At 50.4% G+C, this 71,090-nt stretch overlaps 1 protein-coding gene across 2 annotated transcripts; it reads left to right on the top strand.

The window, feature by feature from the left end:
- The first annotated feature begins 34,981 nt into the window (after window positions 1-34,981).
- Window positions 34,982-70,637, top strand: ITGA3 (integrin subunit alpha 3). Of its 2 annotated transcripts, XM_055387676.2 has the most exons (26): window positions 34,982-35,652; window positions 43,078-43,205; window positions 43,529-43,608; window positions 47,059-47,308; window positions 49,815-49,901; window positions 50,293-50,500; window positions 50,968-51,164; window positions 52,868-52,956; window positions 53,096-53,232; window positions 53,400-53,486; window positions 54,411-54,478; window positions 54,551-54,687; window positions 55,271-55,420; window positions 55,526-55,623; window positions 55,916-56,063; window positions 56,321-56,389; window positions 56,985-57,064; window positions 57,146-57,223; window positions 57,769-57,871; window positions 58,021-58,203; window positions 58,380-58,502; window positions 59,206-59,319; window positions 60,258-60,356; window positions 67,929-68,054; window positions 68,410-68,551; window positions 69,292-69,427. In XM_055387676.2, exons 1-25 carry the CDS (start codon window positions 35,447-35,449, stop codon window positions 68,518-68,520), a joined length of 3,156 nt encoding a protein of 1,051 aa, XP_055243651.1. In that variant the 5' UTR covers window positions 34,982-35,446; the 3' UTR covers window positions 68,521-68,551; window positions 69,292-69,427. The 2 variants fall into 2 exon arrangements, with proteins under 2 accessions (XP_055243651.1, XP_004041497.2); XM_004041449.5 differs by lacking the exon at window positions 68,410-68,551 and having other exon boundaries at window positions 69,292-70,637.
- The last annotated feature ends 453 nt before the right edge of the window (window positions 70,638-71,090 follow it).

Genomic DNA, 71,090 nt, shown 5'->3' with positions numbered 1-71,090 from the left:
ACACATATAGGTATGTATACATATACACATATATGTATACATATACATGTATATATGTATACACATACACATATGTGTGTATGCACACATGCATACATGCGTGTATGCACACATGCATACATGCGTGTATGCACACATGCATACATGCGTGTATGCACACATGCATACATGCGTGTATGCACACATGCATGCATACATGCATACATGCATACATACCTGTATATGTATATGTGCATATATGCACACATACATGTATATACACATATGTATGCACTCATGTATGTATATGTACATGCACATATGTGTACATGCATGTATGCATGTGTGTACATGTACGCACGCATGACTGCATGTGTATATACACACGTGTATGTGTGCATGTATGCATACACACGTATGTATGCATGTATGTATAAACACATATGTGTACATGTATACACATATACGTGCGTACATCTATACACATACGTGTGTACATCTATACACATATACGTGCGCATATGTATACATATACGTGTATATAAGTGTATATATATACTTGTCAGTTGCTGTGATGAACTCTATACATACGTATGTATATATATGTATATATGTATACATATATAATTGTGTATATACATATATAACATATACATATATACACATGTGTATACACACATGCAAACATACATGTATGTACACACATGCATATGTACATGTATGTATACACACATGCATACATATATGTATGTAAGGCACACGTACATGTTTGCATACACACATATGAGTATGCGCATATACACACATGTATGCATACATACACATGTGTGCATATACATGTATGTATGCATGCACATATAAATATGCATGTGTGTATACATGCATGCATTTACATGTGTGTGCATGCATACGTGTATGCATGTATGTACGCACATGCGTATGCATACATGTACGCATATGTATGCATACATACATGTATGTATATGTGTACACACATCTATGTATACATACATGTATGCATAGGTGTATACACGCATGCATGTATACATACATGTATGCATACACACATACATGTATGCACGCATGCTTGTAAATGCATGCACATATGTATGCATACATACATGCGTACATGCATACATACATGTATGTATATGTGGATGCATGCGTGCATGCATGTATACACACATGTATACATACACATATGTGTGCATATACATATATGTATGCATGAATGCACGCATGTATATGAATGCATGTATGCATGTGTGCGTATATGTATACATGCATACATGCATTTGTGCACACATATGTACAATGTATGGATGCGTGTATGCATGTATGTATGCATTATCCATGTACACATATATGTATGCATGCATGTATGCATGCTTGGATGCATGCATGTATGCATGCTGCATGTCTTCATGTATGCATGCACACATGTATGCATGTATGCGTGTACGCATTTATGCATGTATACATACATGCATCCATCCATACATGCATACATGCATACATACATGTGTCCATGCATACATGCATCCACACATGTATACATGCATACATGCATCCATATATGTATACAGACATGTACACACGCATGCATACATACATACATACGTGTGTGCACATACATGCATGCATCCATACATGCATACATGCATACATACATGTGTACATTCAACATGCATGTATACATACGTACATGTATACATGCCACATGCATACATGCACGCACACATGCATATATGTATGTATACCTGTACACAGGTATGTATACATGTATGTATGTATACCTGTACACAGGTATGTATACATGTATGTATGTATACCTGTACACAGGTATGTATATATACACACACACACACACATATAGAGAGAGTTCATCACAGCAGCTAACTCTAACAAGTGCCCACTGTCTTCCTGGTAACCAAGGCTGTAGCTAGATGCCCCGCGTGTGTATATATGTATATATATGTGTGTGTGTGTGTATATATATATATATGTAGAGAGAGAGTATATATATATATAGAAAGAAATATATATATAGAGAGAAAATTTAGAGATATATATATGTATTTTTTTTCCAGACAGGATCTTGCTATGTTGCCAAAGCTGGTCATGAACTCCTGGGCTCAAGCAATCCTCCTGCCTCGACCTCCCAAAGTGCTGGGATTACAGGCGCGCGCCACCACTCCCAGCTAATTTTTTGTAATTTTAGTAGAAACGGGATTTCACTGTGTTGGCCAGGCTGGTCTCAAACTCGTGACCTCAAGTGATCCACCTGCCTCAGCCACCCAAAGTGCTTGGGATTACAGGTATGAGCCACCACACCCAGCTGTGATGCTTAAATTTTATGTGTCAACCAGACTGGGCCACAGGGTCCTCAAATAGAGCAGGGGAGAAAGAGTCACATGGAGATGGGTCTGTGATCAATCATGGGTTTCCCCTTTGAGGACCCGGAGGCTCCCGCTGCCCCACATGAAAGTGGGGTTCTATAACAAGGAAGGGGGAATGGATGTCAGGGATGGGCAACCAGTGATCTCACCACACCTGGGATCCCCCCTTACAGGGACAGAAAGTAAAGGGATGCCTGAAAGCCACCATGTGTTTTACAGCTGGCCCTGGGGCTAGAGAGCAGGACAAGGGGGAGTGAGGGCAGCTATGAAGCCCGGACCTGTGAAAAGGAGGGAAGAAACACTGTGGACATCAGCCAGGCATGGAGAGGCAGAGCCACGGAATGCCAGAACCAGAGTTACCCCCGGTTACACAGATGGGGGACTGAGGCCTAGAGGGGGCCTGTGACCTGTCCAAAGCCACATAATACTGTCTCCCGTCTCCAGGCCAGGGTATTTCCCTGTATTAGAGCTGTTGTGTTCACTGCTGGCCGTGGTGGGTCCTCACTGCTGTCCTGCTCTAAATGGCAGAGTGTGGCTCTGGGCCCTGGGTGTCCATGGGGACTGCCTGGAGCCAGCAGGCCAAGTGTCTTCACATGAATTCAGAAGCAGGAGTGAAGGACCCACCCTGAGACAAACCAACCGACTTAACATATTTAGAAGTCGGGGAAGAGACAGGGAAGGACAGACAGAATTCCTGCCTGTCCAGTCCAGGGCCTGACTCTTGCCAGGCTGACCTTCCTGTCCGGGTGAGGGGAAGGAGGCACTCATGCTCTTTCTGCCTGGAGGACAAAAGAGAACCAGACGAAAACAAAGGTCAGGGCATAGGTAGGAGTTTCCAAAGGGCACAGGCGAGGAAGGAATCTCTTACCTAAGAGGGTTTTCAAACATAACAGAAAATTGCTTAAGTGTGCTGGAAAATAAGGCAGCATGGCTGAGAGGCAGGAGGAGGAACAGGGTGACCCCGGGATCCGCCTTGGTGGTGGCAGCCCAGGCTTCCGCTGTGTGGTGACCGGTGATGCTGGCCCTGACCATGGCTGCAGTTAGCGCAGTCGCCACCAGGTGGCAAGCATGCCCATTTCTGAAGGATTGGCTGCTGGAACTCCGATAACTGGTTGGTTGATGGATTTGTTTATCCATCCATCATTTATTTATTCAATCGTCATTCATTCATAGTTTTGATTCCCCCCAAGCATTTTTGACTCATTTGTGCCAGCAGGCATTGTGCTAAGTGTGAGGAGGAACCAAAACTGGCCCAGAAGAGGTGGCTGTTGTGGGCACCTCACAGGGCCCTCCCTGCTCAGCAGCCCCGCGGGGGTGCCCGGACCAGAGTGGGCCATGGCGGCCAGGTACCTGTGGGTCAGGCCTGCAGCTGGCGGGGCCTGCTGCCTGGATCGGATCCCACGGCAGCCACTCGGGCTAGCGCCCCCTGCCCTCCGTTCTGCCGCGGAGCCAGCGGGCAGTGGGCCCTGAGAGAGGTTTGGCTGGCCTCCCATGCTGGGCTCAGGCCGCCCGCAGTGGGGCTCAGGTGTAGCCGCACAGTGGTCCCTGGGGCTGAGGTTTTCTCCGTCTCTGTTCTTCCTCCAACCAGGCTCAACCTCAAACCGCGAGTCCACCCCTCTGCCCCCCTTCTCCCTTCCCTCTGCTCTGTTCTGCAGCGTTTCTCAGACGTGTACCTCTCCAGGGCAGAAAGTGGATCCCTGGAACAGGACTGGGTCCCGGGGCCTCAGGGTCACCGGACCTCTTCTGCTTTCCTCAAGCCTTGCTCCTGCCCCTCCCCTGCTTCCGGCTGTGAGGCCAGCGTTCAGCCAGAAGCATCCATGTCTTGGCTGTTGGCTCTGTCCCCACATGACGCATAACCCCAGGAGGGCACGGACCTCAGCTGATTCACTGTTGAAGCCCCAGGACCTTGCACAGTGCCTGCCACAGAGCAAGCCTCAACAAAGGTGGGCTGCATCACTCAAGGAAGGGGAGTGAATGCAGCTGTGCAAAGAGGAGGGCCACGAGCATCTATGGGAGGGCGGGGCAGGCGTGGATGCTGCAGGGCACAGAGCGTGCCCACGCGCCCCGAGACTGCCCTGCGTGGAATTGGTGGAGCCCCTGGACCCGCCGCAGTGAGGACCATAGGAGCCCCAGTTTGCTCCATGGGACTCTAAATTCAGCAGGGGTGGAGTCATTTTTTGGGGCCCCCAGACGACTTCCTTGGCCAGCAGCTGCAGTGCCCAGTCCTCCAGGAGAGTGTCAGCTGCCACTCTGTATTGCTTCCCTCCTCCCCTCTCCTGCTGCCCCAGCTTCCCTGGCAACTGGGAACACTGCCCCCCACCCCAACTACCAACCCAGGCCCCGTGCCTTCTGACTCACAGCAGCTCAACAGGAAAGCATCTGGTCATGCCCACAGCCCTGGCATCTGGCCCACAGGAGTGGCACCCCTCCCCAAGACCTTCCACACAGTTTCTATATTAGGGTAATGTCCATTGAAATCTCTCCCACCCCCCCCCGAAGAAACCCCCCTGTGATACGTGGGGATGGCTTAGCGCCCCGCCGCGCACAGTGCCAGGTGGAGTGGGAGTCCTGATCCTACCGGCTCATCACATTCCGCACATTCCCAGTGGGCAGGGTGGAGGAGGGGCTGGCCAGGGAGGAAGAATGCCGCTTGCCTCTGACATCCTGTGTCTGGGTTTGCTTCATCCCTACCCTCCCCGCCTGGGCTCAGCTCCCCTCCATGTGCCTCCTGGCCCCTCACACCTTGGACCCCCTGTCTAGCTCCCACCTCTCAGGGCTGTCTTCCCTTTTCTGACCCGTCCTTCCTCTCCATTTTCTCCTCTCTCGCTCAGCCCTCTCCTCTCTGTCATCCTGGAGTCTGTGGTGAGAATTGGGGAGACCAGGATGGGTTCTACACAGGGCCACTGTTCCTATCCTAGACAGCCAAGCACGCTGGGTTTGGTATGGCCACAGCTCTGCACCATCTCCTTGTGCATCCAGGACTTGCCCTCTCTGGCCATGGGCTCCTCCTGGGAGCAATGGGCTCCCAGGGTCCCAGTCCTGATCTCTAAGCTCCTCCCAAGGGCCTTAGTGGGGATGGAGCAAACCCCGATGGTCTAGGTCTCCATGCTGCCCTGGGGAGATTTCTCCCCATATCCTCCTTCCAAATGGCGCAGGACTAGATTTGAGGGTCAGCTGCTCACCTGCCTCCCACCCCACCTGGACCCTGCTCCTCTCTTGCTGGAGGAGGGGCTGCCCACCTATCTTCTTTACGCACATCTGTGGGCATAGGGTCCAGTACCTGCACAAAGTTGTCCCGTTCCTGAAATACCTACATGCCCCTCCCTCTGCCCTCTGGTCACCTCCCAGCTCCTGACCACAGTGCGGTGGCCGAAGTGGAGCTGGGCTCCAGGAACCTCGAGTTCCAGTCCTGGCTCTGCCACTCACTTGCTGTGGGACCTAAGCTAGTCACCACCCTGCTCTGAGCCTCAGCGCCCGGGGGAATGACAGGAATGGACCGGTAGCCTCATGCTCCAGAGCCAAAGGGGATACCCAGCAGCCCCAGACCAGACAGATGTTCTGACCGGGTTCTGATGGAGGACACAGAGGGAGTCGCCAGAGAGGTGTTCCCCTTTGGAGACAACTCTGTTTAGTTTATTTCTTTTCTTTTTCTTTTCTATTTTTAATTTTTGTTTGTTTGTTTGTTTGTTTGTTTATTTATTTATTTATTTATTTGAGACAGAGTCTTACTCTGTCGCCCAGGCTGGAGTGTAGTGGCACAATCTCGGCTCACTGCAACCTCTGCCCCCCAGGTTCAAACGATTCTCCTGCCTCAGCCTCCCGAGTAGCTGGGATTACAGGCACCTGCCACCACGCCCAGCTAATTTTTTGCATTTTTAGTAGAGACGGGGTTTCACTATGTTGGCCAGGCTGGTCTAGAACTCCTGACTTTGTGATCCGCCCGCCTTGGCCTCCCAAAGTGCTGGGATTACAGGCATGAGCCACCGCCCCTGGCCTGTTTATTTCTATTTTTATTTTTAAGAGATGGAGTCTTGCTCTGTTGCCCAGGCTGGAATGCAGTGGTGCCATCATAGCTGACTGCATCCCTGAGCTACTGGGCTCAAGTGATCCTCCCACCTTGGCCTCCCAAAGTGCTGGGATTATAGACAGGGTCCAGCTTCTGCTTTGCTTTTTTTTTTTTTTTTTTTTTTTGAGATGGAGTCTCACTCTGTTGCCCAGTTGGAGTGCAGTGATGCGATCTCAGCTCACTGCAACCTCCGCCTCCTGGGCTCAAGCGATTCTTGTGCCTCTCAGCCTCCGGAGTAGCTGGGACTGCAAGTACACGATGCCCAGCTAATTTTTGTATTTTTAGTAGAGACGGGGATTCGCCATGTTGGCCAGGCTGGTCTCGAACTCTTGGCCTCAAGTGATTTGCCGTTCTCAGCCTCACAAAGTGCTGGGATTACAGGCGTGAGCCACCATGCCCAGCCCTGTTTTGCTTTTTAATTGAGCAAGGGGCAGGCCACTCCCAGGGGTTCCTCAACCTCAAACCAGTGCTTCCTACCTCAGCCCCTCAGACCCTTCCCTTATCAGCAAGGTATGTCTGAAAAAGTAGTACTATGAAGATTATCTGAAATACACACACACACTCCATTAGGTTGAGTGGTGAAATATTCAAAGCTTTCTACTACGATCAGGAGGCAGCTGAGGAGCCCACTGTTACCACTCCATCCAGCACTACTCTACAAGGGAGGCCTCAGGCAAGGGAATAAGGCACAAGAAACACTGTGAGAATTGTAAAGGGAGAAGGAAAACTGCCAGTATTTAGATGACATAATGGTCCATAGACAAAATCCCCCAAAATATACAGACAAGCTATTAGAATAAATAAGTAAATTGAGTAAGCTCACTGGATACAAAATCAGTATAAAAAATCAAATGTTGCTGGGGTAGGCAAAGATTTCTTTTTTTTTTTTTTTTCCTTTAAGTAGAGATGAGGTCTCACTATGTTGCCCAGGCTGGCCTTGGACTCCTGGGCTCAAGCAATCCTCCTGCCTCAGCCTCCTGAATAACAAGATTTCCTAAATAGGACACAGAAAGTACTAACCATAAAGGAAAAAACTTGATAAATTTTTCTCCATTGAAATTAGAATTACTAAGCCGGATGTGGTAACCCATGTCTGTGGTCCCAGCTAGTAGAGAGGCTGAGGCAGGAGGATTCCTTGAGCCTAAGAGTTTGAGTCCAGCCTGGGCAACATAGTGAGACCGTGTCTCTAAAAGTGAAAAAAAAAAAAAAAAGGAACCAATCAAATGTTTTTCTACCAATGTACAATTAGGGAAAGGAATTAAAAGGACAACATCATTTATACACCATAAAAATATCAAATACCTAAAAATAAATCTAACCCAAACAGTGAAAGCTCCCTCACTACACAGAAAACTTCAAAATATCTTTGATAAATACTTAAAAATATCTAGGCCAGGCATGGTGGCTCATGCCTATAATCCTAACCCTTTGGGAGGTGGAGGCGGGCAGATCACTTGAGCCCAGGAGTTTGTGACCAGGCTGTGCAACATAGTGAAACCCCATCTCCACAAAAAATAGAAAAATTAGTCTGATGTGGTGGCGTGTGCCTGTAAGAAGCTGAGGTGGGATAATCACTTCAGCACAGGAGGTCGAGGCTGCAGTGAGCCATGACTGTGCCACTACAGTCCAGCCTGGGTGACAGAGTAAGATCTTGCCTCAAAAAATAAAAAAATTTAAAGATAATCTAAATTAGTGTTCATGGATTGGAAAGCTCCACCTTGTAAATCCTCCCCAAATCAATCTATAGATTCAATGCAATTCCAATCAAAATCCTGGCAGGAATGTGTGTGTGTGTGTGTGTGTGTGCAGAAATCGATAAGTTGATTCTAAAATTTGTATGGAAATGGAAAGGATCAAGAATAGCCAAGACTTTCTTCAAGTAGAGCACAGCTGTAAGACTTCCAGTACTAGATATTAAGACAACATGGTATTAGTGCAAGGACAGAATAGAGAGCCTGTGGGACAGAATAGAGAGCCTTGAAGTGAATCCACCCAGATGTGATTATTTGATTTCTAACAAAGATGATACTGCTCAGCTATACTGGGGAAAGGATAGTCTTTCCAATAAATGGTGCTGGGCAATTGGATATTCATGTGGAAAAAAGGTATCTTGATCCCTATGTCACATCATACACAAACATAAAATTCTAGATGGAATATATATCTAAATATAAAAGGTAAAACCACTAGAAAAAAATAGAATATATTCATGACCTTGGGTAGGCAAAATTTTGTTGTTGTTTGTTTGTTTGTTTGTTTTTTGAGATAGGGTCTTGCTCTGTCACCCAGGCTGGAGTGCATTAGTGCAATCCTAGCTCGCTGCAGCATCAACCTCCCAGGCTCAAGCAATCTTTCCACCTCCACCTCAGCCTCCTGAGTAGCTGGGACTATAGGCAGATGCCACCATGCCAGGCTAATTTTTGTATTTTTTTTGTAGAGACTGGATTTCACCACATTGCTCAGGCTGGTCTTGAACTCCTGGGCTCAAGCGATCCTCCTGCCTCAGCCTTCTGGGTAGCTAAATTTCCTAAACAGGACACAAAAAGTTCTAGCTGAAAAGAAAAAAAACTTGATAAATTATTCTCCATGAAATTTAGAACTTCTAAGCCAGGCACTGTGGTGTGTGCCTATAGTACCAGCTACTTGGGAGATTGAGTCAGGAGGATTACCCGAGGCCAGGAGTTCAAGGCTGCAGTGAGCTATGATTGTGCCGCAGCACTCCAGCCTGGGTGAGAGAGCAAGACCCTATCTTTATAACCAAAATAAAATAAAATTAGAACTTCTGTTGATCAAAAGTCACCATTAAGAAAGTGAAAAGGGGCCGGGCATGGTGGCTCACGCCTGTAATCCCAGCACTTTGGGAGCAAGACAGGTGGATCACCTGAGGTCAGGAGTTCGAGACCAGCCTGACCAACATGGTGAAACCCCATCTCTACTAAAAATACAAAATTAGCTGGGCGTGGTGGTGCATGCCTGTAATCCCAGCTACTTGGGAGGCTGAGGCAGGACCTCCTTGAACCTGGGAGGCAGAGGTTGCAGTTAGCCGAGATCGCGCCATTGCACTTCAGCCTGGGCAACAAAAGTGAAACTCTGTCTCAAAATAAATAAATAAATAAATAAATAAATAAATAAATAAATAAATAAAAAGAAAGTGAAAAGGAAAGCTGCAGAGTTGCAGGAGAAATTTGCACCACAAAAGGCTTGTATCCAGAGCATATAAAGAACACTAATAGATCAATAGGAAAGAGACAGATAGCTCAATAGAAATGGGCAGGCAACGTGAACAACCCTGCCACAATAAGGCTTTCCAAATGCCCTGTAGTCATATGGAAAGATGCTCTATATCATAAGTCACTAGGGAAATGCAAAAGCTACAATGAACTAAAATGAAAAAGACTGACTTCTGAAGATTGGCAGGGGTGTGCAGCAAATAGGGCTCTTGTACCAGCTGGCAGGAGCATAGGTTGGCACAACCACTTTGGAAAACTTTATGACAGCACCAACTAAAGCTGAGCATACGCAGCCCCTATGACTAGCAAGTCCATATCTGGGCATGTATCCAACAGAAAAGTATTCATTGTGCCCCAAAAAACATGCAAAAGAATGTTCACCACAGCACTATTGTCAACAGTCCTAAACTGAAAAAATCCAGATGTCCATCAGCAGTAGAATGAATAAATAAATGGTGGCGTATTCATACGAGGGTGTCCAGCAATGCAAAGAAACAAACTGTAAGTACAAGAAACAAGATGGGCGAATGGCATAGGCTTAATGTTGAGCAAAAACTGCCAGACACAAAAGAACACATATTCTATGATTCTGCTGATCAAAAGTTCAAAAACCAGCAAAACGAACCTATGGTGGTAGAAGTCAAGATGATTGCTACCTTCTAAGAAGGAAGAAATTGGGAGGAGATATAAAGGGGCTTGGGGGATGCTGGAAATATATTTCCCAACCTGGGTTCTGGTTACACAGGTGTGTCCATTTGGTGAAAATCCATCCACTTTTCTGTCTATGCGTTACACTTCAATTAAATATTTCCATTAAAATAAAATAAAATGGTGGCCCAGAGAGACTCATTAACTTGCCCAGAGTCACGCAGTTCTTACGCAGGAAGTTAAAAGTCTTAGGTTCTTATTCCTTCTTCGTTCCTCACTCTGTAAGGTTCTGGGCAAGCGATCTCTTTCTGGGGTTTACTTTCCCCAACTGTGTGGAATAGAAAACACACACATGCGCACACACACGCACACACACACGTTATTGCAAAAGCTGGCAGCAGAACTAGGAAATACCTTGCTGGGCTCTCTTGGGATGTGAAACAGACAGAGAGAGAGAGAGGGAGAGAGAGAGAAAGGATCTATCTAGCTAATAGCTTGGGAGAACTCTCAGTTTCAGGAGACCACTCAGGAGAGAATTCCTGAGGACAGATGTGGAGAGAGAGAGACAGACAGATAGAGACAGAGACGAAGAGAGATTGAAAACCAAGACAATAAGTGGTAGGCAACCAGAGGGAGGTGGAAACATGGGCTTGGGCGCTGGGTGGAAAAGTAGCCCCTTCTTCTCCATCACCCCCATCCCTCAGGAATGATCCCCCACCCTCACTGCCTTGGGTGAAGAGTATTTAGGGAGGAATTAAAGGGAAGGGGGGCTGCATTCCACACCTGGGCTGACACAGTTCAGAGCAAACAGCCCACAGGTGAGAGGCAGAGGGCAGTGGGAATGCAGCAAGGACAGGACAGGGAGGCCGGGGTGAGGGCAACACTCAACGCCACTCGAGTATGTGTTGTTTTTTTTGAGCCAGACTCTCACTCTGTCACCAAGGTTGGAGTGCAGTGGTGCAGTCTCAGCTCACTGCAACCTCCACCTCCCTTGTTCAAGTGATTCTTCTGCCTCAGCCTCCCGAGTAGCTGGGACTACAGCCACCCGCCACCATGCCTGGCTAATTTTTGTATTGTTGTTAGTAGAGACGAGGTTTTCCCATGTTGGCCAGGCTGATCTCAAACTCCTGACTTCGAACTCCAGACCTCAAGTGATCCGCCCGCCTTGGCCTCCCAAAATGCTGGGATTCCCACTGCGCCTGGCCCGGGTGTGTCTTCTAAATATGAGGGTGGAAGGAGAGCCTGCAGGTTTGGAGGACTCAGGTGCCCAGGTGACGGAGCCTTGGTTTTCCCATAAAAGCAGCAGGGGAAATTCGATGTGGTTTAGGGCCAACCCAGCCCAGCGAACTTTCTCCAAGCCCCTGCCCACACCAGCTCAGGGCTGCAGAAGGTCAGCCCCGCTGGCCAGACATGAACACAAACTCATGGAGAATGTTGGAGGCCAAAGGCCGAAGTGGCTAGAAAAAGCCATGGTGATTTTCCTTACTGACATCTGGAGGCTTGAAGGAGAGCTCTCCCCACCCCACCCATTCCCCACCCAGACTTGTCCTTGGATGGAAGGATTCTGACCCCCAAAAGAGGCAAGGGATTCCACGCAGGTCCCAGTCCCCAAGGATAGAATCATCTGGCCCTGAGCAGCCAGGAACTAGTGGTCTGCTGATTGCAACACATCAAGGAGCAGCTGATACTGAAGGCCAGGGAGGTGAGGGGGGAGAAGGAGGTTTACCCGTAATATCATCTGCCTCTCACCATTTGGAGGCGGCAAAGATTCTGAAGGCTTTGATCAGGCTGGGCCTCACCTCTGACTGAGCTGTCGCCAGCATGACCGCAGTCCACCAGCAGGAAAACTGCAGGAGGTGGCACTTTAGTGACTGTAGTGCACAGCTGAGGCCTGGAGAGGCTCCACCACATACCCAAAGCTGCACAGCTGGGAGGTCATGGGCTGGGGGGAGAAGAGGCCAGCACTCTGGGGGAGCTGGCAGGAGTGCTAGGAGCTGCTTTGCTCCTGGTGGTGAAGGAGGCTCCAGGCTGGGGGAGGAGCAGTGGTGAACATAGCCCCTAAGAGAAATGGGAGACTGCTTTGATGGAACCCTCCTCATCAAGGCTTATCTCCAAATGCCACCTCCTCCAGCCAGCCTTCCCAGATGTCCTTATCAAAGAGGCTGTCTCCTTCCTCATCTCCATCCCCAACCCCTCAGCACACAGACCATACCGAGTCCTGTCTCCCAGCCTGAGTGGGGCCCTGCCCTGCCTGTCTCCCCCGAGCACTGACTGGTATCTGAGTAGCAGGGTGGATGGGCTCTGCAGGCTGTCCTCCTCAGGGAGCCTCACATGGACTTTGAGCAGGGTAGCTGCTCACCAGCACTTAGGCCAACCAGAGAACAGCTCCATGCACCTCTGCCCAGCCCCAAGCTCTCCTTGGGAAAGCTCCATGACAGGTGAGGTCCAGCCCAATCCAAGACTTCAGAATCTCTGCAGTCTCCAAATGGTGAGAGGCAAATGAGATCATGTGGGTAAACTTTTCTCCCTGCTCATCTCTCTGGCCCGCAGTATCGGCTCCCCGCAGCCTGCTGCCTCCTAGAAGACTTCCTGAGGGAGGGAAAGACGGTGGCAGAGAGTAGGAGCCAGGGACAGACAGAGGATCTTCCAGAAGCTGGGAGAGGAAAAGGAGAGCTTGGGGCTGGGCAGGGGTGTTTAGCTCTCCCATGATGGCCGCACTGCCCTCCAAAGCCCTGATGCCAGGGTGGACCTGCCCTCCCTGCCCTGGCTCAGGACTTGCAAAAGGTGTGGAAGGACCAGCCGGTTGCCCCATCCTGGATGGGCAAGAATTTGGGACCCCTCTCTGCCTCTCAGCTCCCACTCTCCCCTGTGATCCAGTCCCAGCCTGGAAAGCCCTGTTCAGGGGAGGAGAGGTGGTGAGTGAGTAGGGGTCCCGTCCTTTACAAGAGCCCTTTGTCCCAAGGGGCCTAGAGTCTCTCAGGCTGACAGCCCCTCCCGGGCTGGCCTGGAGGCAGAATGAGGACTCCCCAGGAGGCAGATGAGACAGTGTCCCTCATTGTCCTCAGGTGCCTTATGGGGCAAGGGAGCAGGTGTTTACCGACTCAGGAGAGGCTTGGTTGAAGTCCAGGTTTATCTGCTTAAACCACGTCGAGGGGGAGAGGGAGGCTGTTTGTTCCTATGTTTCCACCCCAAACCTCCCAGGGCAGGGGTGGGGGCCTGCAAAGGGCAGGGAAGGCTGAGGGCCTGGGCTCTTGACACTCCAAGGACATCAGCCACTGCTTCACCTGGCCTGGTTCTCTTCCTCCCACCAAACCTCTTTTCAGTGAGTGGCACCCGGATTCCTGTCCCAGCCTGTCTGTGCAGACATGAGAGATGAAGAAAGAGGGGGACAGAGAGACAGAGGGAGACAGGAATAGGAGAAGGAGGTGGGTCATGGAGGCAGAGTCGGTGGAGCAGGGGAGAAGACTCCAAGAGGGACTTGGGCAGGGTCCTGGGAGTGGGGCCCGGCTGCCCAGCTTGGGAGGGGCAGCACAGGGCTGATTGTCCAGGGGCCGCCGCAGCCTCCCCAAACCCTCCAGTAGTTTGGGTGTGGGATGTGGCTGTGTGCCCTGGGAGGTGGCTGGCGGGCCCAGGGCAGTGTCCCCACTCCTGTCAAGCTCCTTGAGTATTTTTTCCTGTCGGCTCTGCCTCTAGGGACCGCTTCCCGCCCAGGATGTAAGGCAGGCAGCAGCTTGTCTGACCCAGCCTGGCCCTGGGGGAGACCCCATTCTTGGTGGCTGGATAATCTGAGCCAGGGAGACAAGAGAGACTGCTCCCACCCTCATCTCAGGAGCCTGGAAGAGCAAGGCAAGAGAGACTGCTCCCCGCCCTTTGCTTCTCTACCTCTTGTTGGAGAGCAGGCCATAAGCATCTGGGGTGCAGCCAGATTCCTGCCAGGCGGGTGGGCTGGGGGAGGGATCGGGGCAGGCAGCGGGCTACTGTTCTCCTGCACCGCCTCCCAGGCTCCTGCCTCCTCTGGCCACCCCTCCCTGTGTCCAAGGCCTGCTCGCCTGAGTGAGACATGAGTAATGGACACAGCACAGGGCCTGACCCAAGGGCCTTGGCTGCAGGCCCAGCACTAGGAACACTGTAAATATTTGGGGGAATTAATGATGCTCCTTCTCCCCAGCCAACTCTCTCCTGCAACCCAGAAGGCTTATGGGAGGAGGCCACAGTGTCCATCCCTCTGCCTCTGAGCTGAGACAACATTAAGGATATAGGGGTCCAGACTGCTGGGTCCTTGACTGGGTTTGGCCACAGACAGGAGAACCATACTTGTAATGCGGCTGCACCATCTCAGCCATCCCCCCGGCCTCCAGGCCAGCCAGCATCTCCTCCAGCCTGGAGACCCCAAGCCTCCTCTCTCAGGCACAGAATCCTTTGTTAATGGATGTTCTTTCTGAAATCTAGCTTCTGCCCTTCCAGGACCCCCTTCCATGGTTCTGGGATGGCAATGAATGGGTCTGCCCTTTAGGTAGTTAATGGTGCTCCTCACCCTGCTCTGCTGCATCCCCTCCTGGAGAGCTTCTGCCTGCTGTCACCCTGTCCAAGGGCCCAACCCTGGTGGATATCCCTAAACTTCTTGGGGTCCCCTTCCCTGCCTTAGCAGAAGCCTGGAGCAGGCATGGCCTCTCTACCTTTCCTGACATTTCCCCCTCTCCTGTGGCCTTAGATTGAGACAAGGATGTCATTTGAAAGAAGTCTCTGAACACTTACCATACCAGGCAGCTGGGAATTTTGAGGTCATCTCAGGGTGCTCCCTGTCCCCACTCCTAGGGCCCTGAGAGAGGCTGTGGATGCGGGGCTGCGCTGGGTTGGGCTCTGGAGCAGGAAAGCTGGAAGAAGGCAGTTGTATGTGCTTCTCCAATCTTACTCCCTTGTCCAGAACTTGATTTCAAATCTAGTTTCATGAGACTCCTTTGACCCACTTCCTTGGATAATATTGAGCAAGTTATTGAAATCCTCTAAGGCTCAGTTTCCTCCTCTGTCAAATGGGGAAATGAGGATTTTTTTGAGCATCAGATGATATATGCATGCAAAGTACTTAGCATAAGGTAGAATATGTAGTAAGTACTCAACAAATGGTAACCAGTATGACTAAGACTTTTAAGACTTAAAGGCCAGTTTTCCTTCTCCAAGTTCCCTCAGCTCCAAGCTCCAGGTGTGTTTCTCATGGCCTGGGAGAAACAGAGCTGTTCTGGAAGAAGGCACCTTGAGACGGGACAAGACACTCTGCTCCAGCCTGACTGGCCCTGATCAGACCAACCTGCTTCACCCACTCTTGCCCCCACTGCCAGGGTTATCATAGGCCCCCAGATCCGGTGCCTTCCTCCCACACCCACCAGCCTGGCCAGGCTGGTGCCTATCCCACTTCCAGGAAGAGGGACATAAACACAGTTGGGGTGGACGAGGGCCCCCAGCATCCTCTCCGGAAGCAGTGAAGCAGTCAGGGGCTCCAGGATGGATCAGGGAGAATCTGGGAATTCCTAGGACTCAGGTCAGGGAGTCCAGGGAGAGGAGAAGCTCCCGTTCCTAGAGCTGAGGAAAGAAGTGGCAGGGTAGTCCCCTCTGAACATTGTGTTTGGATCCCTACCACCTCTGCCTCCATATCCGGTGGGTGTGAAGAGGTATCTCATTATGGTTTGAATTGCATTTCCTTGATGACTAACGATATTGAACATCTTTTTGTATGTCTGTTGGCCATTTGTATATCTTCTTTAGAGAAATGTCTATTCAGAATCCTTTTTAACCATTTCACTGGCACGAAGCCACTAGGCTGTCCTCCCACTTTCATGTCCCCACCACAGCCTGGCTTCCCTCTAGGTGCAGCTCTACCAGGCCCTTTCCCTGCTTGAATCTTCAATGGCTCCCCGCTGCTTGCAGCCAAACTTGCTAAAAAGTGTGAAAAGTGTTTTGTGAGAGGTTGGAAGAGGTTCTTCTGAAGATGATTCCATGGTTGAACCATGGTCAAAGGTTTGGAAAATGATACATACACTAACCCACTCCAGGACTTTGCCAATGCATATTAGCATATAAAAGGCTCAGAGAAGTCCCAAAGCAAACAATCCCCTCTTTTTTTCTTGTTTAGAGACAGGATCTTGCTATGTTGCTAAGATGACGCTGGATTCAAACTCCTAGGCTCAAGGGATCCTCCTGCCTCAGCCTCCTGAGCAGCTGGGACTACAGGCCCGGGCCACCATGCCTAGCAACAATCCTCTGCTTAACCCAGCATTTCCCAAGCTGTTTTGATGATAGATTCACACCCCCTACTTGTATTTATTTTTTACAGCTTTATGGAAATATAATTCACATGTCATAGAACTCATTCATTTAAAGTGTACAGTTTCGCCAGGCACGGTGGCTCACACCTGTAAGCCTAGAATTTTGAGAAGCCAAGGCAGGAGGATCACTTGAGACCAGGAGTTGGAGACCAGCCTCGGCAAAATAATGAGATGCTGTCTCTACCAAAAAAAAAGTATTTAATTTTATTTTAAGTCCTGAGGTACATGTGCAGGTTTGTTACACACGTAAACATGAGACATGGTGGTTTACTGCACCTTTCACCTAAGTATTAAGCCCTGCATTAGCTATTTTTCCTGATGCTCTCCCTCCCCTCGCCCTCTCCCCTGCCAAGCCCCAGTATGTGTTGTCTCCCTCCCTGTGTCCATGTGTTCTCATTGTTCGTCTCCCACTTATGAGTGAGAACACATTAGGTTTCCTGTTCCTGTGTTAGTTTGCTGAGGATAATGACTTCCAGCTCCATTCATGTCCCTGCAAAGGACGTGATCTCATTCCTTTTCATGGCTAAATAGTATTCCATGGTGTATATGTACCACATTTTCTTTATCCAGTCTATCACCGATGGGTATTTGGATTGATTCCATGTTTTTGCTATTGTGAATAGTGCTGCAGTGAGCATATGTTTGCATGTATCTTTATAATATAATGGTTTATATTCCTTTGGATATGTACCCAGTAATGGGATTACTGGGTCAAATGGTATTTGCGGTTCTAGGTCTTTGAGGAATCGCCACACTGTCTTCCACAATGGTTGAACTAATTTACATTCCCACTAACAGTGTAAAAGCATTCCTATCTCTCTGGGACCTCACCAGCATCTGTTGTTTCTTAACTTTTTAATAATTGCCATTCTGACTGACATGAGATAGTATCTTGTGGTTTTGTTTTGCATTTCTCTAATGTCAGTGGTGTTAAGTTTTTTGTTTTTTTTTTTTTTGAGATGGAGTTTCGCTCCTGTTGCCCAGGCTGGAGTGCAATGGCGTGATCTTGGCTAACCTCAACCTCCGCCTCCCTGCAACCTCCACCTCCTGGGTTCAAGCGATTCTCCTGCCTCAGCCTCTGGAGTAGCTGGGATTACAGGCATGCACCACCATGCCCAGCTAATTTTGTATTTTTAGTAGAGACTGGGTTTCTCCATGTTGGTCAGGCTGGTCTCAAACTCCCGACCTCAGGTGATCCGCCCGCCTCGGCCTCCCAAAGTGCTGGGATTACAGGTGTGAGCCACCGTGCCCGGCTGAGCTTTATTTCATGTTTGTTGGCCGCATAAATGACTTCTTTTGAGAAGTGTCTGTTCATGTCCTTTGCCTACTTTTTAATGGGGTTGTTTTTTCCCTGTAAATTTGTTTAAGTTCCTTGTAGACTCTGGTATTAGACCTCTCTCCAATGGATAGGTTGCAAAAAAATTCTGTAGGTTCACTCTGATGATAGTTTCTTTTGCTGTGCGGAGCTCTTGAGTTTAATTAGATCCCATTTGTCCATTTTTGCTTTTGTTGCAATTGCTTCTGATGTTTTTGTCATGAAATCTTCACCCGTGACTGTGTCCTGAATGGCATTGTCTAGATTTTCTTCTAGGGTTTTTATAGTTTTGGGTTTTACATTTAAGTCTTTAACCCATCTGGTTGGGTGCAGTGGCTCATGTCTACAATCTCAGCACTTTGGGAGGCTGAGGTGGGTGGATCACCTGAGGTCAGGAGTTCGAGGCCAGCCTGGCCAAAATGGTGAAACCCCGTCTCTAGTAAAAATACAAAAATTAACTGGGTGTGGTGGCAGGCACCTGTAGTCCCAGCTACATGGGAGGCTGAAGCAGGAGAACCATTTGAACCCCAGAGGCAAAGATTGCAGTGAGCTGAGATCTTGCCACTGCACTCCAGCCTGGGTGACAGAGTGAGACTCCATCTCAAAAAGAAAAAGGAAAAAAGTCTTTAAAGCATCTTGAGTTAATTTTTTGTATAAGATGTAAGGAAGGGGTCCAGTTTCAATTTTCTGCATATGGCTAGCCAGTTCTCCCAGCACCATTTATTCAATAGGGAATCCTTCCTCATTGCTTGTTTTTGTCAGGTTTGTTGAAGATCAGATGGTTGTAAATGTATGGTCTTATTTCTGAGTTCTCTATTCTGTTCCATTGGTCTATGTGTCTGTTTTTGTACCAGTACCATGCTGTTTTGGTTATTGTAGCCTTGTAGTACAGTTTGAAGTCGAGTAGCACGTTACCTCCAGCTTTGTTGTTTTTGCTTAGGATTGTCTTGGCTATATGGACTCTTTTTTGGTTGCCTGTGAATTTTAAAATCATTTTTTCTAATTCTGTGAAGAACGTCAATGGTAGTTTGATGGGAATAGCATTGAATCTATAAATTACTTTGGTCAGTACGGCCATTTTCATGATATTCATTCTTCCTATCCATGAGCATGGAGTGTTTTTCCATTTGTTTGTGCCCTCTTTGATTTCCTTGAGTGAGCTTGGTGGCACAGACCTGTAGTCCCAGCTACTCAGGAGGCAGGAGAATCGCTTGAGCCTGGGAGTTGGAGGCTGCAGTGAGCTATGATCACACCATTGTGCTCCAGCTTGGGCAACAGAGCGAGACCCTGTCTCAAAAAAATAAAGTATACAATTTAATATTTGTTTGTTTTTGTTTTGTTTTTGTTTTTGTTTTGTTTTTTGAGATGGAGTCTCACACTGTCACTCGGCTGGAATGCAGTGGCACGATATTGGCTCACTGCAACCTCCGCCTCCCAGATTCAAGCGGTTCTGATTCTCCTGCTTCAACCTCCCAAGTAGCTGGGATTACAGGCATCTGCCACCACACTCAGCTAATTTTTTGTATTTTTAGTAGAGACGGGGTTTCACTATGTTGGCCGGGCTGGTCTCAAACTCCTGACCTCGTGATCTGCCCGCCTCAGCCTCCCAAAGTGCTAGGATTACAGGTGTGAGCTGCCGCGTCCAGCCAATTTAGTGGTTTTTTAGAATATTCACAGATATGTGCAACTATCATTACAATCAATTTTAGAACATTTTCATCACCCTGAAAAGAAACCCTACATACTTTAGCTATCACCCCCAAATCACCACCCTCCTTTCCCTGCTCTCAACCCTAGGCAACTACTAACCTGGTTTCTGTCTCTGTATTTGCCTGTTCTGAATAGTTTATATAAATGAGGCCATACTATATATGGCCTTTTGGACCTGGCTTCTCAAACTCAGGATCATGTTTTCAAGATTCATTCATATTGTAGCATGTGTCAATACACTACAATATGTGTCAGCACTTCATTCCTTATAGCCAAATAATAGTCCGTTGTGTGACTGTGCCACATGCTGCTTATCCGTTCACCAGCTGATTGGTGCTTAGGTTGTGTCCACTTGGGTGCTATTATAAATAATGTTGCTGTGGACATTCATGTACAGGATTTTTGTTTGTTTGTTTTTTGAGATGTAATCTCACTCTATCACCCAGGCTGGAGTGCAGTGGTGCAATCTCAGCTCACAGTAACTTTCGCCTCCCGGGTTCCGGGTTCAAGTAATTCTCCTGCCTCAGCCTCCTGAATAGCTGGAATTACAGGTGTGTGCCACCACACCCAGCTAATTTTTGTATTTTTAGTAGAGATGGGATGGGGCCAGGCTGGTCTTGAACTCCTGATCTCAGGTGATCCGCCTGCCTTGGCCTCCCAAAGTGCTGGGATTATAGGCATGAGCCACCACACCTGGCCCTCATGTACAGGTTTTTGTGTGAATACATGTTTTCATTTTTCATGTGTACATATGTATGAATGAAATTGCTGGGTCACATGGCAACTCTATGTTTAACCATTTCAGGAAATGCCAGACTATGTTTTGAATCGATTGCACCATTCTACCTTTCCCCCAGCACCGTTGAGGGCTCCAATTTCCCCACATCTTTGCTAACACTTTTTTTTCTTTTTCTGTTTCTTTTTTTTTTTCTGAGATGGAGTCTTGCTCTGTCACCCAGGCTGGTGTGCAGTGGCACGATATTGGCTCACTGCAACCTCCGCCTCCTGGTTCAAGCAATTCTCCTGCCTCAGCCTTCCGAGTAGCTGGGAGTACAGGCATGAGCCACCATATCTGGCTAATTTTTGTATTTTTAGTGGAGACGAGGTTTTGCCATGTTGGCCAGGCTGGTCTCGAACTCCTGGCCCTAGGTGATCTGCCCACCTCAGCCTCCCTAATTGCTGGGATTACAGGCATGAGCCACTGCACCTGGCCATTGCTAACAACTTTTATCTAACTTTTTGGTTCTACCCATCCTTGTGAGTATGAGGTTGTATTTTATCATAGTTTTGTCTTGCATTTCCCTGATGGCTAATGGTATTGAGCATTTTTTAATGTGCTTATTGGCCATTTCTATATCTTCTCTAAAGAAAGGTCAGTCTATTCAGATCCTTTGCCCATTTTTAAATTGGGTCATCTTTTTACTACTGAGTTATAGGAGTTCTTTATATATGCTAGATACAAATCCCTGATCAGATATTTATCTTACAAATATTTTACTCCATTCTGTGGGTTGTCTATTTTGATAGAGTTCAGTTTATCTATTTTTTCCTTTGTTGCTTGTACTTTTGGTTTTATATCTAAGAAGCCATTGCCAAATCCAAGATCACAAAGATTTACTCCAATGTTTTCTTCTAAGAATTTTATAGGTTTAGGGCCCAGCGCGGTGGCTCACACCTGTAATCTCAGCACTTTGGGAGGTTTAGGTGGGCAGATCACCTGAGGTCAGTAGTTCAAGACCAGCCTGGCCAACTTGGGGAAACCCTGTCTCCACTACAAATACAAAAATTAGCTGAGTATGTTGGTGCATGCCTGTAATCCCAGCTACTCATGAGGCTGAGGCAGGAGAATCACATGAACCTGGGAGACGGAGGTTGTGGTGAGCCGAGATGGTGCCACTGCACTCCAGACTGGGCAACAGAGTGAGATTGCATCTCAAAAAGAAAAAAATAATTTAATAGATTTAGCACTTATATTTAGGGCTTTGATCCATTTTGAGTTAACTTTTGTATATGGCCTGAGGTAAGGGTCCACTTCATTCTTTTGCTTGTTGATATCCTCCTTGTATCTTTACAAAATATCCAATAGCATCTTATGGGACTCTGGTGCTCCAGGAAACACTAACTGGAAAATGTTGATGAGGTCCAAGTTTCTTAGTCGACACAAGGCATCTCACCATCTGCCCCCGACTTGTCTTTTCCCAATTTCTCTGGACTGGCCTCTTGCTATTCTCTAGACTTGCACTGGGGTTTTCCTGTCTCTGTGCCTTAGTGTGTGCTGTTCTGTAGGTCACTCCCACGCACACATCTTTGCCTGCTGAAATTCATTCATCCTCCAAGGAAAAATAATAGCTAACATTTATTGAGTGTTCAAGACGTACCTGACATTTTTTTCTAAGAACATTATTTGTGTTATCTCATTTAATTCTTGCAGTGACTCTATGAGGCATATACTCCTATTATACCCATTTTACAGATGAGGAAATCAGTGTTCAAGGTGATCAGGTAACTTGCCCATGGTTATGCAGGTAGCAAGTGATGGGGGAAGAATTTGAACCCAGGCAATCTGACTTGAGAGTCCCTGCTTTTAACAAATCACTACTCTCCTACCAGTCTTTGCTTATCTCTGCAACTCTGTCCACCACTTTATTTGTACTAAAGTATATTTACTGAGCTTCACCCTGTATTTCACTGAAAGAACAAGTTAGTGAGTGAGTAAAAGAATGAATAGAACTGGATTGTCAGAGTTGGAAGGGATCCAAGTAGTGGTATGCATTCCAGCATAATGACCCGACTTGATGGATGGGGAGGTCTCTGCAACTCCTCCAGGGTCACAAGGTAGGGACAGAGGTCACATCAGGGCCCAGGTCTCTGCCCCTTCTGCCGGGCAGTGTTGACGCCATGCTGGCTGCACCTCCATGCAGCATATTACTTGAGTATCTCCTTTGTTTCAGACTCCAATCTGAACTCAGTCCGAGGCAAACAGGACAAGACCCCTGGGACCCTGCCCTGTCTCCCTCCTCCAGGGAAGGAGGGTTAGGCCTGGCAGAGCTGCTCTTGGGCTTCAAGACCCTCCTGGTTCCTCCCCCGTGCAGGGCCATCCCTGGGGTCTCAACCTAGCTTTCTCTGTTTCCTTGGAGGGAGCATCGGGAATGAAAGGCGGCAGGCAGCCAGGGGCACAGGGTGGGGCGGGAGGAAGGGCCCCAGGTCCGGTTCATTTCCTGGCACCGTTGTTTGCTGCATGCCCCTGGCTTCTGGTGGCTGTTTCCACCACGCCCACAGTGTCCCTCCCTGGCTGAGTGGGCAGCTGGCCTGGACTGGAATTCTCCCATATCCTCGGCCTCCGTCGTCTCTCCGCTGGGCCCACTCTCGGAGCCCAGCAGATCTGGGGGAGAATTCTGCTCCTCGCACTGCGCATGACCTTGGGCATGTCACTTTGCCAGTCTGGGCCTTTGTTTCCTCTTCTGGAAAAGGGGAAAACGTGACTGATCTCACAGGCTTGTCATGAAGAATCAAGGATAATATACATGAAGGCCTGGCACAGTAAAATTCCCAATAAAAACGACTATCCCTTTTTCTCTGCCTGCCTCTCCCAATTTCCCCCACTCTTCCAGGATGCCCACTTCCCCCTGCCTCCCCATCCCTGTGTTGGAGTCTCAGTCTGAGCCCTAGGTAGAGCCTTTTCTGGGGTCCTCTGTGATGGGAACACCTTCCCCAGGTGCTGATCCCTCTGCCAACTCTTGGGTACCCATAGAAACACACATGCCTCACAGTGATGGGACCTGAGAGGACCCACGGGGACATCGTAAGTGTTTTAATGGACCAGAGGAGGTTCAATTTGACCACATCATTAATCTCCATCCAAGCAGAACACTGTAGTAGCAGCCATTGGCAGGGTGGAGAAAGAGGGTCTGAGCTGGCTTTCCTAGAGGTCAGAGCTCCTGGTGGAGAGACAGCTGCTGCCACGCCCTGCCACCATGGCTGCCATCATCCCAGTAGAAGATAGGCAAACAAGACAAGACCCCCGGGACCCTGCCCTGTCTCCCTCCTCCAGGGAAGGGGGTTTATTTTCTATTTATTTTACTATGTGCTGGGCACTGTCTGAGTCTTCATTTACTCTCCACAAGGGTTCTATGATTGGGGTGCAATTATCAACTCCATTTTACAGATAGAGAAACTGAGGCATGGAGAGCTGAAGCAACTTCACCCAAGCTAATAGGTGACCTAATGTGGCGCATGCTCCATCAGAGGGAGAAACAGAGCTAGGCTGAACTGGAAAGCATCTGCCAACACTTGGGAAGCCTGGAAGATGGTGGATTTCAGTTGGCCTTGAAGGAAGGGGAGCTTTCAACAAGCAAGAGGAAGCTACAGTGTTGCAGGGAGAGGGCCCACCAAGCAAAGGCCTGGAGAAAGTGGCAGGCAGGTGTTTGGGGCATGAAGACCTGCCTCACAGGCTGGGGTTGTGCAGAGAGTGGAGGACAGGGGCTGAAGGTGAGCCCTGAGAAGGCCTCATGGCACTGCACACCCACCATCCCTGCCAGTGTGCAATCATGGCCTGCATCCTGGCCCCACTCCCAGGCCATGGGGTCCCCCCCACCCCAATGCACATTAGCCTCTAACTGGACTCTGGTCATCTCTGAGCCATAGTTTCTTTATTTGCCAAGAGGTAATAATAGCCATGCCCAACTCTCAGGGCCGTGGGGAGGGTTAACTGAGCCATCCATGGGAAGCACCTGGCGTTGGGCCCAGCAAACGGTGCCCTTCCCTTCCCTTCAAGTCAATCGTCTCCTGGCTCCGGGAGGCCATCTTATTCCCTGATCTGACCCCACTCAAAACCCAACCCTGGATATCTTACAGAACCAAGCCCAAAGCGCAGCTCCCCAGCCCAGAGTTTGAGGTCCTTTGCAAACCACCTTGCTCACCTTCAGGTGCAGAAAGGAGGGAGGACTCTTAGAGAATGAATGAAGTAGGGACCACTGGAGCTGCAGACAGGGTCACCAAGAAGCTAGAATGAGAAGAGGGCTGGAAGGAAGAGTAGAGCTGAGGAGCTAGAGCCCAGGGTGCAGGTGGTGAAAGGCCTATAGAAATTGGGGATTAGGGCCAAACAGGCTCACGTCTGTTATCCCAGCACTTTGGGAGGCTAGGGTGGGTGGATCAATTGAGGTGAGCAGTTTGAGACTAGCCTGGCCAACATGGTGAAACCTCATCTCTACTAAAAAAAATACAAAAATTAGCTGGGTGTGGTGGTGGGCACCTATAATCCCAGCTACTCTGGAGGCTGAGGCAGGAGAATCACTTCAACCCAGGAAGTGGAGGTTGCAGTGAGCCGAGATCACGCCACTGCACCCCAGCCCGCGTGACAGTGTCTGTCTCAAAAAACGAAGAAAATGAAAGGGAAGGGAAGGGGAGGGGAAGGGGAAGAGAAAGGGGAAGGGGAAGGGGAAGGGAAGAAATTGGGGATTAGGAGGGTTATCTTGGATGAGCTTCCTGTGGGCCCAGCCTGACCGCACAAAGCCAGGCTGGCACAGCCTGGTCAACATCAAAGCCAAGGCCCCAGGGAAAGGCCTCTAAGAATTTTCCTCTGTTCATGGGTTTAGCATGGACCACCTTGTGGTCCCTCTGGGCTTCAGTCCCCTTGTCTAGCTCCAACCCTAGCCCAGGGTCTTTGGCAAATTGCCAGCTCCAGCTTCTAGGGCTTCTCCAGGCCCTAGAAGTGGTAGAAACTTCCTGGCTGTCCTTGCTGCTGCCCTCTTCCCATGTGCCCTGTATCCCATCTGCCACCAGCTCCTGCTTAGCCCCTCCCCTAAATGTCCCTCGAGCCTATCTACATTTCCACAGACCCTTGCCCTTTCCCATTTTCACCCCCATATTAACTCCCAGGTGGATCTCCTTAACTCCCGATCAGAGGGAGCTTTGGACCCACAAAGGCTGTCGGCTCATTCTCATGCATGAATCCATCAGCTCCCCTCAGTTCCAAGGCCAGCAAGCCAAGGCCTAAACTCGGGCAGGCACCAGTGTTTCCCTGAGCATGTCCCTATGTCCCTCATGTTGCTGTGCCGTGGTTTCTGCCCCATTGCCCTGCTCCTGTTGCATCTGGCTCCCCTCCCTTCTCTCTGCTGTGTGGTGGGCTGGGCTCTCACTCTGCCTCTGGGTCACACCTGCCAGAGATGCTGCCCAGGGTGGTTCTGCCATTGAGGGCGTGGCCCTGACACCCCCCAAGCCCTATCTGACTCCTCCACTCAGAGGGGTCCCTGACGTCCATGACAAGGTGGGTAAGGGGTCCTCCACAGGGAGAAGGCCAAGGTCTTGGGGGATTGTTTTCTGGGGACACAAAAGCCCCTTCATCATTGCCCTCATCCTGTTAACAGCTTGAGAAGCAGGTGCCACGGGCCTGGCTGGAACCCCTGCCCACCCCACCTGCCCCCACTAAATCATTCTTTATCCCAGCTCTTCCCCATGTTCTGGCCCTCCTGACCCCTGACCACCTTAATAGTTGCCTGACTCATTTGTACCTCGGGGCCAGAGTCTCTGTAGGCAATGCCGTCACTCTTGCCCGTTCCTGCCTGGGAGCACCCAGCGGTACTCTGCCAGGTAGGGCTCCTGCATTTAAACAGGAGCCTTCAGGGGGCAAGGGCCAAACCCATAGGAGGGCTGCCTAATAGCGAGCATGTCTGTGATCCTGGCAGGAAAGGAGAGAGCCATTGTGGGGATGGGGAACTTTTGTTGCCTCCCAGATCGAGCTCCCTAAGGGCGCCTTGCCCCAGGCATCAGACCTGGGGTCCCAAGAACAGGGCGTGTGCCTTCCCTCAGTCTGCTCTAGGAGAGCTAACTCCTTAGTTTGGCTGGTGCTTGCAAGCAGGTTTCAAACCAGCAGTAATTAGTCCCACAGGGGTGAGGTCAGCAGTGAGGGGGCTTGTGGGAGCTGTGATGAGGGGTGAGGGCTGGGAGGAGGCTTCAGCCTGAGTTACTGAGGGCCTCAGTCCATTCAGAGCAGGCGGGGAGGAGGAAGTGAGTCAGTGGGCACAGCGATTCATGCCTTAGAATTCTGACTTTCTTTTTCAACCCACTGAGCCAAGACGTTTGTCCCAACAGGATCCTAGGGTGGGGGAGGGGACAGGAGGCAAGGGATATTAAAGAGACAGGGCTGGCCTCTTATTCACGTGCACTGGGCTCCTGTTTTAGTGCCATAGAGTACGTGGTGATCGAACTTAGCTGGACACACCGTGGTTGAAGACCTGCCATGTGACGGAGAAGCTGCCATGGGGGCTGGGAAACACAGGGGTCAACATTGAGCATAACCACCACCACTCAGTGGGAGAGCAGCTGACTTCTGGGCCCCAGTTCCATTTCAACAAACCCATGAATTTGGCATCTTTATGTGGAATTTATAGATGAGGAAGCAGGTGAAGGGACTTGTCCAAGGTCACAGTCCCACTGGTCTAATCATACTGCCAGCCTGAGCGAGAAGTCAGTGCGAGTCCTGGACAACTCAAGAGTGACTAGGGATGGGGGTTGGCGTGGGGGTGGGAAAAGGCTTTACTGAGGAAGTAGAAGCTCACGAAAGATTTTGAAGAACAAGTGGAGACTTTCCAACTGAACAAGTGGGGAAAGGGCATCCCAACCAGAGGCACCGGCGCATGCAGAGGTTGGGTGGCATGGGCTGGCCTGGTGCTGTCGTGCCGGGCCTCTACTGATGGCACCAGGTTCAAGAGACCGAAGAAGAGACCCAGAGTCCGTGAACGAGATATAGTGTTTGTGGGGAGCTTACATGCAGGGACAGTCCAGTGGCAGTGGGCCAGACAGAACCACAACCGCTTGAAAAATGCATGGCGTTTATATAGCATTTTCACTTAGTACACTGCCCCAGCAACCTCTACCTGGCAACCCGCATTTAACCCAAAATAAAAGACCTCAATCCCCGATCCCCTCCATGGCTCGAATTCCACGAGAGATGGGCCAGGGGCTTAGATGTTCCTCATAGATAAGGAATGAGTCTCTGGGTTGCCCACTCTCGGATTCCTTAGCTCCAAATTCCGAATGCAGATTCTTCTTAAGTTATTGCTGTCAGGTGTATCTGCCATGCAGGTGTGTTCGTGGAATCCTGCTGGGAGTGGGGACCAGGCACCGAGACAGAGGCTATTACGGGAGGAGCCCCTTGTTGAGGAAGAAGGGAAGATGCTAAGTACTTCTGGATACATGGAGTCCAAGGAGCCTGCAGCCAGCCAGAGGTGGCTGGCAAGAGTTAAACATCAAGGCTGGAGCCTGGCGGGTTTCATCAGCATGGAGGAGAATGTTAACGAACAAGGGGTCAACTGGGGAGACATAAGAGATGAGAATCACAAACAGAGGCCCAAAGTGGACTGAGGAATCTTGCAAGAGGGAAAGAGTTCTAGGAAGGAGAGGGTAGAGAGGAGTTTAAATAAAATACAGATGGAGAGGTCAACAGGTCGCTGCTGCCACCCTAGAAAGGTCAGAGGGCAAGGGGCCAAAGTTGACCATAGCGTTTGCCCATCAGAAGAGCCTTGTGCCCGAGGAGAGAAGGAGGATCCAGTGAGATGGAGGGGGCTGAAGGCAGACTGGGGAGGTGGAAAGGGTCACGATAAACCTAAGGTCAGGATCCCTACTCCAGGGAAGGGCGGACAGGTGACTCCACTCAGAGGATGTGACTTCTAGGCTGTGACCTCCTGGAAGAATAGAGGGTAGCCCAGATGACTGGTGGTGGAGAAACAGCAAAAGGCTGGAGTCAAGAGGAAGACTGGCTCCATCGAGGAACTGCAAGGTGCTCTGTGGCCTGGGTGAAGAATTAGAAGGGGTGAGGGGCAGCGGGGGGCGGGGGGGGGGCGTGGAAAGATGAGCAGGGCCATCTCAGGGATGGCGTTGTATGCTGAGGGCAGCAGGGAACCATCAGACGTACCAAGTAGGAAACAGACTCGGGGAGATTTGTAGGAACCCCACTCTGGCTGCCATGCAGGTGGTAGGGAGAGTTGGAGGCAGGGAGGGCAACAGGAAGCACTGGCAGTCATCCAGGGAGAAGCGACAGAAAGGAGCAGACACACTGGCAAGACAGCAAGAAGGCAGAATCAGGGACACAGTGATTGGCTGAGCTGGGTAAAGAGAAGGAGGAGCAGGCATTCAAGCTTCCAGCGGGGATGAGCCCCTGGAGCAGAGCACTCGGGTGCCCCAAGTGATGGTGCTTGAGGAACTTCCAATCAGGAACTTGGATTCAGCAACTGAATCCATGGGGCCAGAACTTGGGAGGGTGCTGATTTGGGAGTTATCACCATATGGTCTGAGTTATTAAGAGCCAATAAGATGGGCTGGGCATGGTGACTCACACCTGTAATCCCAGCATTTTGGGAGGCTGAGGAGGGAGTTCGAGACTAGCCTGGCCAACATGGTGAAACCCTGTCTCTACTAAAAATACAAAAATTAGCCTGGCGTGGTTGTGTGTGCCTGTAACCCCAGCTACTCGGGAGGCTGAAGCAGGAGAATTGCTTGAAACCGGGCGGCAGAGTTCGCAGTAAGCCAAGACTGTGCCATTGCACTTCAGCCTGGGCAGAGTGAGACTCCCTCTCAAAAAAAAAAAAAAAAAAAAAGCCAATAAGATAATTTTTACCTACATATCAGTAAGGCACAATGGAGAGGATTTTCCACTTTGGTATTTTAGTCTTTATTTCTACCTGAGCAAATAACCACGTTTCATCTAGTGTACGGCAGATACATGCCTGTATCCATTAGTATTGCATTACGAAGAAGGCAAGGAAACTCAGCACTGATGAGCCATGAGGGTGATGGCCCCTAATAGGGCAGGTCCGGGTTGGCCAGCCACGTGGATACCCGACCAGAAGTATGTGCCATGTCCAAGGTGGACGCCGCCATCGTCCATTCACCCAGCTACTCCCAAGGGCCTTACTTGACCCTGTTTCCAACCACAGGACCAATCACAGCCACTGGTGGAAGGATAAATACAGACACACACACTTCTCACTCCTGCCCCTGAGGAACCAGCTCCGGAGGAAAGCCCATCACTGTGGAGTTGGAGAAACCTGGGGTGTTACCAGCCACACTGGGGAGGTATTCATACCTCCTGCACCTTGGGCATGTCAGTATTTTCAACCATAGCCTGGGAGGCATCTACACCTCGTAGGGTTATTAGAAAGTAACACACATAAAAGGCTGCACACATAATATGTGCTCAATAAATATCTGTTCCCTATCTATATTCAAATATACATAAAACATTCAGACATGCAGTCGCATAGGCAAACACCTGTGAATGCATAAGGGCCCATGTGCACAGACACATGTTTTGATCATCATACATGTAGGAACCCTCTACCCCCAGTGGAGTGTCTAGGGAGTTAGTGGGTAAAAGTAGATGAAGCCCTGCCCCCGTCCTCTCCAGATTTCCCACCTGAGCACAGAACCCTGCCAGTAAAGAGGCTTCTCCACAGGAAATGGCAAGGCCCTTGGGGGGGTGGTGACTCAGCCCTGACTCAGCCATGTGGCCTCCTGGGCTCCAAAGGGCCACCTTGACTTGAGGTTGAGAATGCTGTAGGCACAGCAGAGTCCTAATCTCCCAGCCAGGAAAGAAGGGGACTCTGGGGGCCAGGGCAGGGCATGTGCAGCAGGGCCAGGCCCTGGGCAGTAGGAAAGGAAGAGAGAGACAGAGGGATGGCAGGCAGGGAAGTCCCCGGATGTTTGGGGCCTACTCACCACGCCCTCATAGAGATCATTGCCTATTAATCCCCAGAAAGCCTCTGAACTTTCCCTCCTTCACTTCCAGCATCCCTCTCGCCCCACACCTGTCCCTGAAGTCCCAGTCAAATCAGTACCCTGGGCCTTTCTTACTCATTCCCTCTCTCCCTCCCTCAGCCTCTGCTCCTGCTCAGCCCACTCCTTGGCCAAATTATTACAGTAGCTGCCTTCCCCCACAACCCCGTCTCTCCTGGCAAAGTCAACTTCATGCGGCAGCCAGAATGTTCTGACAGCCCCCTTTGTCCCACAAGCACCACCCCTAACATACAATGCAAAGTGGTTTAGCCTGTTTAAATTTCAGAGCATCCAGAACATGAGGCCACATCCTGGCCTCCTCTAAGACATCCCTGGGTTGGGACACAGCCCAGGATTGGTACATAGTAGGCTGTCAATGAATGCTTGAGCCTGGCAGATTCTGAGCCAGGGGAATCACCTGGCAGATTCTGAGCCAGGGGAATCGCCTGGACTAGGCCTGCATCTGGGCCATAGGAGAAGGAAATCTAATAAACCCATTCAATCTTCAGCACTCCTCCCTCCCTCCCTCTTCAGAAATTTGCATTTTTAATTCAAGCCAGATAGACCCCTGAGTCTCAGTCCAATAGCTGAGATTTGGTACACCTCGTTGAACAGATATTAGAAGGCTTGGGATACAATGAATGTAGATTGGGGAATAGCGAGAAATTTCTCTCCAGCCCTTTCATTTCACACATGGGGAAACCGAGGCCTGGAACGGAAGGTAACTTGCCCAAGGTGAGAAGGCAGAAGAGAGCTTGCACTCAACGGAGGGTCACACCATTGCAATTCCTTGTTATTTTTCCAGCAGCTGCCTGTGCGCTTTACGTGCCTGTGCTGATCTGCCCGAGAGGTGATGGTGTCCATTGGTGTGCTCTGGGGCTCTGGGAGAGTGAGATGAGGGCTGGGGAGAGGGCAGGTAGAGGAAGACTTGTGGGAACACAGCAAGCGCTAAATAAACAGAAGCCGCCTTTGTGGAATATTGACATTGTCATTGTTCCAGCTGGGAAAACTTCACCTGAACCAGGACCCAATTCTTCTGTCTTTCTTTCCAGCTCCTTTCTTTCCCTGTTGTCCAGATACACCTCCTCCAGGGAGCTTCCTTGACCCCCCAGCAGAACTCACCATTTGCATGTTGTTACGGTCATCTGCAGAGGCAGATGGATCCCATCCAAGGTTTGGTTTGAATGAAGACTGACGACGCCACCCAAACACCAAGAGAGTATGAAAAGGTTTATTATTTACATAATTGAGGTCTCCAGGGGGAGCAGGGCCAGTCTTTCAAGCAGGTCCCAGATGTGCTGGGAGAGCCAGGAAGGAGACTCGCCTGGGTTTTTATTGTGGTTGAGGGGTGAGGGTTCCCTTAGGAAGGGGCTTGTGAATATTCCCCCTCAAACACCAAAGGAGGGTGCACCCAGACTTTCTTATCAGCTTGTCCAGGTGTAGGGCACAGAGAAGAGGGAAGGGTGAGGCTTAAAAGCTGTCAGCAAACATCAACAAATGGACTTAGACTCCTCATTACACATATTATTCCTGTGCCCTTGTTTCTCTGTCTGTGTGTTTCTAGGTGGGTCTCTTCCCCATGGGGAAGGGTTGACAGATAAAGAGTTGACATGATAAAGTCAACTGAGGGATGAGATGATCCTACAGACGACGGTGCCACTGAAACCAAAGAACCTTGAGATTTCTCTTTCTCCATCTCTCCAGCTGAGATCCTTCTAGTCTCCATGTCTCCCTCCACTCCCACTCCATCTCCCCAGACTGGTCTGACACTCCCCCACATTCTTTAGCTCAGGCCCTCCCCCTACCAGTCACCCCTGCTCTGCGCCACATTCCCTCTGGACACTCCCCTGGAGTGGAAAAACCATCCCTCATCCCTTTCCGGCTCCCAGTCCCAGGATCGGACATGATGGTCATTCCTGTTTGGGATGTCCAAAGAGATAAGGCCTGGCATGGGGCCAATCTGTCATCGCAGGACTCTCAAAGCTGTTTCAGGCAGGATCCTCACCCACATGGCGTTTCCACCCTAAGCCCCTGCCCTTCTTACCCTGGCTGGCTCCCCTTCTCCAGGAACATGGCAGAGGACTCAGGAGCCAGGCAGAGAGCAAAGATCACTGTTCAACTTCCATCCAGGTCAGCTTCCTGTTCCTTGACCCCACATGTCTTCTAATCCCTGCAGGCCCTGGGCCACAAAGCAGACCATGAGAGAGGCTGGGTGGCTCTGGAAGTCAGAGGTCAGGAACAAATCCTGTTCCAAGGGCCATTAGAGACAAGTGTCTTCTCCCCAAACACCACAGAGAAAGCTGTTATCACAGCTGCTTTTGTTTAGGCATGTCTAGCTGTCTGACAACCATCTGCCTGGAGTTTGTCTTCTTAAAGACACGGCTGTGGTCAGCGGCTTCCAGTCCTAGCTCTGCCTCCCATAAAATTCAGATCTTGGACAGGCAGGTAACCTCCTGAGGCTCTGTTTTCTCCTAAGTCAAATGAATATCATAATCCCCACCTCACAGGGAGGCCGGGAGCATAAAATGAGCCTGCTTGTGAAATGATTTGTAAACTGTAAAGCTAGGCCAGGACCCTTTCCCAGGCTCTGAATCTAATTTTGTACTCATAATTCTTATGAGTACAAAATAATTTTATTCTTAAAGAGCGCCCCAGATTGCACAAGCTTCAGGACCCACCAAACTTGGACATGCCCAAAGTAGTGTATAAATGTTAATTATTAGCATAAGTAGTTAAGGGCTCCAGGGTCAGATAACACAGGATGAAAATCCTAGTTGTGTGACCTCTGCCAAATTGCCTAACCTCCCTGAGCCTCATTTTTCTCATTTTAAAACAGAGATAACACTTCAAAGATTGTTGTGAGGATTTAACATTTGTGAAGCATTTAGCATAGTTCCTGCTGCGTATGTGCTTAATACATGGTGTTTTGTTCTTATTATTTTAAGAATAGATGGAGAAAAGAATGCTCGGGGAGGCCAGGCAGGGTGGCTCACGCCTGTAATCCCAGCACTTTGGGAGGCAGGGGTTGGGGGGGGGGGTGGATCACGAGGTCAGGAGTTCGAGACCAGCCTGACCAACACGGTGAAACCCCGTCTCTACTAAAAATACAAAAATTAGCTGGGCATGGTGGTGGGCGCCTGTAATCCCAGCTACTTAGGAGGCTGAGGCAGGAGAATCGTTTGAACTCCGGAGGCAGAGGTTGCAGTGAGCAGAGATCGCGCCACTGCACTCCAGCCTGGGAGACAGAGCGAGACTCTGTCGTCTCAAAAACAAAACAAAAAAATAAAAACAAAAAAACAATGTTCCGGGGAAAATGGGTCTCTGAGCTGCAATAAGAGAAATGTGAGTTAGATCCAAGAAAGTACATAGTAACCTCTTTTTTTTTTTTTGAGACGACGTCTCACTCTGTCACCCAGGCTGGAGTGCAGTGGCGCGACCTCGGCTCACTGCAACCTGCACCTCCCGGGTTCAAGCGATTCTCCTGCCCCAGCCTTCCAAATAGCTGGAACTACAGGCGCCCGCCACCACGACCGGCTAATTTTTGTATTTTTTTTAGTAGAGACAGGGTTTCCCCACATTGGCCAGGCTGGTCTCGAACTCCTGACTTCGTGATCCGCCCTCCCCGGGTTCCCAAAGTGCTGGGATTACAGGCGTGAACCACTGCGCCTGGCCAGAGTAACCTCTTGAAGTTCCCTTTCGATTTGATTCCTTGGTGGAGGAGACCTTTAGTCTCCGCCCACCTACTGCCACCTGGCCCTACCCACCAAACACCTGATGGGGGCTGACGTCCGTCCGAGCCCAGTCTCCAAACACTCTGTTGGAGCTTGGGTGGGAAGAGGGAACCTCTGGGATTCTGCTGGGCTGGGCCCTGAAGGCAGGAGTGGACGAGAAATGGATACGGTCTAGGCTCAGCTTCCCGGCTACGCAGTGCGTTCTATGAAGGACGGACTCATTTCTACATTGACAGTCTTATCCTTTGATACCAGAAGTCGCAGCACTTAGGGGGAAAATGCTTTTTGGTAATTATAATTAGCGACATTTTGTTGTTACCACTGCTAAATATGTCTGTCTTTGCTGAGGAGCCAATCTCAGCTCGGATCAGGGTGAGTGGATAGGAGAAATAAATCTCGGCAAAGACAGCGAGGGGCCTGGGTGCGAGGAAGAACTCCCAGAGACCGCCAGCCACCTCTTGGGGACTCACAGCGCTGCGGAGGCGAGTCCAGCATTCCAGCCAGCCGCGCGCGGACGTCGGTCCCCAGATGCGCCAATGCCAGGTCTCTCCAGCCGGGCTGGCCTTTTCAGCAGCAGCAGCAGCCGCAGGAAAGCGGCCAGACAAATCCCACCCCCGGCCCCGCCCGTCACATCCATCTTGCTCCCGAGGCGACGCTTTCTCGGAGAAGCGAGGGGCGGGGAGGGGAAATCTAAGCCTTTGGGGGTTGCCGACAGGTGTTTGGGGGAGAAGGCGGAGCTGGGGTAGGGAGGATGAGGAGGGAGGGGCGGTGCTGCCCCTTTAAGAGGCGGCAGCGGAGCCGGGACCTTTTTCTCTTTCCCCGGAAGGAAAGCGCAGCCCGGGCTGGGCGCGCAAGGTGGGGAGGTGCGGGACTGGGCGTGGGGAGGCGGGGCGCGCGCCGGGGGACCCCTCCCTCCTGTCCTCCTTGCGGTCGACCGGTGCGCTTGCCAGATCCGCCGCGAAGCCGGGATCGAAGGCGACAGCGCGGCGAAGGGGGCGCGGCCGGGACAAGCTGGGGGCCGGTTGCCCGGGGCAGGGACGGCGGCGACCCGGCCGCTGGGGAGGCAGGAAGATAGACCCACGGATCTGAGGAGGGGATCCGAGAGCGCAGCTGTGAAACTGGCTGGGGCTGGGGGCACGAAACCGATAAGCGCTACGGAGCGCAGCGGCCGGCGGGTTCCAGTGTCCTCCGGCGGCGCGGGGAGCAGGTGAACAGGTCCTCACGCCCAGCTCCGCGCCCTCACGCGCTCTCGCCGGGACCCCGCTTCCGCTCGCAGCCATGGGCCCCGGCCCCAGCCGCGCGCCCCGCGCCCCACGCCTGATGCTCTGTGCGCTCGCCTTGATGGTGGCGGCCGGCGGCTGCGTCGTCTCCGCCTTCAACCTGGATACCCGATTCCTGGTAGTGAAGGAGGCCGGGAACCCGGGCAGCCTCTTCGGCTACTCGGTCGCCCTCCATCGGCAAACAGAGCGGCAGCAGCGCTACCTGTAAGTGAAGCTGGAGGGTGTGGGGTGGGAGCGAGAGTGTGCGAGCGCGGGATGCGGGTCCGGAGCGAAGTCGGAGCCCAGGGCAGCTGGCCCTTGGGAGCCAGGATTAAGGGGCGGCCCTCTGGCTGCTGGGGGTTGGCGGGAAGTGGAGGATTGGGTGTGGGGTCGGGCAGTAATCATTGGCAAGTGCTGACGGGGCCAGAACCTGTCTGGACGCCACCCCTCCGCCCTTTAGATCTCTCATGAGAGCGGAAGTGGGGTCCCGGTGGCTGAGTCCTCTCCCATTCTGTGAACCGAGTACCCAGCACTAGCCTGTTCTCTCCAGGGCTGGGAGCTGGGGTAAACTGCAAGATAAACACCCAGCGGACTCCCCCCTTCCCCTATGCTTGGGGGAAAAATGAGCATATACATTTAAGCACCTCGCTGGTAGTCTGCGGCCACGCCAGCCACACCCTCTGCAGAGCCAGACTGGATGGCCTTCTCAACTGCTGGCTTGGCGGATGGAGGGTGAGGTGATGGGTGAGTCTGGGCGTTTGGAGCTGTCCATACGCTCCCTCTGACGCCTTGAGGATAGGGGCGGTGAGAGAGAGAGGAGGACTTGTCCCAACTCTGGCTGGGTCTCCTCCTGCCCATCCCCAGGCAGTGGCACTCTTCCCGCAGACATCTTCCCTGCATTCCACAGATTCGTGTTGGATCTTCAACCCTGAGTGTGTTTGTTTTGGTTTGAAGAGGGAAACAGTGTTTTTCTCTTTCTTCTGTTCTCCTTCCCCAACAGCTGCAAGGAGGAGGGGAAGAGATGTGCACAGGGGAGGAAGGAGGAGGAGGTTGCACCCAGCCGCCTGGGTCCCCCTCACTCCACCAGACGCCCTCATGCCCAGGAGCATGTCCAGGCTTCAGAGGTCTCTCTGCCGTGGCCTCAGAGCGCGCAGAGGTTGGCGGTTGGGGGAGGTGAAGCTGTCCAAAGAGGGACGGTGTTTAGGACAGGTTAAGCAGGTACCATCCACCACTTTGGGCTGGGCGATCTGCCAGGCATCTGCCCCCACCTAGCCTCTGCCCCCACCTGGCCTCTGACCCCACTGAACAAGAAGACGTGGTCACATCCAGGGTACACTGGAATCTCTCCCTGCTCTGGCTGGGGCCTGCAGAGCTTGAGGAAGTTTAGAATGTCCAAAGTCCAAACTCTGCCCCCGCCTTGGTTCTGCCCTCCTGACCCAGCCTACCTACCTGGACTTAACCTCAACTCCATCTTGCTCTTGCAGAGGCTAGGGCTACCACACCCTTCCCAGCCTGGCCCCAGCAGCTGCCACCTGGCCTTAGCCAACCCTCTATCTTTTGGAGATCCTGAGCCACCATGAGCACAAGTTTCTACATCAGCTCTTTCTGCCCTAACTGAGAAAAAGATTTTCAGACTTTCAATGCCAAATCTGCATGATATAAGATAACATAGGTAAAGAGATCAGACTGGAAAGAAAGAGTCAATAATGATTCCGCAATCCCTCTCCCTTTTGCCTGGTGACCTTGAGCAAGATATTTCCCCTCCCTGGGCCAGGTTTCCCCCAAAAGGGGTTGGACCTGGATCTAGTGCTCTTTCCCACTGCTGTTGGCCTGTGAGAAGCAACTTGATATGGTAGAGGGAGAAGAGGCTTGGAGGTCCCATGGCCAGTGTCCTGTCTCAAATCTGTTACCAATACCTGAACCTGAACTTCCGCACATGTTGGAGGGAGGGGAACAGCATGCCTTCTGCTGGGATGTTAGTGGGGCTGTAAGGAGATAAAGTGCGTAAAATCCTCTGCACATGTGCCTTTCTCCAAGGAGCACCTGAAGGCTCTTGCGCTGAGGCCAGAACCTGGATGCATCCTCATTACCCATGGGCCCCGCCCAGGGTGGCTGAGCAAAGGGGTTCTACTTTTCTCTCTGGGAAGCTGGAGCTGGCATTCAGCCTGCCAAGAGCCCAGAAGGTTCTAAAGCTAATGAACCTCTGAGGGGCAGTTCTCTCCCTTGAGTATCCTCAGTCTTTCCTAAGGGTGGTTCTGTGTCTTGGCCCTTCTCTTCATCTCACTAAATTCGACCCCTCGGCCATTTGGGAGAGCCAGCTGGGCTTAGCTGCAGCCAGCTGTGTAGCCAGATGCAAACAGCTGCCTGAGTGCACAACTCAGAGGAACTAACTAGTAAGACGAGCTGCAGCCTCATATTCTGTTAGCCTGAAAGTCTCTTTGGAAAAGTGGGATGGTTCGTGGTCTTGGACAGGCTCTTAAACTGGGGTTCGTAGAAGGTTTTCAAGAGATGCAGGGACTCCCTGAAAGTGTACCCAAAATCGTAGTATTTGTCCACTGCCCTGGGGGTGGGAGGAGGGGAGAGCACAGCTTTCTTGTTCTCCACTCATAAGGCCTCAGAAATGGTTAGAAACCCAGGGGTGGGACCCTCTTTGCTGCCCCATCACCTTCATCTCTGGACTGGGGTTCCTGACCCACAACATAGGGGGCTAGCCCTAACCCAGGGCCCAGTCTCCTAGTCTGTGGAAATGAGGGGTAAGGAGCAGGCAGAGGACCAAAGTGCTCTGGGCTTCTCGGCAAGATGCATGAGGGGTTCCTTGGAGGGACAGGGACTGTTTTCTGGGAGGTGGTTACTGACACCCTCTCTGCTCCAGCACCTGCACTGACATTCCCTCCTGGGAATCCAGGCATTCTGGTCTGGCCTGACCCTGTGGGCCTATGGGGATACTGCCGGTCCTTCTCTCTCTTTCACTTTTGCTTGGAAATGAGGGTATCTGGGAAGCCCAGGGCAGGGTGGCTCCTAGAAATGAGGTCATGCCTGAGGTACGCAGGAGCCAGGCTCACCTGCCATGCTCTCCTAACATCATGTTTCCCTGGGCAAAGTGGGTGCCTGGCAGCCTTCAAGGCTCGTGCCAGCAGAAATGGGCACAGCAGCTGTGGCTGGAGGCAGAAGGCCTGCTCGTGTAGTATCTTTTTCCTCTGGCTCTACGCAGTGACCAGTCTAGGCCAAGAGGCTTTCAGTTGGGCAGGAGTAGGGGAAGCCTGATCGTGTAGAAAAAGCAGCAGCGAAGGGGGCTTGGTCAGAAGTAAACAAAGAATGAAGAGGATCCCCTTTGCAGTAAGAGGAATTGAGGTTAGATGACACTTAGAATGCCCTCGGGGGTCAAATATAGGAAAAATACTGAAGAGCCAAGGAAAGGGAGCAGAACTGAGAAAAATGGCCTTGTTCTTTTTTTATCTGAGGCTTAGCCAGGGCTCTTTTTCCTGTCCTTTCTCATTCTCTCTCTCCCTCCAGCTTGTTGCTCTGGTTCTAGGGCTGAGTCACCAGTGGGGAGAGGGGGCTGGGTGGGCAGCAAGGGAAGAGTCAGGAAGGATGGGGAGGGCTGCAGTTTCAGCTACGACAGGACCAGCCTCTGGGGAGATGGCTAATTCGGGCAGCAAGGCTGGCATAGAGCTGGGATCCAGGCATCCCAGAGCTGCCCCCACCCCTTCTCTGGGGCTCAGAGGTGGAACAGGCACCCTCCCCACCTGCCTCCTGGCCGGGGGTAGGAGGGGAACACAGGAGGCTAGGTACCCAAGGAGTGAGGCCCTGCCATGTTGGCCTGAGTACTAGATCCTTTGGCCCCCTCCGGAATCCTCCCATGGAGCCACCAAGTGCCTCCCTGAGGTGACAGAATCTGGGAAGGTAAATCTTACAGGCTGCTTCTTTGAGCATTACCCCACCCCAGTGCCCCCAGGGGCCTTCTCCTCTTTGAGGTGAGCCAACCTGGTACCCTGAATTCTCCTGAGTACTTTGCCACGCCCTTCTTTGATTCTTCTGCTTTCTCCTTGGCTGTTCCATTAGCTTTGAACTGCCCCAAGGGGAGTGATAGGGCAGGGGTAAGGAAGCGCTTTTTCAGAACTTGGAGCTCAAGGGGCTCTGCAGAGGCCAAGAGGGGCTGTTTGGCTGGAGCCAATGGGAGGGTGAGGAGGCAGCTGTTGGAAAGCCCTTGAGTAGTCACTTCACCCATCCCACTCCATCTGGGGGGCTGGGGGTCTCTGCTCCCCCCAGTCCAGCCTGACTCCAGGAGTGGGGCAGTCCCATCTCCTATCTTCCTTGCTCTAAGAGCTCCATCTAGGCATCCCTCCACCTACTCTCCCTCCTTCTGGCTGCAGCTGAGGGGATGGGTTCAGTACTGCTCTGGAAGGGGTCAGCTTTTGGATTTTGTGATCTGGACCAGACCCAAAAGCAGGTGGCTGGCAGAATTGCTCATTTGTATACTAATTTGCATTTCATTTGCATACAGTAAGGTCCCTCTCACCTTCAGGATTCTCCAACCCCCTCCCCACACACCTGGGTGTGTGTGGCTGGAGGAAGCTGGAACCACCCTCTGCACACCCGCCTTCCCCCATCCATGTGCAGGCCTCTGGCTGTAGACCCATTGGATCCTGGGCTGGGAGCCAGAGGGCCTTAAAGGGCCTCTGAGTGGGCCAAGTGGAAGCTAAAAATACTCTGGGGGGGTAAAGGGGGGGCTCACTCTGGAATCTCTGAGGAGGGAGGGGCCTGGGATGTAGGGCTGGGATTAGGGCACTGGCCCTGCCCTGCCCTCTATCAGTAGGCATAAGGCTGGTTCCAGGCAACAGGCAGGAGGGTATTGGTGGTAAGGGGAAGTATTTCAATCTGATTGACATGCATGCCCAGCTCTGCCTGCTCAGTACCTCAGGAAGTTCAGAGGAGGGGGTCCCTTAGCCCCTTCCTGGCTGAGTTGAGGGGGCTGGGAGGGCATGGAGACCCTTCTGCTCAGCTGCCTCCTGTATGACAACATGGGCAGGGCAGCAGCAGCAACAAGGGGGCAACACTTCCATTACAGGCGTGCCCAAAGCCCCGCCTCCCACTGAGGCCCGGACCCCTTAGTGTCACTGTAGAAAATTCCCAACCTCCACCTCCAGCCAGATCTGAGCCCCCGCTGTAGAGTGACTCTAGCTGCCAGCGCTCCCACGCCGACCCCAGTGATCACCTGGTATCCTCAAGCCATGGAAGTCTTCCTATGTCTCCCCCCTGATCTCTCTAAACCACCAAAGGAGTCTCTTCTTTTCCCTCTGCTCCAGGTTCCCTAACATGCCAGGGCAGAAATTCCTGGGTCCAGCCAGGCACGGTGGCTCACGCTTGTAATCCCAGTACCTTGGGAGGCCGAGGTGGGTGGATCACCTGAGGTCAGGAGTTCGACATCAGCCTGACCAATATGGTGAAACCCCATCTCTAGTACAAATACAAAAATTAGCTGGGCGTGGTGGTACATGCCTGTGATCCCAGCTACTTGGGAGGCTGAGTCAGGAGAATCACTTGCACCCAGGAGGCGGAGGTTGCAGTGAGCCGAGGTTGTGCCACTGCACTCCAGCCTGGGTGACAGAGCAAGACCCTGTCTCAAAAAAAAAAAAAAAAGAAAGAAAAAAAGAAATTCCTGGGTCCCTGGAGGGAGGGCTGGGGTCATGCTAGGCCAGTCCTGATGCCACAACAAATCAGAACAACAATGCTCACATTAGCTATGGCTTCATATCAGAACACCTTTTTGTAGAATAGACCTATTTGTTCCTCTAGCAACCCTGGAGGTCAGCAGGAGAGGGGCTGCCCCCATTTTACAGATGGGGCACTCAGGGCTCAGAGAAGGAAAGGAAATTGCCCCTTCAGGCAGAACAAACCCTAGACCCAGGTCCGTGGGTTCTCAGGCTGAGATGCTCCTTTCCCGCAGGCTGTGGGTCCCTTCTCTCATCTGTCAGGCACGCCAGAGAGCGGATGTCCATGGGTGGTCAGGCAGTGGACTCATCGAGGCCTTCCCAGCCCAGACAGAAGTGACTCTCCAGGCCTGGCTGCCACCCTGGCCCCTTGCCAGCATCCCTGGCCAGGAAGCTTCACCCCTTCTCCCAGGAACACTTCCCCAGGGTGAGGTCTGAGCTGTAGTCTTGAAGTATAGGCAAGGTCCCACCCCCTTCCCAGCACCCGCAGGCAGTACATTCCTGACTCCCAGTGGGTGGAGATACCCCAGGCCCTGGCATGCCCAGGCCCTGCCCTGCCCTGCCCACTCCCTGCAGCCCACACTCACAGGTCCCAGGCAGAAGCTACAGGCGTGGCTGTTGCTTGGCACTTCCAGGCTGGCAGGAGGCCCAGAGCCCAAGTTCTGAGCTGGGAACTGTAGAGTGATAGAGTTGCTGGGGCCAAATGGTGGGGCACCTGGGAGGTGCCTGCCACCCGAGAAGGCCAGGGCCATCAGGATTGAGCAGGGGCTCCTGGCAGAACATTTAGAGGCTGCAGGGAGGTGATGTGGGGAGAAAGTCTGCTAAAACTGAGTTCTCAAACTGGGGTGCACCAGATTCCACCAGATGGTGTGTTGTGGGCAGAGGAATCTATCTTTTTAACAAAGATCCCTGGGGTTTCTGATGGCCCAAGGCTTGTCCTCTAAGATGGCATTTCAGGGCCAACCCCTGCCTCTCTCTGCTACAGCCACCCCTCTGGTATGGGACGGGTTGCCAGGGTCCTAAGCATCCTTGCAGGAACTTGCTGTCGGCATCCCCAAAGATGGATTCTGGGCAGGCTGGGGGCAAGGCAAGAGCCCTTTCCCTCCCCACCTGCTGCCCACCCACTGGAAACTCTGCTCTGGGGCCACATTGTCCAAAGTGTCAGGTACTTATCCCAACCCCTACCTGTGTGCCTGTCTTAAGGTAACTGCGGAAGGATGTTGGACATCACCCAGGTCGCTTAGGGGCCCAGGTCTCCAAGATCTGAGTCCCCACATGGCTTCAGGAGGAAAAACCCAGCGTTCTGACAACCCAGTCCCCTAAGTTCTCCCCTCTGACCCCCCAGAATTTGAACTCTCTGCCAGGATTCCTCATCTTGCTCTCTTCTGGTCTACCTTCATCTCAAAGGCCAAAGCATTCCTTCCAAAACTGAGATCTGGCCATGTCATGCCCCTGCCTAAAATCCCTCTGTGGTTCCCCTAAGGACCTTCCCAGCCTGCCTTTGTGTGCCTCTCCGGAGGCTCCTGGACTCCAGCTATGCTGAGGGCCTTGCAGGTCTCTGAATCACCCTTCTGGCTCTTGCTTCCTGGCCCTGCACATGCGTGCCTTTGCCCAAGTGCTCTTCCTCCCCTTCTTCACCTGGAGAACCCTGGTGATTGTCCTCAGACTCAGATTAGGTCACCTCTTCTGCTGGCCTCCATCACTGCCCCCTCAGCCCTGAGCCTGGGCTACTGTGCTCCCTGCTTCCCACTCCTGGGGCACTTCCTTCTAGTGTCTTTTTTCCTTGCCTGCCTTACCCTACACTGGGCACTTCTGGAGGGCAGGAGCTGGGGGTCTCCTGGCACCAAGAATCTGTAAATGTATGTTGAATAAATAACAAGTTGTTCGAAGTGGGGCTTGGGGAGTCTGAACCCGGACCCACCTCCGTCCCTATCCCCAGGCTCCTGGCTGGTGCCCCCCGGGAGGTCGCTGTGCCCGACGGCTACACCAACCGGACTGGTGCTGTGTACCTGTGCCCACTCACTGCCCACAAGGATGACTGTGAGCGGATGAACATCACAGTGAAAAGTGAGGGGAAGGGGCTGGGGAGGGGTGCTGGGTCAGAGGTCTGGCAGGGGGGTACCGCAGAGAGAATGGCGTGGAGGAGATAGAAGGCTTGTTCACACAGCTTCTAGTTGCTTCTTGTCCAGCTGGGAAGAGGGTGCCCTAGAGGAGAGTGGGGCTGGATGGGATTGGTAGAGCTCAGAATAATGACGAGCTGGAGTAGGGGAGTTGGGAGGGCTGCCCTGTGGGTGGAGGGCCCAAGCGGGACCCACCCCTGCCCTCTGGAGGCTTTGGGCACTGAAGTATGGGGGAGGTGCTCTGATTCATGATCCTTCCGGTGCCCACAGGTGACCCTGGCCATCACATTATTGAGGACATGTGGCTTGGAGTGACTGTGGCCAGCCAGGGCCCTGCAGGCAGAGTTCTGGTAAGTGGGTGCTCAGTGTTAGCTCCTCCACCTCTACCCGGCTCTCCCCTCATCTCCAGAGCTGGGAGGAAAGAAGAGGGCAGCAGGGGGGTCCACGGCGCATGTGTGCTGGGGCCTGCACACGTGTCCCTTCCTGTGGCTGTGTGTCCCTCGCTCTCTGCACTCCTGGGGAGGGGGTGAGTATCCTGTGCTCTCCCAAACCCCCGCATGGCCTGAGTTCTCTGAGTCATCCACTTCCTCCCCATGCCTACACTGGGTGCTCAGCCTTCGTGGGAACAAGCCGAGGGAGCCGAGGGAACTGCAAGGAGGAGAAAGGGCAGAGAGGGCCCCAGGCAGCTCAGCGCTGGCTGGTGCTCCTTCCTGGGAGGCTGACTGCCGGAAGAGGCCCAGCCCTGCTGACCCCGGCTCACCCAGCTCTGGTCTGGGGGCTAATCAAATGTGTCACCTCCTGCCCACATTCTATAGTGGCAGCCCCTGAGTTCTCCATTTCTGGGTCCCAGATAGACATTTCCCCCCACATTTTTTTCTCTCTCTGTCTCTTTTTGTTGTTGTTGTTATATTCCAAAAAGGATTTTGATTTTATTGCTTCACACACAGAAGAGTTCTGGTTAAGGCTTGCCTTGCTCCTGGTGCTCATATGATGCCACCAGGATGTGATTTATCTCAAGCACTTAACTCTGTGTTCTTCATGTTGCCTCCATTCTTTGATAGGCATTCTTTTCATGGTGCCAAGATGAATGCGACAGCTTCAGCTTTATCTTCTTTGACCTTCAAGTTCTATAGTCCCAGTAGATATCTGACTACAACTCATTAGCTCTGACTATCTCAGGTACTCCTCTCTGAAACAGTTACTGTGACCAAGAGAATGCAATACTTACACTTTCTTCAGACATGAATTATCAGTATCCAGATAGGCACATAAACTCAGTCTTAGAATGTGTTGCTTTGATGTCAGGTTTTTCTCTTGCCTTGATAGTTCCACATGGCTGGGGAAGCCTCACAATCATGGTGGAAGGCAAGGAGGAGCAAGTCCCATCTCACGCTGATGGCAGCAGGCAAAGAGAGAATGAGGCTGTCTCTCTCTCTCTCTCTCTCTCTTTTCTTTTCTTTCTCTTCTTTCTTCTTTCTTTCAAGATAGAAGACTCCCAGCTGGGTGTGGTGGTTCACGCCTGTAATCCCAGCACTTTGGGAGGCCAAGGCCGGTGGATCATGAGGTCAGGAGTTCGAGACCAGCCTGGCCAATATGGAGAAACCCTGTCTCTACTAAAAATATAAAAAATAAGCCGGGTGCAGTGGTGCCCGTCTGTTGTCCCAGTTACTTGGGAGGCTGAGGCAGGAGAATCGCTTGAACCTGGGAGGTGGAGGTTGCAGTGAGCCAAGATCACACCACTGCATTCCAGCCTGGGTGACAGAGCGAGACTCCATCTCAAAAAAAAAAAAAAAGACTCCATCTCTCAACCAGGCTGGAGTGTAGTGGTGCCATCTCAGCTCACTGCAGCCTTGACTTCCCAGACTCAAGCGACCCTCCAGCCTTAGCCTCCCAAGCTAATTTTTTAAGTTTTTATAGAGACAGGGTCTGACTGTGTTGCCCAGGCTGGTCTCAAACTCCTGGGCTCAAGTGATCCTCCTGCCTTGGCCTCCCAAACTGCTAGTGCTAGGATTTCAGGCGTGAGCCACTCTATGTGGCCCCATTTTTCTTTTTCTTTCTTTCTTTCTTTTTTTTCTCTTAGAGATGAGGTCTGGCTCTGTCACCCAGGCTGGAGTACAGTGGCACGATCATAGCTCACTGTAGCCTTGAACTCCTGGGCTCAAGTGATCCTCCTGCCTCGGCCTCCCAAGTAGCTGGGATTATAGGCAAGAGCAACAATGCCTGGCTTTTTTCTCATTTTAAAATTTGATGTGGCCAGGCTCGGTGGCTCATTCCTTTGGGATGAGGCAGGAGGATCGTTTGAGCCTAGGAGTTTGTGATCAACCTGGGCAACATGGCAAAATTCCATCTCTACAAAAAATATATAAATTAGCCCAGCATGGTGGTATGCGCCTGTAATCCCAGCTGCCTGGGAGGCTGAGGTGGGAGGATCACTTGAACCCCGGAGAGAAAGGTTGGAGTGAGCTGAGATCATGCCACTGCACTCCAGCCTGGGTGACAGAGTCAGATCCTGTCTCAAAAAGGAAAAAATTGATGTAATGTTTACATACAGTGAAATGTACAGATTTTAAACTTCAATGAATTTTTACAAATGTATGTACCTGTATAACCAAAGATATATCTTAAAATCACTCCAGAAGGTGCCCTTGTAATCCCTTCTAATCATTTGCCACCCCATAAGCCACCACTGCTGTGATTTCTGTCACCTTTGAACACTGTTTTAAGCTCCAGGTTGGCATCAGTTCACTGAAATGCCTTTTTGAGACCCCTGTTATGGATGGCTGTGGTCTAGGAGCCCATTTAAAGTGATTCTGCACCCTGGATCCTTTAGCAATTATTTACTCACTGTTCATTCAACAGATATTTGGTGAGCCCCTACTGTGTACCAAACACTGTGCTATTCCTAGAAGCTTAGCAGTGACTAAGACAGGCTCAGGTAACATGCTGGTGGAGCTCACAGCTAGAAGGGACCACAGAAAGCAAGTAAACAAGAACCAGGGCCTACTTCTGGACTTTGCCTGCCTCCAGGCCGTTTTAAGTCACCCTATTCTGGCCCATCAGTTTGCCCAATAAATATATACTGAGCAGCTAAAGTGCACCCAGAGAGGCTGTGCATAGATTCTCCCCTCCATGAAGCAGCACAGCATGTGCTTAAGAGCTCAGATTTTGGAAGGAGACAGCCTTGGTTTGAATATTCTCTGCCTCTCTCTAGATGTGAGATCTTATGCAGGTTACTGAGCTCTCCATGCCTCAGTTTATCTAAAATGGGGGAAATAATCATTCCTACACCATAGGGTCACTAGCAGGCTTAACACTTAATATGTGAGGAGCTCAGAATTGTGCCTGGCATATAGGAAGCACTCATGAAGTGTTAGCTGCTGCTATTATTATTACCGTCATTGTAATTATTATTTTAATAATGGTCCTTTCATTAAGAGGACAGGGTCATCTGGAGATGGCAGAGCAGCAAGTTCCTTAATCTCTCTGTTACTAACCCCTTCTAGACCAAGAGCCTGAACCCCACAGTCTCTGATCCTTCCCTGCTTTCCCTTTGCTGAGATCTCTAAGCCACTCTCAGATCCACACTTTATAGCTTTCCAAAAAGTGTTCCTGACCCTCAGAGCAGATTTCTGAATTCTGGAAAGGAGATGCAGGTTTAAGTATCACTGGGAGAAGAAGGAGAAGCCAGGAGATCTCCTTTGACTCCTGTTGGGCAAAGCCAGAGGCTTACAGGGTAAAAGAGACAGCTGACCCAGGTCCCTGTGCCTGACTAAGGCTGCCTGTGTTTGGGGGGTCCCCAGGTCTGTGCCCACCGCTACACCCAGGTGCTGTGGTCGGGGTCAGAAGACCAGCGGCGCATGGTGGGCAAGTGCTACGTGCGAGGCAATGACCTAGAGCTGGACTCCAGTGATGACTGGCAGACCTACCACAACGAGATGTGCAACAGCAACACAGACTACCTGGAGACGGGCATGTGCCAGCTGGGCACCAGCGGTGGCTTCACCCAGAACACTGTGTACTTCGGCGCCCCCGGTGCCTACAACTGGAAAGGTGGGGACCATGGGGCCATGGGGGAAGAAAGGAAAAGCAGAGACCACCCACCCCTAGTTAGCCACGGGGACAGCTGGCCTAGACCATCCACACTAGAAACAGGACCTCATGCCAATATCAGCAACCACCATGACTTCTACTGTTTTAAAGCACTTACTATGTGCCAGGGGCCTTAAGCATATTATGTCAATCAATCTTTTTTGTTGTTTTTTTGACATAGGGTCTCACTATGTCACCCAGGCTGGAGTGCAGTGGCACATTCATGGCTCACTGCAGCCTCGACCTCCCCAGGCTCAGGTGATCCTCCAACCTCAGCTTCTTGAGTAGCTATGACCACAGGCATGTGCCACTACACCTGGCTAATTTCTGTATTTTTTGTAGAGATGGAGTTTCACCATGTTGCTCAGGCTGGTCTTGAACTCCTGGGCTTAAGCAATCCACCCTCCTCAGCCTCCCAAAGTGCTGGGATTATGGGCATGAGCCACCATGCCCAACCTCAATCAGTCTTTATTATTTATTTATTTATTTATTTATTTTTTTTTTTTTTTGAGACAGAGTCTCACTCTGTCACCCAGGCTGGAGTGCAGTGGTGCAATCTCAGCTCACTGCAAGCTCCACGTCCAGGGTTCACACCATTCTCCTGCCTCAGCCTCTTGAGTAGCTGGGACTACAGGTGCCCGCCACCACGCCCAGCTAATTTTTTTGTATTTTTAGTAGAGACGGGGTTTCACCGTGTTAGCCAGGATGGTCTCGATCTCCTGACCTCGTGATCCGCCCACCTTGGTCTCCCAAAGTACTGGGATTACAGGCGTGAGCCACCACGCCCGGCCTAATCATTCTTAAAATACTCTTATGAGGCAAGTATTATTATATCCATTTTACAAAAACAAAAACTAAGACTTAGAGAAGTAAATTGCCCAAGGCCAACAAAGTTATGAAACCTGGATTGGAATACAGGTCCATCTGACTTCAGTTTAACCATTTACAAACTAATTCTAAAAATAAAACATGCTCCTGGTACAACCACTACATAGTACGGTAGGCAATGTCCTATAATAATAGTTATCGCCAGGTGCAGTGGCTCATGCCTGTAATCCCAACACTTTGGAAAACTGAGGTGGGAGGATCACTTGAGCCCAGGAGTTCAAGACTAACCTGGGCAATGTAGGGAGACCTTGTCTCTACAAAAAATTTAAAAATTAGCCAGGTGTGGTGGCACACACCTATGGTCCCAGCTACTCAGGAGGCTGAGGTGGGAGGATCGCTTGGGCCCAGGAGGTTGAGGCTGCAGTGAGCTGCGATTGTGCCACTGTCCTCCAGCCTGAGCAGCAGAGCAAGACCTTATCTCAAAAACTTAAATAAATATCGCTACTTTCTCTCTTTCTCTTATCAAAAGTCATGGGCACCTTTTCATGTTGATATATATAGGACCATCATTTTAGAGGATGAAGGGTATTTTCTTGTAAAAGACCACACTACACATGGTCTCACAGGGGGTGTCTGACAGCTTATACTCCCTCCATCTCTTTGCCTCCCTCCATCACACAGGTTGTAGCAATAGTGACCCCTTTTCCCTTACTGAACCTTTATTGTTGTAGAATCAGCAGGCAGAGGAGCCTTGAATCTCCTCTTGACCAACAGGTAGCCCCAGGCATAGTCACAGCTCTGGGCTCACCGAAGGCTGAGGCCTCTGCCCCCTCTTCTGGTCCTGCCTCCCACCCCCTGGTCATGTAGCACCTTGGCAATGTCACAGATACTCTCCAGCAGTAGCCCTGGGTGCAGGGTCCAGCTAGGCAGCCCGAGTTTGGGGTCAGGACCAGAAAGAGATAATGGTGTGGAGTCTGACCTCAGTGTCTAGAGAGTGGGGAAAGCCATCTAGCATCTAATATCCAGGAGCCTGAGTGATTAAGTTCTAGCTATGGCTCTACAACCAGCTCCCCATGGGACTATGAGCAAGTCAGCTTCCCTCCTGAGCCTCACTTACCTGCAAAATGGGGGTCATAATTTCACCTCGAATAATTGTTATAATAGGCCAGGCACAGTGGCTGACACCTGTAATCCCAGCACTTTGGGAGGCCAAGGCAGATGGATCACTTGAGGCCAGGAGTTTGAGACAAGCCTGGCCAACATGGTGAAACCTTGTCTCTACTGAAAATACAAAAATTAGCCGGGAATGGTGGCGCATGCCTGTAATCCCAGCTACTCGGGAGGCTGAGGCAGGAGAATCGCTTGAACCCAGGAAGCGGAGGTTGCAGTGAGTCAAGATCACGCCATTGCACTCCAGCCTGGGCAACAAGAGCGAGACTGTCTCAAAAAAAAAAAAAAAAAAAAGGAAAAAAGAATTGTTAAAGAGGATGTGTTTTATAAATGGCAAAATGCTCACCAATAAAAGGGGTTATTACTATCCTTGTTGGGTGGGGGTGGGGGTGGGCTGGACATGGTAGAGGAAACCAGAAACCGGTGGTGACTTATACTCCCTACTCTCCCTCCCTCAATCCCTGTGAAGGAAACAGCTACATGATTCAGCGCAAGGAGTGGGACTTATCTGAGTATAGTTACAAGGACCCAGAGGACCAAGGAAACCTCTATATTGGTGAGTACAGTAGTGGTAGCCCATCAAGTGGTAGAGGGGAAGGGGGCTTAGTCCCTGGTGGAAAGGTGAGGCCAGAGTGCAGTTGTGACTAATGGCATTTAGTTAAACTAGCACACACGGATTGGCCAGCACCTGTATGCCAGGCCCTGTTCCAAGCTCCCAAGATGCAAAGTTCTTGACTTCAGGATGCTCACAGTCCAGTGTCCAGGCAGAACTGGAGCTGGGATGGGCCATGGCTGCTGGCCATCTGGAGTCTACTTTCTTGCCCTACTTGGAATAGTGGGATAGAACATCATGGTGGGGGGCAAGGGAGGGAATAGGGAGATGGGTCCAGAGTAGAAAGAAACAAAGTTGACTGGGACCTTGGTTGAACATCTTCCCTCTATCCCAGGGTACACGATGCAGGTAGGCAGCTTCATCCTGCACCCCAAAAACATCACCATTGTGACAGGTGCCCCACGGCACCGACATATGGGCGCGGTGTTCTTGCTGAGCCAGGAGGCAGGCGGAGACCTGCGGAGGAGGCAGGTGCTGGAGGGCTCGCAGGTGGGCGCCTATTTTGGCAGCGCCATTGCCCTGGCAGACCTCAACAATGATGGGTGAGAATCTAGGGACATCCTCTGGGGCCAGGGAGAGTGATGGGCGGGGGAAGGCTTACCTAAGCCAGGCGAGGGGAGTGGAGGATTTGCAGTTGTGCGGCTATCTGCATGTTGTTTGCAGAGGTTTGCAGTCAGGCTTTATGGGAGTCTGAGCACCTGCACATGGCATTTGTGGGACCCCTGCGTTTGCTTGTTTCTGCTTAGGATTTGTATGCTCCAGTGGATGTGGGTTGTTTGGGTTTGATTTGTGCCTGCATGGCGTCTCCATGACATATGTCTTCTATTTGGTGGGTCATATTGGCATCTCCATGTCCTTCCCATGCACATGTCCTTCCCACCCATGACCTGTGGCCGGAAGAGCCATTTGCAGAGCCCTGTGCCCTGGCACAGTTACGCCTGTCAAACAAGAACTATGCTGCATATTGGAGGCTGACCTCACACTCCCATTTCCCTCCTCTCCTGTGTAGGTGGCAGGACCTCCTGGTGGGCGCCCCCTACTACTTTGAGAGGAAAGAGGAAGTAGGGGGTGCCATCTATGTCTTCATGAACCAGGCGGGAACCTCCTTCCCTGCTCACCCCTCGCTCCTTCTTCATGGCCCCAGTGGCTCTGCCTTCGGTTTATCTGTGGCCAGCATTGGTGACATCAACCAGGATGGATTTCAGGGTATGAGCCAGCACCCCTCCCCCAGCACCCCTCCTCCAGCACCCTTCCCCCCAGCACCCCTACTGACTGAGCACCAGCTGCACACCAGGCTTGACAGGGCCCACAGATGAGACAGGATGGGGCCGGACCTGGGGAGCTCACAGCAGTACTAGAGAGAGGATGTGCAGATGTGCAGAGGAAGCACAGAGGCAAGCTCAGTGGGCCTCCTGGAGGAGCTTGCATGCCACTGTGCAGCCAAGGCTGGGCTGAGAGTGCACAGTAGAGAACTGATGGGGCACAACATGGGTGTGGAAACTGGCCTGGTGTGCCCAAATCTAGCGGGTGTGGAGTGTTCACATCAGAGAGGAGGCTGGAGGGGGAGTGGGGTGGGGTGGGGTGAGGATGGATGCTTTGAAAGCCAGGCAGAGTATCTTAGGGATTTATATTTGGGTAATGGTGATGGTGGGGTCCTGGGGCATCCAGAGAAAGTTTTAGGGCAGGGATGTGATATAATAACTTTGTACCCTGAAGGATGATTCTGGAAGGGGTATAGGATGAGTGAGTGCAGGGGTGGAGCAAGGCCAGGGGAGTTAAGATCAAGAATGTAATATCTCAGGTGGGAGATGATAAGGAATGGGACAAGGTGGGAGCCCTGGATATAGGGGTCCTCATAAGTGTTCTGCAAGACTTGGGGACCAATCGGACCTGGGGTATCAGGGACAGGGGCAGACCCAGGGCTGGAGTCAGTGCCATAGGAGCACCTGGCTTATCTGAAAGTCACTTCTCTGATAATCTCAGTTTCCCAGGACATAGCTGAGAACCAAGAGGAAGGCAAAGGAGCCTCTGAAGACCCAAAATAGGTGCCAGAAAGTTCAGTCACCAGAGGCCAAGTGTGCACTGTGGAAATCATTTGGTTTCGGCCTGGGACCTGCTTCTGCTCCCTTTACAGGGCTTACTAACAAGCTTGGCTTGCTGATTCCCTAGGCCTTAACCGATCCAAAGCTGCAAACTGGAAAGAGTTCAGTTTAAGAAGATAACCAAATACTTGGGGGTTATTTGTGGAGATAATGATTAGAATGTAAAAAGCCATGACACTTTCAGTGAAGTTCACTGTAGTGTTGTGGTTAAAATCCCAGCCCCTGCTGTGAGACAGCCCTGGGCTCAAATTTTCTCTTCTCTACACTCATTGGTTGTGCAACTCTGGGTTTTTGGAGTGTCTCCTCATCTATAAAGTGGGGGGACAATAGTACCCACCCCACAGCACTCTCGTGAAAATTAAATGAATAGCTGGGTGTGTTGGTGTGTGCCTGTCCCAGCTACTTGGGAGGCTGAGGTGGGAGGATCACTTGAGTCCAGGAGGTTGAGGCTGCAGTGAGCTATGACTGCGCCACTGCACTCCAGCCTGGGTCACAGAGTGAGACACTGTCTATAAACACACACACACACACACGCACACACACTGAATGCTTGACAACTATCTGGTAGAGTCACTTGTCATCTCCTGAACCTACTTTCCCACCCGTGATAGGAGGAAGCTGGGCTCCAGATGGTCCCAGTGTTCATCCTGAGCTGCAGAGCTCTGCTCTGTCCCTGATGCTCTGAGCACTGCCCATCAATCAGGCCAAGATCAGTTCTGTGCTGGGCTCTATGGCCTGGAGCAAAGAGTTAGGGAGACGTGGGGCCCAGAGTACCTGGGTGACCCTGTCTTGCCTTTTCTTCTGCAGATATTGCTGTGGGAGCTCCGTTTGAAGGCTTGGGCAAAGTGTACATCTATCACAGTAGCTCTAAGGGGCTCCTCAGACAGCCCCAGCAGGTACAGAGAGACGGGGATGGGTCTGCTGCCCCCACCAGCCGAGATGGGCCTTCCTTGCTTTCCTTCACCCAACCCTTCCCTGTAGCCCCCTGGGCCCTGCTCCCCAGAGCCTGCCCCCACCACTTTCCCCTGCCCCCAGGTAATCCATGGAGAGAAGCTGGGACTGCCTGGCTTGGCCACCTTCGGCTATTCCCTCAGTGGGCAGATGGATGTGGATGAGAACTTCTACCCAGACCTTCTAGTGGGAAGCCTGTCAGACCACATTGTGCTGCTGCGGTGAGCCAGGAGGCCAGTGAATAAGGGTCTTTCTCTTCTTCATCTTTGTCTGCACAGCTTCCCATCTGTGTCCATGTTTGCGCTAGCTCCTTGGAAGCCTGGGCCCCAACTCTGGCCTGGGGCAGGCAGGAGGCACTGATATCTGTCTGGCTCTGTTGTCTCTGCAGGGCCCGGCCCGTCATCAACATCGTCCACAAGACCTTGGTGGCCAGGCCAGCTGTGCTGGACCCTGCACTTTGCACGGCCACCTCTTGGTGAGATTGCTCTGCCCACCTACTCCTCATTTATTTATAGGGAGGCCAGGAAGGGCTGCAGCTCCCAAACCCCTCCCCTGGCCTCCTGACATCCCACCTTTAGAAATTTGATTCTTGGGGCCAGCATTTGCCCTCTCTACCCAACCTCATTAAAAAGCAAAATTCCTTGTAAGAGGTAATGGATGAAGTCGGGGGCAGTAGAGTATAGTGGTTCAAGGTGGGAGCTCTGGACAGCCTGGTTCAAATCCCAGCTATGCCAGTGCAGGGGCGGGGATGGGCTCTGGAAAGGGGGACGCATTTAAGTGGATGGATATGGAGGAGAGTCTCCTCAGGTGAATTATTAATCCCTCTTAGGCTCAGATTTCTTGCTTGTAGAACAGAATTGATAATAACTGATTCACAGGGTTGTTGTGATAATTAAATGAGATAACATACAGAAAGTCCTTAGCACAGCACTGTGTATACCCTAAGTGCTCAAAAAATGTTACTTGCTAAGAAAGTGACAGTAATGATGGCGATGACCCCAAGGTCTTTAAGTGAATGAGGATTTTGGATCAGAAGACAAAGGCAGACAGAGCAGGGAAATGGGGTGGTTGGTGCAAGGAGACCTGGACTGGGGATTGGCCGACCTAGGTTCAAGACTGGGCTGGGCCACCAACTGACTGAGGACTTCAGACAAGTCCTTCTGGGCCCTAGGCCTCAGTTTCCCCATTAGTGACCTCTAACCCTGTTCTCTTTGGCTTTAAGGGGAGTGGAAGGGAAGGGGTCAGGGACACCACAGACCTGCTTTGTGGACTCCCCAGTTTTGTCCCTGCCTCTCTCCAGAAGGGCCTCGGTTTCCTTTTGCCCAGTACAGAGGCGAGAGCTAGGGCCTGGACGTGTGTGTCCCACTGTGACCCGCCCTCCTGTACATCCCTCCAACAGTGTGCAAGTGGAGCTGTGCTTTGCTTACAACCAGAGTGCCGGGAACCCCAACTACAGGCGAAACATCAGTGAGTGCTGGGGTGCAGCGTAAAAGGGGTACGCTCCCCTGTCCCCTTGCTGACCACCCTGTCTACCTGTAGCCCTGGCCTACACTCTGGAGGCTGACAGGGACCGCCGGCCGCCCCGGCTCCGCTTTGCCGGCAGTGAGTCCGCTGTCTTCCACGGCTTCTTCTCCATGCCTGAGATGCGCTGCCAGAAGCTGGAGCTGCTCTTGATGGTGAGGGAGGAGCAAGGGGCAGGATGAGGGCTCCCAGGTTCCTGGAGGAGGTGGCCAGTGTCCCCCTAGATCAAGGGTGAGGGACGGGGGTCTCCCCAGAGACAGAGGTTGGGGACATCGGTTTGGAAGGCTATTGGTGTATAGGAGTACAGTGTACAGCACTCACACATGAGGAGCGATGGAGACCCTTGGGGTGGAGGTGGGGCCAAAGGGCTTATTACCTCCAAGGAAAGTGAGGAGTGTGGGAGCTCTTGGCTCAGCCCACCTCTGGGAAAAGGGGTCCCAGAGTAGGGAGCAAGCTCAGTCCCTCTCTGGGACATCAGGGTGGAAGGGGAGAGCTCAACCTGGGGACCCTGTGGATGGGGAGGTGAAGGGACTTTTGAGGAGGAGAAGCCCTGTCTCTCCTCTTGGAGGGTCAGGATAGTAGGAAGTCGCAATTTGGCGACCGGACTGGAGGGAGTTCAGCCTGTCAGGTTTTCGGGGGGGTGGGGTCCAGCTCTTCTCTGGGGTTCAGGGTGGTGTGAGGATTCAGCTGGGGCAGGGAGCAGTGCAGGGCCGGGCTCAGCTCACCCTCTCTCCCCAGGACAACCTCCGTGACAAACTCCGCCCCATCATCATCTCCATGAACTACTCTTTACCTTTGCGGATGCCCGATCGCCCCCGGCTGGGGCTGCGGTCCCTGGACGCCTACCCGATCCTCAACCAGGCACAGGCTCTGGAGAACCACACTGAGGTGAGTGGGGCTGGCGCCTGGACTGGAAGACCAGGGGCCAGAAGGGCGGCGGGGCGAGAGGGCACTGGGGGTGGTGCGGCCCTCACACCGCCGGCCACCCCCCAGGTCCAGTTCCAGAAGGAGTGCGGGCCTGACAACAAGTGTGAGAGCAACTTGCAGATGCGGGCAGCCTTCGTGTCAGAGCAGCAGCAGAAGCTGAGCAGGTGGCTGTGGGCCGCCGGCCGCGTTAATCGGCCAAGGGTGGGACGGGGCCTCATTAACTGGCAGGGTGGGGGCGGGGCCTCATGGCAAGGAGAGCCCAGGGACAGGGCTTTAGCGGGAACAGGTGGGATGGTCAGAAACGGGGCTTTCTCCTCCAGGTGCGACTAGAGGGCGGGGCCTGGCTGTCCCAAGATGGGCTTTTCTCACCTAGGAGACCCCGGGGGCGGGGCCTAGTTGATCCGGGAGGGCCCTGGGGGCGGGGCTCTTGGCTGAGTCCTGGGCTCCTGCTCTCAGGCTCCAGTACAGCAGAGACGTCCGGAAATTGCTCCTGAGCATCAACGTGACGAACACCCGGACCTCGGAGGGCTCCGGGGAGGACGCCCACGAGGCGCTGCTCACCCTGGTGGTGCCTCCCGCGCTGCTGCTGTCCTCAGTGCGCCCCGTGAGTGCCCGCCGGCCCGCTCAGAGCCCGAGCAGGGCTCCCCGCGTCTTTGCATCCCCATATGCATGTCCTGTGCAGGTGTTGTCGTCTGCCACGTGCCCACCTCCTCTGGTCCGGGCCTTCTTGGGGGCCTTAGCGTCTCTGCTGCTTGGAGAATCCGGCTGTCAAGCTCTAGGGCTTCTGACCTTGCACCACAGAGGAGGGAGGACAAGCCTTACTTTGACCTGACCCTGACCTTATTCGCCTTCCTTCCTCAGCCTGGGGCCTGCCAAGCTAATGAGACCATCTTTTGCGAGCTGGGGAACCCCTTCAAACGGAACCAGAGGGTGAGCACCGGCCACATCCTCCCAGTTCTCCTGGGTCCCAGGCTGCACCTCTGATGAGCTCCTTGTCCTTCTAGCCTCTGCCTGCCTGCTTTCTGGGCTCCCTCGAAGCGGAGAGCCACAGTGCGGGAGGAGAGACTCAGTAGAGGGTGAGAAAAGGCCCAGGAGCTAAGACAAATGGGGCTGCTAGGGAACTGTGCACAAAGCTAGAGCAGGTGGAGGGGAGGAAACCAGTTTGACCAAGCACCAACTGTGTGCCAGCCCCTGAGCCCAACACTGTGCTTCTTTGATATGATATAATTCTCACAGCCTTCTGAGGAGGTAGATGCTCTTTTACAGAAGAGGAAACACACACTTAGAAAGTTTCAGTTACCTGCTCAAGGTTATGTAGCTCAAAAGTAGCAGAGATGTGACCTGATGGAGAAAAAGGGGGAAAGGGAGGCAGAGGTGGGGTGGGGAGGTAGAGACCCCTCACCCAGAACAGGAGGAGGAGAAGGCCAGAAAGCCAACTAGAATAGTGTGCATCCCCTCCTTCCCCATGACATCACCCCTGCCAGGCCCCATATGCCACTCTCTGCCTCCCTGACCCTTGTGGCAGATGGAGCTGCTCATCGCCTTCGAGGTCATCGGTGTGACCCTGCACACAAGGGACCTTCAGGTGCAGCTGCAGCTCTCCACGTGAGTGACCTCGAAAAGCCAGTCTGGGTCAGGGCTGAGGTATCTTGGATCACCTTCCTAACCCCTGCATTTCCTCCCAAGGTCGAGTCACCAGGACAACCTGTGGCCCATGACCCTCACTCTGCTGGTGGACTATACACTCCAGACCTCGCTTAGCATGTGGGTACCACTCTCCACCACCCCCACCCCAGCCTGCTGTGCCTAAGCTAGGGTTCCCTATCCTCAAGGTATCTCCCAAGCTCCTCTGACCCCTCTCTTGGCCCAGTGTCCTCAGGCCTCCACTTTCCCTGGATCATCCTTTTCTTAACAACAACAATCACTATCATTATTGTTACCATTACTGTTCCCCCTGTAAAGCAGGCAGAACTGGAGGAATCAGCAACCCCAGGGCTAAGGTGTTGTCCCTACCATTTTATAAGAGCTCATTGTGCTGAGGATTTTATATACATCATCTCAATGACTTCTCACAGCAGCCCTGTGATACAACAGCTATGATTAAGTCCATTTTACAGATGAGGAGACTGAGGCTCAGAGAGGATAAATAGCTTGCTTGAGTCCATAAAGCTGGTAAATACAGAGCTGAGGTTTCTATTGAGGTGACTGATGTCAGAGGGGCTATAGTTAACCAGCTTTGGTGCCCACCCCCCTCTGCCAGGGCCCTGGTCTCTTGTCCCCCGTGACTCCAGCATCCTTCTTACCCCTAGGGTAAATCACCGGCTACAAAGCTTCTTTGGGGGGACAGTGATGGGTGAGTCTGGCATGAAAACTGTGGAGGATGTAGGAAGCCCCCTCAAGTATGAATTCCAGGTAAGGGGCTCGCCAGAGTCCTGGGCTGGGGACTTCTAGGAAGGATTATTTTTATTTTCTCTGGGGTCTGAAGGTGGGAGGGTTGGGGGTTGGTAAGATGGAGGTGGTTTTCCAGGAGATGATGACTATGACACATCTTGTGCCCACAGGTGGGCCCAATGGGGGAGGGGCTGGTGGGCCTGGGGACCCTGGTCCTAGGTCTGGAGTGGCCCTACGAAGTCAGCAATGGCAAGTGGCTGCTGTATCCCACGGAGATCACCGTCCATGGCAATGGGTCCTGGCCCTGCCGACCACCTGGAGACCTTATCAACCCTCTCAACCTCACTCTTTCTGTAAGGACACTATCAGGGATATTTCATTTGCATGCTACAGGGCGGAAAGGCCAGTGTCTTCCCCTCCCTCTCCTCATACCCCTTTGGCAAGCTGTCTCTCCTACCCTTTCCTTTCCTGCAACCCTGCTCCCAATTCTTCCTCTGCCCTGCCAGCAAATCTCCTATTTCCTCTCCAGGACCCTGGGGACAGGCCATCATCCCCACAGCGCAGGCGGCGACAGCTGGATCCAGGGGGAGGCCAGGGCCCCCCACCTGTCACTCTGGCTGCTGCCAAAAAAGCCAAGTCTGAGACTGTGCTGGTGAGTGGCCAGGGCGAGGTTGGAGGGGATTGCATCCACCCCATCACAGGGTGCCTGGGCACCAGGGGCACACAAAGCAAGGGAGACCTCAGTGTGATGAGGTGATGAGGCCCCTGCTCTTGGGAACCTCCAGACAGAGCAGGGAGCCTCATCTCCTGCCCTCAGAGGGTTCTCCACTCTGATGGGGGAGCATTGAAGACAAGGGACCAAAGGAGGAGGCACTGGCTCTGCTCCAAGGAACCCCAGCCTGTTGGGGGCAATAGAGCTGCTCAGAGCTTTGGCCGGCAGGAGGCAGTGTCGGGCAGGGCATGGTGGGTGGTGCGTGTGCCCTCTGCAGGAAAGGAGAGGAGAGCGGGCCTGGCAAGCCGGTTGAAGCCTAGCTGGGTGGAAAGTGGGAGGTGGTGTCCCAGGGGCAGGGAGCTGGCTGGGAAGCAGGTGTAGGCGGTTGGGCCCTGTTTACACAAGCAGGGGCCAGATTCCATGTTATCCATGTGCCTGGCATTATATGAGCTTGGCCCAAAGAGTGTGTCTGAAATGCATAACTGTGAGGTTGCGGGACGTGTGCATGAGTGAAAGGATGTCAGACCCCTTTGGGTCGCCCAGGGGTGAGACAAAGCCTGGAAGGGGCGGGAGGTAAGGAGCAAGGCATGAAGAATCTGGAGACTCAGACTATGTCACGTCTTGCATTCCCTGCCCGCCTCAGACCTGTGCCACAGGGCGTGCCCACTGTGTGTGGCTAGAGTGCCCCATCCCTGATGCCCCCATTGTCACCAATGTGACTGTGAAGGCACGAGTGTGGAACAGCACCTTCATCGAGGTCAGTGCCTGGGTCTGAAGGTCTCTCCTACCATCCACCCTGAGGGGGAGAACCACAGGGTAAGGGCGAGTCCAGGGTCATAGCAGGGCTGTGTGTGTGTGTGTGTGTGTGTGTGTGTGTGTGTGTGTGTGTGTGATTTGCGTGTCTTTGCATGGATGTGTATGTGTTTGTCCCCAGCTAAAATGACCTTTCTCGTGTCCGTTATTCTGTTATGTGTCCATTACTGTCCCACCTCCATGCCTTTCCCCAGGGTGTTCCTTAACCCTGGAATGCTCATTTCCCCTCTTTTATCTCTGCATGTAAACCCCTATTTAGTTTTCAAGGTCCCTGTCAGATGCTTCATCATCAGTGAGGTCTTTTCTGGCTTTTCCAGCTGAAAATGACCTCTCTTCCAATGGCCACCCACCTAACTTTCTCAGAAGCCACACATGCCATTTATCACGCTCTACTCTGGGTTGCAGTGCCTCACGTGCCCACTTTCTCATGCCATCTAGACCAAACTTTTTCTGTACATGACTAGATTAGAAATCTTTTCAACTTGGCGGGCCATAGAGTTTCTGTTGCAACTACTCAGTACTGCCATTGCACCACACAAACAGCCATAGACAAATGAATGGGTGTGGCCATGCGCCAGAAATACTTCATTTACAACAGCAGGTGCCAGTCCAGATTTATCCCACAGGCCTGACCTAGACTGTGACCTTCATCGTTTCGGTTGTCCCCAGCATCCAGCACAGGACCCGACGCACAAATGAATGAACAAATAAATGAATGATGTGCATTTGTGTGTGGAGGGGAGGCCTGGCTGACAGATCCTTTGGGGTGCTGTTTAAGGATGCTACTTGGTGGGAGGGTGATGGGGTGGGGAAGCTTAGGGTCGGAGGTAGGCTCAGAGAAGTGTCAAGTGTTCCTCTTGACCCACCCCACTCCCAATCCAGGATTACAGAGACTTTGACCGAGTCCGGGTAAATGGCTGGGCTACCCTATTCCTCCGAACCAGCATCCCCACCATCAACATGGAGAACAAGACCACGTGGGTGAGTGCGCGTGTTCACTAGGACAGCAGTCTGCAGCCAGAGCTTGAGAGTACAGGGCATCTTTTAAGAGCACACTGACGCACTTCAGCCGTATGGTTCTCAATCTTGGCCGCACGGTAAGAGTATCTGGAGGAGTTCTGGTGTCTGGACTGCACCCACAGCAATTAACCCCGAGTCCCTGGGAGTGGATTCCGGGATTGCTGTGTTTAAAGGTCCCCCAAGTGATGCTAATGTGCAGCCAGGGCTGAGAACCACTGCATTAGCTTCTTTGATCTGTACAATGTCTCCATGAAGAGTAGGGCTGGGACTGCCTCTCTATGTTATGGCTGAGAGGCTGAGGCCTAGAGAGACTTGAGTGGCCTCCCCAAAGTGGCACAGCTTGTCAGGGGCTGGAACGTGGGTCTCCTGATTATCTCACCCATTGTCACATCCACTATGGACCTGTGAGCTTCCCGCCACAGGCAATATGTATGTATAGAGAGAAAGGCAGGATATCAAGGCAGAATGGAGGGAGGTTTAGCCATGAGAACCTGGTGAGTATTGACAGATGATGTCATCATCTACGTGGCAGAAAAGAGAAGCAATGGAAAAGCTATTATTTTATTTTATTTTGCTTCAGAGATGGTGTCACTCTGTTGCCCCAGCTGGAATGCAGTGTAGTCCTGAACTCCTGGGCTCAAGAAATCCTCCCACCTCAGCCTCCTGAGTAGCTGAGACTACAGCCATGTACCACGATGCCCAGCTAATTTATGTATTTATGTATTTATGTATGTATGTATTTATTTATTTTTTGAGATGGAGCCTCGCTCTGTGGCCAGGCTGGAATGCAGTGGCGTGATCACTGCAAGCTCTGCCTCCCTGGTTCATGCCATTCTCCTGCCTTGGCCTCCCAAGTAGCTGGGACTACCACGCCCAGCTAATTTTTGTATTTTTAGTACAGACAGGGTTTCACCTTGTTAGCCAGGATGGTCTCGATCTCCTGACCTTGTGATCCACCTGCCTCGGCCTCCCAGAGTGCTGGGATTACAGGCATGAGCCACTGTGCCTGGCCTAATTTTTTATTTTTAGTAGACATGAGGTCTCACTGTGCTGCCCAAGCTGGTCTTGAAGTCCTGGTCTCAAGTAGTCCTCCCACCTCAGCCTCCCAAAACACTGGGATTACAGGTATTAGCTACCACACCTGGCCCAAAAAGCTATTAGACCCAATAAGATAATTCAGGAAGTCCAAGAGGTCAAAACAAGATCAAAATACCCAAACCCCCTAGGTTTCCTACATAGCAATAACCAATCAAAAGTATAGTTGAAAAGATCCCATTCAAATTCATCAGAAAAGTGATAGAGCATCTGGGAATAAATATAACAAATATGCAGCAAAAACTCGAGTAATGATTAGAAAAAAGTCAATATTGTATTATCAAGTTGTCAGATCTTCCCACCCAAATTATTCCAGTCTCAGTAGGATTCAGGAAACTTGAAAAAGAAGTTCCCAATCTTGAATCTGAGTTGCATCTAGAAGAATAAATATAAAATTGCTAATAATTTGTTGTGAAAAGGATATAAGTGAAGATACGTGGAAGATACTTATAGGGAGATGAATGCAGGGTTGGTTATGTACATTATTGTACATTTCCTAAGATCAATTAATGTAGTATAGAAGAGGTAGAAGAAGGGCCAGAAAGGTCAGTGGAACAAAATAGAACTTTATGGTACAGATGGCATTTTTAATCTGTGGAGAAAGGTAGATTATTAGGTAGTGTTGGGAGAACACATTTGGAAAATAAAGACAAACCTCTACTTCACAACATAAACAAAAATAGAGTTAGATTAACTATCTACATGTAGCAATTAAAACCTAACATGCCAGGATACAATATAGAGAACACTTTAATAGTAACCTTTAATTACGGGAAGAGTGAGTTATAAACCCAGAAGTCACAGGAAAATTTTGATAAATTAGACTCTATGAAAATTTAAATCTGTATACAGCAAAAGAGATAGTAAAGAAACTAAAAGAGGCTGGGCACGGTGGCTCACACTTGTAATCCCAGCACTTTGGAGACTGAGGCAGGCAGATTGCTTGAGCCCAGGAGTTCCACATTAGCCTGGGCAACATGGTGAGACCTTATCTCTACAAATAAAAACAAAAATTAGCTGGGTGTGGTGGTGCACACCTGTAGTCCCAGCTACTTGGGAGGCTGAGGCAGGAGAATCGCTTGAGCTCAGGAGGTTGAGGCTGCAGTGAGTCGTGATCATGCCACTGTATTCCAGCCTGGGTGACAGAGTGACACCTTGCCTCAAAAAAAAAAAAAAAAAAAAGAAACTAAATGGGCAAATGATATACTGCTTTTTAAAAATGTTTACAGCATATATGACAAAATATTGATATGTATTTTTTAATATATAAAGGATATCAATAGGCAGCATACATAGGGTGAAATACAAATGTTCATCTTGCTCATAAAGAAATATAAATCATAGCAACAAGATTTTTCTTGCCTATCAGATTGGGAAATATTAAAAAAAATAATGCTGGCCAGGCACTGTGGCTCACACCTGTAAATCCAGCACTTTAGGAGGCCAAGGCGGGTGGATCATTTGAGTTCAGTTCGAGACTAGCCTGGGCAACATGGTGAAACCCCATCTGTATTAAAAATACAAAAATTAACTGGGCGTGGTGGTGCATGCCTGTAATTCTAGCTACTCAGGAGGCTGAGGCAGAAGAATCGCTTGAACCTAAGAGATAAATGTAGTGAGCCAAGATCACTCCACTGCACTCCAGCCTAGACGACAGAGTGAGACTCTGTCTCAAAAAAAAAAAAAAAAGAAAAAGAATAATGTTGTCTAATGCTGATGAGGTGGAGAGAAATGCTATTGATTTGGATGATAAATTGGTAGATTCTTTTAGGAGATGAAGTTTTCAGTATCTATTAAAATTTAAAGTGCCCATTTCCTTAGATCCAGTACATGAGAATATATTGTAAGGAGCTAATAGGACAAGTATACAAAGATAAATATATGGGGATATTTTAGAGAATTATTTATAATGGCAGAAAGTTGGAAACAATCTAAATGTCTTTCAGTAGGAGATTGGTTCAATAAATTATGGTACATTTCCTTCAATGACTGTGCAGTCCTCAGAAGAGATTAGGCTGATCTTTACCAATTGACGTGAAAAGATGATGATATGAAGTGAAAAAAAAACAGGTTGCTGGCTGGGCATGGTGGCTCATGCCTATAATCCTAACACTTTGGGAGGCCAAGGTAGGAGGATCGCTTGAGCCTAGGAGTTTGAGGCTATCCTGGGTAACAAAGTGAGACCCATCTCTACAAAAAAAATCAAGAAATTATCTGGATGTGGTGGCACATGGTCCCAACTACACTGGAGGCTGAGGCAGGAGAATCACTTGAGCCCAGGAGGTAGAGTCTCCAGTGATTCATGTTTGTGTTATTGCACTCCAGCCTGAGCAACACAGTGAGACCCTCCCTGTCTTAAAAAGAAAAGAAAGAGACCAGGCGCGGTGGCTCACGCCTGTAATCCCAGCACTTTGGGAGGCCGAGGCGGGCAGATCACCTGAGGTCAGGAGTTTGAGACCAGCCTGGCCAACGTGGTGAAACCCCGGCTCTACTAAAAATGCTGGGGTGGTGGCGGGCGCCTGTAATCCCAGCTACTCGGGAGGCTGAGGTAGGAGAATTGCTTGGACCCAGGACACAGAGGTTGCAGTGAGCCAAGATCGCACCACTGCACTCCAGCCTGGGCGACAGAGTGAGACTGTCTTAAAAAAAAAAAGAAAGAAAGAAAAGGGAGGAAGGAAGGGAGGGAGGAAGGGAGGTTGCTGAAGGGTGTATGTGACATGATCCCATTTATGTAGATCATATTAATATTCCATATTTAAAACTATGGAAAGAGATTCACCAGAGATTACAGAGATCGTAATTTCTAGATATTAAAATTACTGGGAACCAGCTGGGCATGGTGGCTCACGCCTGTAATCCCAGCACTTTGGGAGGTCGAGGCGGGTGGACCACTTGAGGTCAGGAGTTCAAGACCAGCCTGGCCAACATGGTGAAACCCGTCTCTAGTAAAAATACAAAAATGAGCTGCTTGTGGTGGTGGGCACCTGTAATCTCAGAAACTCAGGAGGCTGAGGCAGGAGAATTGCTTGAGCCCAGGAGGCAGAGGTTGCAGTGAGCCAAGATTGTGCCCCTGCACTCCAGCCTGGGCAACAGAATGGAACTCTGTCTCAAAAATATATATATATTATATATTTATAATATATATTAGATTATATACATATTATATATTTATAATATATATTAGATTATATACATATTATACATTTATAATATATATTAGATTATATACATATAATATATTTATAATATATATTAGATTATATACATATATTTATAATATATATTAGATTATCTACATATAATATATTTATAATATATATTAGATTATCTACATATAATATATTTATAATATATATTAGATTATATATATTTATAATATATATTAGATTATATATAGTTATTATATATTAGATTATATATAATATATTTATTATATATTAGATGATATATAATATATTTATTATATATTAGATGATATATATTATATATTTATAATATATATTAGATTATATATATTATATATTTATAATATATATTAGATCATCTATTATATATTTATAATATATATTAGATCATCTATTATATATTTATAATATATATTAGATCATCTATTATATATTTATAATATATATTAGATCATCTATTATATATTTATAATATATATTAGATCATCTATTATATATTTATAATATATATTAGATTACATATATTATATATTTATAATATATATTAGATTACATATATTTATAATGTATATTAGATTACATATATTATATATTTATAATGTATATTAGATTACTTATATATTTATAATGTATATTAGATTACATATATATTTATAATATATATTAGATTACATATATTATATATTTATAATGTATATTAGATTACATATATTATATATTTATAATGTATATTAGATTACATATATTATATATTTATAATGTTTATTAGATTACATATATTATATATTTATAATGTATATTAGGTTACATATATTATATATTTATAATATATATATTAGGTTATATATATTATATATTTATAATATATATATTAGGTTATATATAATATATTTATAATATATATATTAGGTTATATATTATATATTTATATATTAGGTTATATATTATATATTTATATATTAGGTTATATATTATATATTTATAATATATATATTAGTATATATATATTATATATTTATAATATATATATTAGGTTATATATTTATTATATATATTAGGTTATATATTTATAATATATATATTAGGTTATATATTTATAATATATAAGATTATATATAATATATTTATAATATATAAGATTATATATATTATATATTTATAATATATAAGATTATATATATTATATATTATTATTATATATTATATATTATTATATATTATATATAATATATATTAGATTATATATATTATATATTTATAATATATATTAGATTATATATATTATATATTTATAATATATATTAGATTATATATATTATATATTTATAATATATATTAGATTATATATATTATATATTTATAATATATATTAGATTATATATATTATATATTTATAATATATATATTAGATTATATATATTATATATTTATAATATATATATTAGATTATATATATTATATATTTATAATATATATATTAGATTATATATATTATATATTTATAATATATATATTAGATTATATATATTATATATTTATAATATATATATTAGATTATATATATTATATATTTATAATATATATATTAGATTATATATATTATATATTTATAATATATATATTAGATTATATATATTATATATTTATAATATATATATTAGATTATATATATTATATATTTATAATATATATATTAGATTATATATATTATATATTTATAATATATATATTAGATTATATATATTATATATTTATAATATATATATTAGATTATATATATTATATATTTATAATATATATATTAGATTATATATATAACTGGGAACCTTTAGTTTTCTTTATGTCATCTGTATTTTTTAAAAAATCATCAAAATAATTTTAAAAGAAGTGAAAATCATGTATAGTCAGAACAAACACGGCTGGGCACAGTGGCTCACACCTGTAATCCCAGCACTTTGGGGGGTCAAGGCAGGTGGATCACCTGAGTTCAGGAGTTTGAGACCAGCCTGGCCAACATGGTGAAACCCTGTCTCTACTAAAAATACAAAAATTAATTGGGCACGGTGGTGCACGCCTGTAATTCCAGCTACTTGGGAGGCTGCGGCAGGAGAATTGCTTGAACCTGGGAGGTAGTGTTTGCAGTGAGCCAAGATTGTGCCACTGCACTCCAACCTCAGCAACAGAGCAAAACTCCATCTCAAAAAAAAAAAAAAACAAACCTCATATACACACACATCCATATTTATCTCCATTGTAGGGGAAGAAAAAGAATGGGACTATCAGCCGGGCATGGTGGCTCACGCCTGTAATCCCAGCACTTTGGGAGGCCAAGGTGGGGGATCACCTGAGGTCGGGAGTTCGAGACCAGCCTGACCAACATGGTGAAACCTCGTCCCTACTAAAAATACAAAATTAGCCAGGCGTGATGGTGCGTGCCTGTAATCCCAGCTACTCGGGAGGCTGAGGCAGGAGAATCGCTTGAACGTGGGAGGCGGAGCTGGTGGTGAGCCAAGATTCCACCATTGCACTCCAGCCTGGGCAACAGAGCAAGACTCTGTCTCCAAAAAATAAAATAAAATAAAATAAAATAAAAAGAATGAGAATATATGCTATGAATTCTTTGTGGGGTTTTTTTGGTGAATATTTATGGAGTGTTTGCTGTGTAGCAGGTGTTGCTCTAAGCAGTTTTCTTATATCAAACACACTTAATTCTCCCCAGCAACCTATGAGATAGATAATATTCCCATTTTACAGATGAACAACAGAGAGGTTAAGTAACTTGCCAAGGTCAAACAGCTCGTGAATAGCAAAGCTGGGCTAGAACCCAGGTAATGTGGCTCCAGAACCCCTGCTTTTGGCCGTTCTGCTATTCTATGAGGTAGTCATTATGATTCCCCTCATCAGAAAGCAGAAAGCATGAGATTCAGAGGGGTGCAATTACTTGTCCAAGGTCACACAGCTCATCAGGGAAGGAGCTGGTACCCAGGCCCAGATGTGTGGGTCACACACCCAGACTCCAGGCCACCTCCCAGATCTGAGGCCGCTCCTCTGGAGTCAAGTCTGTGCCTGGGAGAAGCAGGAAGGACCACTGGACCTGCTGTCAGTGGGGCAGGCACAGGCTTTTTCCAGTCCCAGGCTGCCCCCTACTGGCAGTAGGACAAACAGCAGGTGCCTGGGCCCAGCTAGGATAGGAAGGGTGAGGATGGGCCTAAGCAGGCTGACACAGGGCTGAGTCCTCCTCTCCCCGCTCCAGTTCTCCGTGGACATTGACTCGGAGCTGGTGGAGGAGCTGCCGGCCGAGATCGAGCTGTGGCTGGTGCTGGTGGCCGTGGGTGCAGGGCTGCTGCTGCTGGGGCTGATCATCCTCCTGCTGTGGAAGGTTAGTAGCCCAGCCCACTCCTGCTCCGGGACCTCCACCAGCACACCCACCAGCCCTTCCTCCAACCCACGTCTCCCCATCCCGTTCCTCCCTTCCATCTCACCCCCACCCTTCCTCCCTGTCCTCTCCACCTTCTCCCACCAGCTTACAGGCTCACCCCTGGCCTGGGTTAGTGGGGGGAGCTGCAAGCTGGAAAGGGGGACCCAGGAGCTCTGGCTTCTGACCACACCACCAAGCTGGGACTGAGCCCCAGACCCCAGGCTCCCCAGCCCTAAAGCCCTGGTCCACGAGTGCTGCTGGTGAGGATAGCCCAGCGCCCCCCTGATGGCCCGTCCCCACCTCCTCCCCTCCGCAGTGCGGCTTCTTCAAGCGAGCCCGCACTCGCGCCCTGTATGAAGCTAAGAGGCAGAAGGCGGAGATGAAGAGCCAGCCATCAGAGACAGAGAGGCTCACCGACGACTACTGAGGGGGCAGCCCCCCGCCCCCGGCCCACCTGGGTAACACAGCTTCCGGGCCCCCTTCTCTGAGCCCCACAGCTGGCCGGGCCTCTGACTCTGTCCTATCTGCTCCTCTTCCCTTATGGGCCTGCTCTGACCTCATTCTGTCCCCACCACCACCTCAAAGATCAGGTCACTCTGACTGTCCCTGCAGCTACCTGGTCTGGCTTTCATCAGCCTCCCCCTAAGCCCCTTGGTGACTTGGGACCCCATGAGGGAGGCATAAATCCTCTCTGTGATGACCTTGCTTTCTGGGGATTGGAACGAGGTCAAGGGCAAGGCCAGGCCCCATCTCTGTAAACCACAGCCATGTCCAGAATAATTCTACAATCCCATTTCCACCCCTAGGGAAGGAGGGGAGCAGTAGAGACCCTCCTCCTGGGAACTAGCCTGTTTCCTCCTGAGCAACCCTTCCAGGATAACAAATGGACCCACTCCCAACATTGTGGTCAGGGTAGACTGCCCAGTCTTCCTGGCCATTCCATTCACTGTCTCTGCAGCTGCCCTCGGTCTCCATCTGCCTCTTCCTCTGCTCTCTGCCTTCCTCAACTCCTTCTTCCTCTGGGGCCTGGGGTGGAGAAACTCATCCTCCGTATCTCAGTGCAGAGAGATGGGATGCGTTTCGGTCAAGAGTTCTGGCTTTGAGGAGTTCTGGGTGGGAGAGGGAGAGGCCTGGCACTCCTTCCTGGTGGCTCAAACTCTGGATGCTAATGTTCTTTCTCTTCTCCCTCCAACTCCAGTGTGACTTCTTTAAGCGGACCCGCTATTATCAGATCATGCCCAAGTACCACGCAGTGCGGATCCGGGAGGAGGAGCGCTACCCACCTCCAGGGAGCACCCTGCCCACCAAGAAGCACTGGGTGACCAGCTGGCAGACTCGGGACCAATACTACTGACGTCCTCCCTGATCCCACCCCCTCCTCCCCCAGTGTCCCCTTTCTTCCTATTTATCATAAGTTATGCCTCTGACAGTCCACAGGGGCCACCACCTTTGGCTGGTAGCAGCAGGCTCAGGCACATACACCTCGTCAAGAGCATGCACATGCTGTCTGGCCCTGGGGATCTTCCCACAGGAGGGCCAGCGCTGTGGACCTTACAATGCCGAGTGCACTGCGGTCCTGTGCCCTAGACGCACGTGGGGCCCACTGCTCGTGGACTGTGCTGGTGCATCACGGATGGTGCATGGGCTCGCCGTGTCTCAGCCTCTGCCAGCGCCAAAACAAGCCAAAGAGCCTCCCGCCAGAGCCGGGAGGAAAAGGCCCCTGCAATGTGGTGACACCTCCCCCTTTCACACTGGATCCATCTTGAGCCACAGTCACTGGATTGACTTTGCTGTCAAAACTACTGACAGGGAGCAGCCCCCGGGCCCCTGGCTGGTGGGCCCCCAGTGACACCCATGCCAGAGAGGTGGGGGTCCTGCCTAAGGTTGTCCACAGGGGCACTTGGAGGACCTGGCGTGCTCAGACCCGACAGCAAAGGAACTAGAAAGAAGGACCCAGAACGGCTTTCTTTCCTGCATCTCTGTGAAGCCTCTCTCCTTGGCCACAGACTGAACTCGCAGGGAGTGCAGCGAGAAGGAACAAAGACAGGCAAATGGCAACGTAGCCTGAGCTCACTGTGCTGGGGCACGGCGGGATCCTCCACAGAGAGGAGGGGACCAATTCTGGACAGACAGATGTTGGGAGGATACAGAGGAGATGCCACTTCTCACTCACCAGAGAGACCCTACAAGACCACAGAGGGAGCGACACTTGAATGTAGAATAGGCAGGGGGCCCTGCCCCGCCCCATCCAGCCAGACCCCACGCTGACCATGCGTCAGGGGCCTAGAGGTGGAGTTCTTAGCTATCCTTGGCTTTCAGAGCCAGCCTGGCTCTGCCCCCTCCCCCATGGGCTGTGTCCTAAGGCCCATTTGAGAAGCTGAGGCTAGTTCCAGAAAACCTCTCCTGACCCCTGCCTGTTGGCAGGCCCACTCCCCAGCCCCAGCCCCTTCCATGGTACTGTAGCAGGGGAATTCCCTCCCCCTCCTCGTGCCTTCTTTGTATATAGGCTTCTCACGGCGACCAATAAACAGCTCCCAGTTTGTATGCAGCTGCATCTGCTTCCACCCACTCCCCAGCCTTTACCAACCCCAGGTCAATGGATGATGATATCATCCAGCCTAGGTAGGATGAAGCCAGGTCTGGGGACTTGCGGGTTTGAGGGTAAAGATTGATGGAGGTGGCCAGGTGCAGTGGCTCACACCTGTAATCCCAGCACTTTGGGAGGCCAAGGCATGCAGATCACCTGAGGTCAGGAGTTCCAGACCAGCCTGGCCAACATGGTGAAACCCTGTGTCTACCAAAAATACAAAAGTTAGCTGGGCGCAGTGGCACATGCCTATAATCCCAGCTACTTGGGAGGCTGAAGTAGGAGAATCACTTGAACCTAGGAGGCAGAGGTTGCAGTGAGCCGAGATCGTGCCATTCCACTCCAGCCTGAATGACAGAGCAAGACTCTGTCTCAAAGAAAAATAAAAAGATTGATGGAGGTGACACTGG

The sequence above is a fragment of the Gorilla gorilla genome, chromosome 4 (assembly GCF_029281585.2).
Source record: "Gorilla gorilla gorilla isolate KB3781 chromosome 4, NHGRI_mGorGor1-v2.1_pri, whole genome shotgun sequence".
Lineage (NCBI taxonomy): Eukaryota > Metazoa > Chordata > Mammalia > Primates > Hominidae > Gorilla > Gorilla gorilla.
The sequence above is the reverse complement of the archived record's forward strand: the minus strand, read 5'-3'. Positions and strand labels throughout refer to the sequence as shown.

What these genes read in the sequence shown, in the direction of transcription:
- ITGA3 (XM_004041449.5), top strand. Translation starts at nt 35,447, where the DNA reads ATGGGCCCCGGCCCCAGCCGCGCGCCCCGCGCCCCACGCCTGATGCTC. An exon ending in GCCCTGCAGGCAGAGTTCTG is followed by an intron (nt 43,609 to 47,058) that starts GTAAGTGGGTGC and finishes GGGGGTCCCCAG; the next exon opens with GTCTGTGCCCACCGCTACAC. An exon ending in GGAACAGCACCTTCATCGAG is followed by an intron (nt 59,320 to 60,257) that starts GTCAGTGCCTGG and finishes CTCCCAATCCAG; the next exon opens with GATTACAGAGACTTTGACCG.